At 30.7% G+C, this 72,089-nt stretch overlaps 8 protein-coding genes across 8 annotated transcripts in view; 6 read left to right on the top strand and 2 right to left on the bottom strand.

Moving 5' to 3' along the window:
* Nucleotides 1-20,945: 20,945 nt before the first annotated feature.
* On the top strand, nt 20,946-21,799 carry LOC123678428 (DNA ligase 1-like). The gene is made up of 2 exons (XM_045615451.1): nt 20,946-21,116; nt 21,324-21,799. Exons 1-2 carry the CDS (start codon nt 21,071-21,073, stop codon nt 21,788-21,790), a joined length of 513 nt encoding a protein of 170 aa, XP_045471407.1. The 5' UTR covers nt 20,946-21,070; the 3' UTR covers nt 21,791-21,799.
* Nucleotides 21,800-23,259: 1,460 nt separating this feature from the next.
* LOC123678719 (DNA ligase 1-like) lies at nt 23,260-24,053 on the top strand. The gene is made up of 2 exons (XM_045615872.1): nt 23,260-23,389; nt 23,587-24,053. The coding sequence occupies exons 1-2, from the start codon at nt 23,344-23,346 to the stop codon at nt 24,051-24,053; spliced, it is 513 nt and encodes a 170-aa protein (XP_045471828.1). The 5' UTR covers nt 23,260-23,343.
* A 1,428-nt stretch (nt 24,054-25,481) lies between these two features.
* LOC123678446 (DNA ligase 1-like) lies at nt 25,482-26,473 on the top strand. The gene is made up of 2 exons (XM_045615476.1): nt 25,482-25,652; nt 25,850-26,473. The coding sequence occupies exons 1-2, from the start codon at nt 25,607-25,609 to the stop codon at nt 26,314-26,316; spliced, it is 513 nt and encodes a 170-aa protein (XP_045471432.1). The 5' UTR covers nt 25,482-25,606; the 3' UTR covers nt 26,317-26,473.
* A 10,334-nt stretch (nt 26,474-36,807) lies between these two features.
* Nucleotides 36,808-37,645, top strand: LOC123678828 (DNA ligase 1-like). The gene is made up of 2 exons (XM_045616065.1): nt 36,808-36,978; nt 37,176-37,645. The coding sequence occupies exons 1-2, from the start codon at nt 36,933-36,935 to the stop codon at nt 37,640-37,642; spliced, it is 513 nt and encodes a 170-aa protein (XP_045472021.1). The 5' UTR covers nt 36,808-36,932; the 3' UTR covers nt 37,643-37,645.
* Nucleotides 37,646-39,073: 1,428 nt separating this feature from the next.
* Nucleotides 39,074-40,213, top strand: LOC123678455 (DNA ligase 1-like). The gene is made up of 2 exons (XM_045615489.1): nt 39,074-39,244; nt 39,442-40,213. The coding sequence occupies exons 1-2, from the start codon at nt 39,199-39,201 to the stop codon at nt 39,906-39,908; spliced, it is 513 nt and encodes a 170-aa protein (XP_045471445.1). The 5' UTR covers nt 39,074-39,198; the 3' UTR covers nt 39,909-40,213.
* A 17,226-nt stretch (nt 40,214-57,439) lies between these two features.
* Nucleotides 57,440-58,570, top strand: LOC123678334 (DNA ligase 1-like). The gene is made up of 2 exons (XM_045615317.1): nt 57,440-57,581; nt 57,779-58,570. Exons 1-2 carry the CDS (start codon nt 57,536-57,538, stop codon nt 58,243-58,245), a joined length of 513 nt encoding a protein of 170 aa, XP_045471273.1. The 5' UTR covers nt 57,440-57,535; the 3' UTR covers nt 58,246-58,570.
* A 4,483-nt stretch (nt 58,571-63,053) lies between these two features.
* LOC123677838 (transcription factor Sox-3-like) lies at nt 63,054-66,895 on the bottom strand. The gene is made up of 2 exons (XM_045614566.1): nt 66,557-66,895; nt 63,054-63,800 (listed from the first exon to the last, which is right to left on the bottom strand). Exons 1-2 carry the CDS (start codon nt 66,870-66,872, stop codon nt 63,439-63,441), a joined length of 678 nt encoding a protein of 225 aa, XP_045470522.1. The 5' UTR covers nt 66,873-66,895; the 3' UTR covers nt 63,054-63,438.
* Nucleotides 66,896-71,334: 4,439 nt separating this feature from the next.
* Nucleotides 71,335-72,089, bottom strand: part of LOC123678718 — an 8,728-nt gene continuing 7,973 nt past the window's right edge. The window contains exon 2 of the mRNA XM_045615870.1: nt 71,335-72,089. This exon is cut by the window's right edge and continues 3,232 nt beyond it. Coding sequence (XP_045471826.1) covers nt 71,335-72,089 — 755 coding nt within the window.

Below are 72,089 nucleotides of genomic sequence, written 5' to 3'. Positions count from 1 at the left end.
AGCTCTCTAGTAATCCTCAGGAAAATCCAAATTAGTATGATGATCCAGCTAGTAGGCTGTGATGCATAAATTTATTAAAAATTGTGGTATTTATTGACCCACTCTGTATCAAAGATTAATAAAGATTGGATAAATTCATATAAGAATCAATGAAAAACTACGACTACTAAAAACACCTTGTCTCATGAAAATAAAAGCTTTTTATTCTTGAAATTCTCCAAAAATCTCTCATTTTTCTTTCTAACTCCAATTTAGGAACACTCAGTATAAGGTAAGATTAACCGAATCGGCAATAAAAAAATTATTTCGAGTAATTTGGTTCAAACTCCGTTACCCAACTTCTTTTTCTCACATTAAAAATTTGATTAAACGTAGTCGTCCAAATATTTGTTTTCGATTACCCCCCCCACAAAAAAAAAATATCTACGCCCCTTGTCAACTCAACAATCGCAACAATGCCAAACTTGAATGATTACGATTTGAATATGCAACAAAGCGAGTCCGTAATGAATGCGTGCAAGTTTCGTTTCACAATGCACCTGCGATATTCTAAATTGGTAATTAGCGGGCGTACTCGGTGTGAAATCTGCCTCACTCGTTACAGACGAGCGAACAATATTATAATCGCCCATTCTGGAAGTGAAAAGCGGGGTGAGATGAGCAAGGGGGAAAGAAAGCGGAAAACGCCATTTTCGAAATACATTCTTCTTTCAATTGAGATTTAAATAGTGGATTTTATTCCCACTCTCTCAGGTCTTCATTTAGTTTAAGGACTGGAATTTTATTCCCTACTTTTCTCCGATTTCCTGCTGTTGTCTAATTGGGAGACTTTTTTCCATTCTGCATGTCACTTTTTTCTTCTATTAGGTTTTTTGAAAGAGGAATTTCCTTTTATCTGTCTTTCTTATTTTGATTTGTAGTATCTTTCGTAATTTCTTATTATCATGCTCGTTAAGCATCTCTATTGTCTTATTTCTTTGTTTGCTAACTATTTCCTCAATAGTTTCATATTTTATTCTTCTATGATCTGTTGGTTGGTTATATAACATGGGTTGCCAACCGATGTTCTGATTACTGTACTTAGTGTACTTTGCAACTTATCTTTATTATTGTCTTTCGTATTATACCAGGTTACTCCTGCATACGTAATGCTTGGTATGGTATTAGCACTATTTTTATCATCTTCAGCTTTTTTGGCAAGGAAAATTTACTTTTTGGGTTGAGCAGGGGATACAGGAGTGTCCCGTGCGGGGCCTATAAAGCGGGTAGATAAAGAAATATAATAAACCTGGTACATAGACGTGCTCGTAGTGCAATGAAAGTACTTATCTTTAATAATAAACTCATGAACCGTAAAAGAGTCCGATTTTTCGCTGCCGTGTGGATTTCAAAGGAATATAAAATGATTATTGGTTTATTTATGGAAACATTTTCGTTCTTCGTTTCTGCAATCTTATATTTTGGAAATCTCAGTAGAAAATGTATTCATAAATTATGTTGGAAATGAACTACAGCATTCCTTATAAAAGCACTTACTTGTTACTTTCCGCCTGAAATTTACCAGAGCCGTGGTAATATATTAGACAGCGCCCCCCATTTTCGAAGATTTTTTTTCACCCATTGTATTTTCCTATAGTATTCTTTGTATTCTTAATTTAAGTCATATAAAGTTTTAAAATAATAAACAATATAAAATTATGCAGGGTGTATATGAATAGTTGCAAAAAAATTCAGGGAGCAATTCCTTGTCAAAAAATAGGGTGGGTCTTTCATATAAACTTTTTTTTGCGCCTCCCTCTCCTTAGTTACAGCTCCCTAAAGATGGCTCCTGAAAAGTAGTTTTCAATTTGTGAAAAGTTTAAAATTTTTTTTTGTTCCATCAATTTTATATTCGTACCATTTCTCAATAAAAATATCGTTTTGACATCCGCCTATTGGATAAATTTGAGGTCGAAAAGAATTCCAACCTCCACAACTCAGGCGTATTATCTGTTTATATTTGTATTCTCAAAAACTTCTCAAAAAATTACAAGAGACCTTAGTTGTTAAGAATGGATTAGTCTATCCAAAATCAATTTACTTATTGTAAAATAAGAATAGAGAAAAAGTTATTGCGGAACAAGAGGGCGGCTTTTTCTACCTCATGGAATCATAGAGAAAAACCACCAACAATTTTTTCAAATACGTTCTCGAGCTCGCATGGAATGTGAGCTCAACTTCATTTTTGTGAATTCTTTGTTTTTCAAGAAAAAAAATTATGTCAAAACGATATTTCTATTGAAAACTGGTACAAATATTGAATGAATGTAACAAAAATAAAAACAATTATTAACTTTTCACAAATTAAAACTTCTTTCCGGGCGCTATTTATAGGGGCCGTAACTAAGCGGAAGGGAGCTCAAAAAAAAGTTAATTTGAAAGACTCACCCTATTATTTGAGAAAGAATCTGCCCCAAATTTTTTCGCAACTAATAATCATAAACACCTTCTACATTCTGTTATTTTTATTGAAACCATTGAAATACACGTTTCATATAGGTAAATATGAAGAGATAACTTCTGAAGATCTAAAAAACCTATCATTATAAAATTGTTTCAAAGAAAAAGAAGCCGCACTCAAAAATAGATGGTACCGTTTGTCGGAGAAATACCGACAAGTTTGATGAAGCGCAAAAAACTCGTGAAAATAGGGGTAATAACACATGTCGACGCTCGACCATAATATTTATGATCTGAACGCGGCACCTTTGAACATGCCGACGCTCAACAGAAATATTTATGACGAAGGTTGGCAACATGGCGCGTAACAGTGAATTCCAAGTTGAGTTATTGAAGCTTAAAAAAGAGTATTTAATCGAAATAATATTAAATAAAAAACTCCCCAGTGGTGCTGTAACCTCTCCTGAATTGCAAGAATTCATAGAAGACAGTGCTTGTGGATCTACAAGTGAAATTTCCATAACATCGAAACATAACCAAGAGAATGTTTTGGAAAAACTTACGCTAGAAAGCGAACTGAAACTTGCAAGACAGGAAATTGTGTATTTGCAAAAGCTCACCAGGAACCTAGAGAAAACAGTAAGTGATAAGGATCAAATAATAAACTTACTGAAACCAAAGCAACAAAAACAGAGTAAACAATCGGTGTCATCTGTGGAGTGCGACGTTGCCGGTAAGACGACATTATCAGAGATTTATGCACCCGAACAGAACGTCCAAAAAAGCGATGATTCTACAGTCAGACCACAGAAGGTCATCAAACACAAAGTAAAAAATTCAAACCGAAAATCAGAAATAAAAGAAATACGAGGTAGTGACCGATCTCAGACTTCGTTTGGTAGTGCCCCTAAGCGTGCATGGTTGTATGTCGGACGTGTCGAAGAAGGTGTCGACTCCACTCATATTGAGAGGCACCTAAAAATGAAATTCCCCGAAGGACAATTCCAAGTAGTAGGTCTAGTGAGCAATGAACACTCAACCGGAAAATCCTTTAAAGTAGGAGCAAACATAGAACTCCTTGAAAAATTATATGAACCAGACATCTGGCCACATGGTATCATAGTGAAAAAGTTTCGATTTTTTCGAAAACCCATTAGGGCTAGGCAGACTTGTAACGAAGAAAATTGGAAATAAACCACCGACCACCGAGCAAGTATTGAACCAGAACATTCAGAGTCTTACAAATAAACTCGATTCTCTGAGTTTCAATCTCAATAGGGATAAATATAAAATAGTATGCTTGACCGAGCATTGGATGCGTAAAGATCAAATAAAAAATATCGCAGTAACGAATTTCCAAGTTGCCAGTGCTTTCACTAGAGAATACTCCAAGCACGGTGGATCTATGATTTTGACCAGAAATGATGTCATATACAAAGAAGTAACAAAAGTTACAGAACTTTCGATCGAGAGGCACATCGAAATATCTGCTATTCACGAGGCTGAAACTGATACTGTGTTCTTATGCGTTTACAAGTCGCCAACCTGTGATTTTGGCCTGTTTTGCAAACAATTGAACTTGGCATTGGGATCACTAGAGTCCGCTGAGCAAAAGAATATAATGGTCACAGGAGATTTCAATATTAATTTTATTACAGAAAGTAATGAGAAACAAAAATTAGTCGAACTCGTGGAATCCCATGGCCTGCATGTGGTGTTCGATGAACCATCGCGGATAACCCAAACATCTGCAACATGCATTGATAATTTCTTCACGAATTTGGATCCCTGCCTATATAATAAACTCACCGTTAATCTCCATATGTCTGATCATCTGGCCCAGAGAATGGAACTAAAAATTAAGAAAACTCCTGAAAAAAAAACATACCGTAAGGTTCGCATAATTAATGAATCCAGAACTCGTCTATTCCACCAAAGACTAAGCAGTTTTAACTGGGGTTCAGTATATTCCACCACGGCACGAGAATCATATGAATTATTCCATAAAAATTTTCTTGGTGCCTTTCATGAATGTTTTCCTGAAACAAATATGGAAAATGGGCGATCGTCTGAATCGAAAAGAAAACTTCAGGATCCTTATATTAAAAAAAGGATAAATGAAATAGATGCACTTTTTACTATCGCGAAAACTACTAAGGACGAATCAACATTCAAGCTATACAAAAAAATGAAAAAGGATCTTAATGCCACAATAAACAAATTAATCAAGGAAGAAGACACAGCATATATAGATAAAAGCGGAAATAAATCCCGAGCGATCTGGTCAGTGATCAACTCGAAAATAAAGAGCAACGGTAAAAAAGGGGAAGAGAGCGTTTTATCCCCAGAGGAGCTCAATATTTTCTTCACCACAGTTGCCGAAAGGCTGACAAGAAACTTTAGATCAAATGAAGATGAAGTAGCTGAAGTAAATAAACGGTTACCACCAGCAAAACCCATGTTCCTTGCTCCAACCACACCCGAAGAGATAATCAAATTAGTTTCAGACATGAAGAATAAAACATCAAAAGACATATATGGCCTAACAGTAAATGTTTTGAAGACGGTAATTGGAATATTGGCTGAACCACTCGCATTTATAATAAACCAATGTTTTGAGCAAGGATATTTCCCCGAAGAACTTAAGGTTGCCAAAACAATACCCATTCATAAGAAGGGGGATATAAATACATGCAACAACTTCCGGCCAATTTCAATACTGCCGGCCATATCGAAGGTCTTCGAAGCTACAATAAAGTCCAGACTGGTAAATTACATAGAAACCAACAACCTTCTGAGTGAAGGCCAACACGGCTTCAGAAGAGGTAAATCTACAAAGACTGCATTAGTAGAGATGGTGAAGTTTCACTATAGATTGGTGGTGTAGGATCAGAGAAACAGGAAAATGATACCTACTCTGTTAGTTCGCTGACGTTTCGGAAAAATTTATTTCCATCCTCAGGGCTCATAACGGTGCTTGATGTCCTCCATAAAACCCATATTAGAGATGATGTTGTCAAAAAATAACCATAAACTATTTCACAAGATCTGAAGTGGTGATCCAAAAATTTTACTTCACTTTACGAATATTTTTTTTCAGGTGTAGAAATTGAGAAGGGGAGACGCTATAAAAAGAAAATATTAAATCTGGATGCATCAAAAATGAAGAATAGCAAAGAAATGTTGGCGAGCACCAAAATGCGCCAAAATATCCATTTCACATTATACAAAGAAGCTCTGGAGCAATTATAGGGCAAGGGAATAGTTGAGAGGAAAAATAAAGAGTTGGATGAAAAAGAGAAGAAAGAAAAAGAAGAAAACAAAATCAAAGAAAGGAAACTCACTGAAAAAATTGCAGTCTCTAGTGCTTTGGTCAAAGCGAAGTTATATAAGCTACTTCTGAATAAAATATTTAGTGAAGATCTGAATAAAGAATATGCTAATCGAGAAGAAAAGAAACTTTCTCTCCGGAAGAAACCGATAATAAAATATAAGCACCTGAAATTCATTCCTACTGTACCAAAGAGAGCAATAGACACTGAAAGTGGTTCAGATATGAACATATGAAAATAAAATTACTTCTACTGAAAAAAATTTTAATCTATTATGAAAATAAAAAAATTTCAATTTTTCAAATCGAGTACCTCTACTTTTAGAAGGAATCAATGAATGACATTGAAACATCTGGAATTTACTCTCATTATACCAACAGAAGCCTGATTCACTGAAGATTCCTAATATATGAAAAGACCAAAAAAGCAATATCAGGAGGCACTCCAAAAATTTTCACTTTGATTTTTCATTTGTGAGTTTTTTTTTGATTTTTTGTTACAACAAATGAAATTCCTTGAAAAAACTAACTAATTTTGATTTCAATCATTTTGTTGATTGATGTGAATATAGGTATATATTGTATAAAGATTTAGATTTATATAAATGTATTCAAATAATCGAATTTTTTGTGACCTTATCCTATTCCCAATATGAAATTATTTTTTTGACTTTATAACTTCTCTCTTCAATTATCTCCTGAAAATATATGAAAAATATTTCAAAGGCCACTAAAATATACTAACTCCGACAAGTCCTCTTCGATGAATCATATCATAGGTATTCAGAACTATGACAACATATTTCGGCTAATTTCAGTGGCTTATCAATGGGGATAAATGTCGAAAATATGTGATTTGCACCATTAAAATATATAAAATTCATATAATCTATGTATATTTTGAAAGAGACTAGCTGGCAATTAAAAATACATAATACCATCTCCGTTAAGGAAAGTTCATTGTGTTTTACATAAAATATAATACGATGTGATTAGAGAAATTCGATGGTAGAGTATTCCCCTTGATGAAAGATGCTAATTGAGGTAATTTTTAACTTTCTCTTTTTAAATTTTGAACCAATTTTTCGGGTGAAATTGCTGTATGAAAATTTCAAACATTAATCTATAATTATGACAAGAATGTTGGCAAACCTCAATGAAAATAATCATTTCCTTAATGAAATGTAATTAAAATATACAAATTTTGCATCAAATTTCGAAAGGAAGAGGATTATTTAAAAGATTTTCGAGTTATGTATTTGTACTTTGCATCCTGTGCACCCTAATTTGTCTTATTTCCGAAAATATTATGTCGATACTCAAACATACAAAGTATTGAGAAGAAGAAAAATTTTTATTTTTCTGATGAACTGATTACATCGCTATAATACATTATAACCAGTGTGCGATGTTAAATGAATATGTTTCAAGAAATTGATCTATGAGAGTATTGATTCAATATTTTGGAACTAATATCCTCTAAATATTTCTGAATTTGAATATCGTTCACAGTACAATGGAATTCTTCCATTCAATTGAATCAACCGGTTCATGCGCAGTACCATATTCTTCCTAATTGAAAATAAATGAATATCTCAGAAACTTTCGAGTAGAAATTAGTTCAGTCTAGTTTGTCTTCTTGAATTGACAAGTGTTTTGTTGCGTTTTGTTCCTAATTGACAATAAATGAATCTCTCAGAAACTTTCAAGTAGAAATTAGTTCAGTCTTGTTTGTCTTCTTGAATTGACAAGTGTTTTTGTATATTTGTTTGTTCTTGTTATGTTGCGAACAATGTCGCCGATTAATAATAAATTTGATATGCAGAAAAACCAATCAAGTGAGTACCCAACCCTATGTTTTCATAACGTCTAATTGAAATTATTTTTTAAATATAAGTATTTCTCTTCGAATAATTTGTATTTAATATCAAATTTCGTTTGGCTCAATTTTATTAGTCAATATACCCAATTGATATTTTTGAATTCTTCACATTAAAGGCTAAATGATTAAAAGATGAACGAATATTTTTTTCAGGTTTAGAAATTGAGAAGAGGAGACGCTATAAAAAGAAAATATTAAATCTGGCTGCATCAAAAATGAAGAATAGCAAAGAAATGTTGGCGAGCACCAAAATGCGCCAAAATATCCATTTCGCATTATACAAAGAAGCTCTGGAGCAATTATATGGCAAGGAAATAGTTGAGAGGAAAAATAAAGAGTTGGATGATAAAGAGAAGAAAGAAAAAGAAGAAAACAAAGTCAAAGAAAGGAAATCCACTGAAAAAATTGCAGTATCTAGTGCTTTGGTCAAAGCGAAGTTATATAAGCTACTTCTGAATAAAATAGTTAGTGAAGATCTGAATAAAGAATATGCTAATCGAGAAATAAAGAAGCTTTCTCTCCGGAATAAACCGATAATAAAATATAGGCACCTGAAATTCATTCCTACTGTACCAAAGAGAGCAATAGACACTGAAAGTGGTTCAGATATGAACATATGAAAATAAAATTACTTCTACTGAAAAAAATTTTAATCTATTATGAAAATAAAAAAATTTCAATTTTTCAAATCGAGTACCTCTACTTTTAGAAGGAATCAATGAATGACATTGAAACATCTGGAATTTACTCTCATTATACCAACAGAAGCCTGATTCACTGAAGATTCCTAATATATGAAAAGACCAAAAAAGCAATATCAGGAGGCACTCCAAAAATTTTCACTTTGATTTTTCATTTGTGAGTTTTTTTTTGATTTTTTGTTACAACAAATGAAATTCCTTGAAAAAACTAACTAATTTTGATTTCAATCATTTTGTTGATTGATGTGAATATAGGTATATATTGTATAAAGATTTAGATTTATATAAATGTATTCAAATAATCGAATTTTTTGTGACCTTATCCTATTCCCAATATGAAATTATTTTTTTGACTTTATAACTTCTCTCTTCAATTATCTCCTGAAAATATATGAAAAATATTTCAAAGGCCACTAAAATATACTAACTCCGACAAGTCCTCTTCGATGAATCATATCATAGGTATTCAGAACTATGACAACATATTTCGGCTAATTTCAGTGGCTTATCAATGGGGATAAATGTCGAAAATATGTGATTTGCACCATTAAAATATATAAAATTCATATAATCTATGTATATTTTGAAAGAGACTAGCTGGCAATTAAAAATACATAATACCATCTCCGTTAAGGAAAGTTCATTGTGTTTTACATAAAATATAATACGATGTGATTAGAGAAATTCGATGGTAGAGTATTCCCCTTGATGAAAGATGCTAATTGAGGTAATTTTTAACTTTCTCTTTTTAAATTTTGAACCAATTTTTCGGGTGAAATTGCTGTATGAAAATTTCAAACATTAATCTATAATTATGACAAGAATGTTGGCAAACCTCAATGAAAATAATCATTTCCTTAATGAAATGTAATTAAAATATACAAATTTTGCATCAAATTTCGAAAGGAAGAGGATTATTTAAAAGATTTTCGAGTTATGTATTTGTACTTTGCATCCTGTGCACCCTAATTTGTCTTATTTCCGAAAATATTATGTCGATACTCAAACATACAAAGTATTGAGAAGAAGAAAAATTTTTATTTTTCTGATGAACTGATTACATCGCTATAATACATTATAACCAGTGTGCGATGTTAAATGAATATGTTTCAAGAAATTGATCTATGAGAGTATTGATTCAATATTTTGGAACTAATATCCTCTAAATATTTCTGAATTTGAATATCGTTCACAGTACAATGGAATTCTTCCATTCAATTGAATCAACCGGTTCATGCGCAGTACCATATTCTTCCTAATTGAAAATAAATGAATATCTCAGAAACTTTCGAGTAGAAATTAGTTCAGTCTAGTTTGTCTTCTTGAATTGACAAGTGTTTTGTTGCGTTTTGTTCCTAATTGACAATAAATGAATCTCTCAGAAACTTTCAAGTAGAAATTAGTTCAGTCTTGTTTGTCTTCTTGAATTGACAAGTGTTTTTGTATATTTGTTTGTTCTTGTTATGTTGCGAACAATGTCGCCGATTAATAATAAATTTGATATGCAGAAAAACCAATCAAGTGAGTACCCAACCCTATGTTTTCATAACGTCTAATTGAAATTATTTTTTAAATATAAGTATTTCTCTTCGAATAATTTGTATTTAATATCAAATTTCGTTTGGCTCAATTTTATTAGTCAATATACCCAATTGATATTTTTGAATTCTTCACATTAAAGGCTAAATGATTAAAAGATGAACGAATATTTTTTTCAGGTTTAGAAATTGAGAAGAGGAGACGCTATAAAAAGAAAATATTAAATCTGGCTGCATCAAAAATGAAGAATAGCAAAGAAATGTTGGCGAGCACCAAAATGCGCCAAAATATCCATTTCGCATTATACAAAGAAGCTCTGGAGCAATTATATGGCAAGGAAATAGTTGAGAGGAAAAATAAAGAGTTGGATGATAAAGAGAAGAAAGAAAAAAAAAGAAAACAAAATCAAAGAAAGGAAACTCACTGAAAAAATTGCAGTCTCTAGTGCTTTGGTCAAAGCGAAGTTATATAAGCTACTTCTGAATGAAATAGTTAGTGGAGATCTGAATAAAGAATATGCTAATCGAGAAATAAAGAAGCTTTCTCTCCGGAATAAACCGATAATAAAATATAGGCACCTGAAATTCATTCCTACTGTACCAAAGAGAGCAATAGACATTGAAAGTGGTTCAGATATGAACATATGAAAATAAAATTACTTCTACTTGAAAAAATTACAATCTAGTATGAAAATAAAAAAATTTCAATTTTTCAAATCGAGTACCTCTACTTTTAGAAGGAATCAATGAATGACATTAAAACATCTGGAATTTACTCTCATTATACCAACAGAAGCCTGATTCACTGAAGATTCCTAATATATGAAAAGACTAAAAAAACAATATCAGGAGGCACTCCGAAAATTTTTACTTTGATTTCTCATTTGTGAGTTTTTTTTTGATTTTTTGTTACAACAAATGAAATTCCTTGAAAAAACTAACTAACTTTGATTTCAATCATTTTGTTGATTGATGTGAATATATGTATATATTGTATAAAGATTTAGATTTAAATAATCGAATTTTTTGTGACCTTATCCTATTCCCAATATGAAATTATTTTTTTGACTTCATAACTTCTCTCTTCAATTATCTCCTGAAAATATATGAAAAATATTTCAAAGGCCACTAAAATATACTAACTCCGACAAGTACTCTTCGATGAATCATATCATAGGTATTCAGCACTATGACAACATATTTCGGCTAATTTCAGTGGCTTATCAATGGGGATAAATGTCGAAAACATGTGATTTGCACCATTAAAATATATAAAATTCATATAATCTATGTATATTATAAAAGAGACTAGCTGGCAATTAAAAATACATAATACCATCTCCGTTAAGGAAAGTTCATTGTGTTTTACATAAAATATAATACGATGTGATTAGAGAAATTCGATGGTAGAGTATTCTCCTTGAGAGATGCTAATTGAGGTAATTTTTAACTTTCTCTTTTTGAATTTTGAACCAATTTTTCGGGTGAAATTGCTGTATGAAAATTTCAAACATTAATCTATAATTATGACAAGAATGTTGGCAAATCTCAAAGAAAATAATCATTTCCTTAATGAAATGTAATTAAAATATACGAATTTTGCATCAAATTTCGAAAGGAAGAGGATTATTTAAAAGATTTTCGAGTTATGTATTTGTACTTTGCATCCTGTGCACCCTAATTTGTCTTATTTCCGAAAATATTATTTCGATACTCAAACATACAAAGTATTGAGAAGAAGAAGAATTTTTATTTTTCTGATAAACTGATTACATCGCTATAATACATTATAACCAGTGTGCGATGTTAAATGAATATGTTTCAAGAAATTGATCTATAAGAGTATTGATTCAATATTTTGGAACTGATATCCTCTAAATATTTCTGAATTTGAATATCGTTTACAGTACAATGGAATTCTTTCATTCAATTGAATCAACCGGTTCATGCGCAGTACCTTATTCTTCCTAATTGACAATAAATGAATATCTCAGAAACTTTCGAGTAGAAATTAGTTCAGTCTAGTTTGTCTTCTTGAATAGACAAGTGTTTTGTTGCGTTTTGTTCCTAATTGACAATAAATGAATCTCTCAGGAACTTTCAAGTAGAAATTAGTTCAGTCTTGTTTGTCTTCTTGAATTGACAAGTGTTTTTGTATATTTGTTTGTTCTTGTTTTGTTGCGACCAATGTCGCCGATTAATAATAAATCTGATATGCAGAAAAACCAATCAAGTGAGAACCCATGCCTATGTTTTCATAACGTCTAATTGAAATTATTTTTTAAATATAAGTATTTCTCTTCGAATAATTTGTATTTAATATCAAATTTCGTTTGGCTCAATTTTATTAGTCAATATACCCAATTGATATTTTTGAATTCTTCACATTAAAGGCTAAATGATTAAAAGATGAACGAATATTTTTTTCAGGTGTAGAAATTGAGAAGAGGAGACGCTATAAAAAGAAAATATTATATCTGGCTGCATCAAAAATGAAGAATAGCAAAGAAATGTTGGCGAGCACCAAAATGCGCCAAAATATCCATTTCGCATTATACAAAGAAGCTCTGGAGCAATTATATGGCAAGGAAATAGTTGAGAGGAAAAATAAAGAGTTGGATGATAAAGAGAAGAAAGAAAAAGAAGAAAACAAAATCAAAGAAAGGAAACTCACTGAAAAAATTGCAGTCTCTAGTGCTTTGGTCAAAGCGAAGTTATATAAGCTACTTCTGAATAAAATAGTTAGTGGAGATCTGAATAAAGAATATGCTAATCGAGAAATAAAGAAGCTTTCTCTCCGGAATAAACCGATAATAAAATATAGGCACCTGAAATTCATTCCTACTGTACCAAAGAGAGCAATAGACACTGAAAGTGGTTCAGATATGAACATATGAAAATAAAATTACTTCTACTTAAAAAAATTACAATCTATTATGAAAATAAAAAAATTTCAATTCTTCAAATCGAGTACCTCTACTTTTAGAAGGAATCAATGAATGACATTGAAACATCTGGAATTTACTCTCATTATACCAACAGAAGCCTGATTCACTGAAGATTCCTAATATATGAAAAGACTAAAAAAACAATATCAGGAGGCACTCCGAAAATTTTTACTTTGATTTCTCATTTGTGAGTTTTTTTTTGATTTTTTGTTACAACAAATGAAATTCCTTGAAAAAACTAACTAATTTTGATTTCAATCATTTTGTTGATTGATGTGAATATATGTATATATTGTATAAAGATTTAGATTTAAATAAATGTATTTAAATAATCGAATTTTTTGTGACCTTATCCTATTCCCAATATGAAATTATTTTTTTGACTTTATAACTTCTCTCTTCAATTATCTCCTGAAAATATATGAAAAATATTTCAAAGGCCACTAAAATATACTAACTCCGACAAGTACTCTTCGATGAATCATATCATAGGTATTCATCACTATGACAACATATTTCGGCTAATTTCAGTGGCTTATCAATGGGGATAAATGTCGAAAACATGTGATTTGCACCATTAAAATATATAAAATTCATATAATCTATGTATATTATAAAAGAGACTAGCTGGCAATTAAAAATACATAATACCATCTCCGTTAAGGAAAGTTCATTGTGTTTTACATAAAATATAATACGATGTGATTAGAGAAATTCGATGGTAGAGTATTCTCCTTGATGAGAGATACTAATTGAGGTAATTTTTAACTTTCTCTTTTTGAATTTTGAACCAATTTTTCGGGTGAAATTGCTGTATGAAAATTTCAAACATTAATCTATAATTATGACAAGAATGTTGGCAAATCTCAAAGAAAATAATCATTTCGTTAATGAAATGTAATTAAAATATACCAATTTTGCATCAAATTTCGAAAGGAAGAGGATTATTTAAAAGATTTTCGAGTAATGTATTTGTACTCTGCATCCTGTGCACCCTAATTTGTCTTATTTCCGAAAATATTATGTCGATACTCACACATACAAAGTATTGAGAAGAAGAAGAATTTTTATTTTTCTGATAAACTGATTACATCGCTATAATACATTATAACCAGTGTGCGATGTTAAATGAATATGTTTCAAGAAATTGATCTATGAGAGTATTGATTCAATATTTTGGAACTGATATCCTCTAAATATTTCTGAATTTGAATATCGTTAACAGTACAATGGAATTCTTTCATTCAATTGAATCAACAGGATCATGCGCAGTACCTTATTCTTCCTAATTGACAATAAATGAATATCTCAGAAACTTTCGAGTAGAAATTAGTTCAGTCTAGTTTGTCTTCTTGAATAGACAAGTGTTTTGTTGCGTTTTGTTCCTAATTGACAATAAATGAATCTCTCAGAAACTTTCAAGTAGAAATTAGTTCAGACTTGTTTGTCTTCTTGAATTGACAAGTGTTTTTGTATATTTGTTTGTTCTTGTTTTGTTGCGAACAATGTCGCCGATTAATAATAAATCTGATATGCAGAAAAACCAATCAAGTGAGTACCCATGCCTATGTTTTCATAACGTCTAATTGAAATTATTTTTTAAATATAATTATTTCTCTTCGAATAATTTGTATTTAATATAAAATTTCGTTTTGCTCAATTTTAATAGTCAATATACCCAATTGATATTTTTGAATTCTTCACATTAAAGGCTAAATGATTAATAGATGAACGAATATTTTTTTCAGGTGTAGAAATTGAGAAGAGGAGACGCTATAAAAAGAAAATATTAAATCTGGCTGCATCAAAAATGAAGAATAGCAAAGAAATGTTGGCGAGCACCGAAATGCGCCAAAATATCCATTTCGCATTATACAAAAAAGCTCTGGAGCAATTATATGGCAAGGAAATAGTTTAGAGGAAAAATAAAGAGTTGGATGATAAAGAGAAGAAAGAAAAAGAAGAAAACAAAGTCAAAGAAAGGAAACTCACTGAAAAAATTGCAGTCTCTAGTGCTTTGGTCAAAGCGAAGTTATATAAGCTACTTCTGAATAAAATAGTTAGTGGAGATCTGAATAAAGAATATGCTTATCGAGAAATAAAGAAGCTTTCTCTCCGGAATAAACCGATAATAAAATATAGGCACCTGAAATTCATTCCTACTGTACCAAAGAGAGCAATAGACACTGAAAGTGGTTCAGATATATAAAATTACTTCTACTTGAAAAAATTACAATCTTTTATGAAAATAAAAAAATTTCAATTCTTCAAATCGAGTACCTCTACTTTTAGAAGGAATCAAAGAATGATATTGAAACATCTGGAATTTACTCTCATTATACCAACAGAAGCCTGATTCACTGAAGATTCCTAATATATGAAAAGACTAAAAAAACAATATCAGGAGGCACTCCGAAAATTTTTACTTTGATTTCTCATTTGTGAGTTTTTTTTTGATTTTTTGTTACAACAAATGAAATTCCTTGAAAAAACTAACTAATTTTGATTTCAATCATTTTGTTGATTGATGTGAATATATGTATATATTGTATAAAGATTTAGATTTAAATAAATGGATTTAAATAATCGAATTTTTTGTGACCTTATCCTATTCCCAATATGAAATTATTTTTTTGACTTTATAACTTCTCTCTTCAATTATCTCCTGAAAATGTATGAAAAATATTTCAAAGGCCACTAAAATATACTAACTCCGACAAGTACTCTTCGATGAATCATATCATAGGTATTCATCACTATGACAACATATTTCGGCTAATTTCAGTGGCTTATCAATGGGGATAAATGTCGAAAACATGTGATTTGCACCATTAAAATATATAAAATTCATATAATCTATGTATATTATAAAAGAGACTAGCTGGCAATTAAAAATACATAATACCATCTCCGTTAAGGAAAGTTCATTGTGTTTTACATAGAATATAATACGATGTGATTAGAGAAATTCGATGGTAGAGTATTCTCCTTGATGAGAGATGCTAATTGAGGTAATTTTTAACTTTCTCTTTTTGAATTTTGAACCAATTTTTCGGGTGAAATTGCTGTTTGAAAATTTCAAACATTAATCTATAATTATGACAAGAATGTTGGCAAATCTCAAAGAAAATAATCATTTCGTTAATGAAATGTAATTAAAATATACCAATTTTGCATCAAATTTCGAAAGGAAGAGGATTATTTAAAAGATTTTCGAGTAATGTATTTGTACTCTGCATCCTGTGCACCCTAATTTGTCTTATTTCCGAAAATATTATGTCGATACTCACACATACAAAGTATTGAGAAGAAGAAGAATTTTTATTTTTCTGATAAACTGATTACATCGCTATAATACATTATAACCAGTGTGCGATGTTAAATGAATATGTTTCAAGAAATTGATTTGGAACTGATATCCTCTAAATATTTCTGAATTTGAATATCGTTAACAGTACAATGGAATTCTTTCATTCAATTGAATCAACCGGATCATGCGTAGTACCTTATTCTTCCTAATTGACAATAAATGAATATCTCAGAAACTTTCGAGTAGAAATTAGTTCAGTCTAGTTTGTCTTCTTGAATAGACAAGTGTTTTGTTGCGTTTTGTTCCAAATTGACAATAAATGAATCTCTCAGAAACTTTCAAGTAGAAATTAGTTCAGTCTTGTTTGTCTTCTTGAATTGACAAGTGTTTTTGTATATTTGTTTGTTCTTGTTTTGTTGCGAACAATGTCGCCGATTAATAATAAATCTGATATACAGAAAAACCAATCAAAAGAGTACCCATGCCTATGTTTTCATAACGTCTAATTGAAATTATTTTTTAAATATAATTATTTCTCTTCGAATAATTTGTATTTAATATAAAATTTCGTTTTGCTCAATTTTAATAGTCAATATACCCAATTGATATTTTTGAATTCTTCACATTAAAGGCTAAATGATTAATAGATGAACGAATATTTTTTTCAGGTGTAGAAATTGAGAAGAGGAGACGCTATAAAAAGAAAATATTGAATCTGGCTGCATCAAAAATGAAGAATAGCAAAGAAATGTTGGCGAGCACCGAAATGCGCCAAAATATCCATTTCGCATTATACAAAGAAGCTCTGGAGCAATTATATGGCAAGGAAATAGTTGAGAGGAAAAATAAAGAGTTGGATGATAAAGAGAAGAAAGAAAAAGAAGAAAACAAAGTCAAAGAAAGGAAACTCACTGAAAAAATTGCAGTCTCTAGTGCTTTGGTCAAAGCGAAGTTATATAAGCTACTTCTGAATAAAATAGTTAGTGGAGATCTGAATAAGGAATATGCTAATCGAGAAATAAAGAAGCTTTCTCTCCGGAATAAACCGATAATAAAATATAGGCACCTGAAATTCATTCCTACTGTACCAAAGAGAGCAATAGACACTGAAAGTGGTTCAGATATATAAAATTACTTCTACTTAAAAAAATTACAATCTATTATGAAAATAAAAAAATTTCAATTCTTCAAATCGAGTACCTCTACTTTTAGAAGGAATCAATGAATGACATTGAAACATCTGGAATTTACTCTCATTATACCAACAGAAGCCTGATTCACTGAAGATTCCTAATATATGAAAAGACTAAAAAAACAATATCAGGAGGCACTCCGAAAATTTTTACTTTGATTTCTCATTTGTGAGTTTTTTTTTGATTTTTTGTTACAACAAATGAAATTCCTTGAAAAAACTAACTAATTTTGATTTCAATCATTTTGTTGATTGATGTGAATATATGTATATATTGTATAAAGATTTAGATTTAAATAAATGTATTTAAATAATCGAATATTTTGTGACCTTATCCTATTCCCAATATGAAATTATTTTTTTGACTTTATAACTTCTCTCTTCAATTATCTCCTGAAAATATATGAAAAATATTTCAAAGGCCACTAAAATATACTAACTCCGAAAAGTACTCTTCGATGAATCATATCATAGGTATTCATCACTATGATAACATATTTCGGCTAATTTCAGTGGCTTATCAATGGGGATAAATGTCGAAAACATGTGATTTGCACCATTAAAATATATAAAATTCATATAATCTATGTATATTATAAAAGAGACTAGCTGGCAATTTAAAATATATAATACCATCTCCGTTAAGGAAAGTTCATTGTGTTTTACATAAAATATAATACGATGTGATTAGAGAAATTCGATGGTAGAGTATTCTCCTTGATGAGAGATGCTAATTGAGGTAATTTTTAACTTTCTCTTTTTGAATTTTGAACCAATTTTTCGGGTGAAATTGCTGTATGAAAATTTCAAACATTAATCTATAATTATGACAAGAATGTTGGCAAATCTCAAAGAAAATAATCATTTCGTTAATGAAATGTAATTAAAATATACCAATTTTGCATCAAATTTCGAAAGGAAGAGGATTATTTAAAAGATTTTCGAGTAATGTATTTGTACTCTGCATCCTGTGCACCCTAATATGTCTTATTTCCGAAAATATTATGTCGATACTCACACATACAAAGTATTGACAAGAAGAAGAATTTTTATTTTTCTGATAAACTGATTACATCGCTATAATACATTATAACCAGTGTGCGATGTTAAATGAATATGTTTCAAGAAATTGATTTGGAACTGATATCCTCTAAATATTTCTGAATTTGAATATCGTTAACAGTACAATGGAATTCTTTCATTCAATTGAATCAACCGGATCATGCGCAGTACCTTATTCTTCCTAATTGACAATAAATGAATATCTCAGAAACTTTCGAGTAGAAATTAGTTCAGTCTAGTTTGTCTTCTTGAATAGACAAGTGTTTTGTTGCGTTTTGTTCCTAATTGACAATAAATGAATCTCTCAGAAACTTTCAAGTAGAAATTAGTTCAGTCTTGTTTGTCTTCTTGAATTGACAAGTGTTTTTGTATATTTGTTTGTTCTTGTTTTGTTGCGAACAATGTCGCCGATTAATAATAAATCTGATATGCAGAAAAACCAATCAAGTGAGTACCCATGCCTATGTTTTCATAACGTCTAATTGAAATTATTTTTTGAATATAATTATTTCTCTTCGAATAATTTGTATTTAATATAAAATTTCGTTTTGCTCAATTTTAATAGTCAATATACCCAATTGATATTTTTGAATTCTTCACATTAAAGGCTAAATGATTAATAGATGAACGAATATTTTTTTCAGGTGTAGAAATTGAGAAGAGGAGACGCTATAAAAAGAAAATATTTAATCTGGCTGCATCAAAAATGAAGAATAGCAAAGAAATGTTGGCGAGCACCAAAATGCGCCAAAATATCCATTTCGCATTATACAAAGAAGCTCTGGAGCAATTATATGGCAAGGAAATAGTTGAGAGGAAAAATAAAGAGTTGGATGATAAAGAGAAGAAAGAAAAAGTAGAAAACAAAGTCAAAGAAAGGAAACTCACTGAAAAAATTGCAGTATCTAGTGCTTTGGTCAAAGCGAAGTTATATAAGCTACTTCTGAATAAAATAGTTAGTGAAGATCTGAATAAAGAATATGCTAATCGAGAAATAAAGAAGCTTTCTCTCCGGAATAAACCGATAATAAAATATAGGCACCTGAAATTCATTCCTACTGTACCAAAGAGAGCAATAGACACTGAAAGTGGTTCAGATATGAACATATGAAAATAAAATTACTTCTACTTAAAAAAATTACAATCTATTATGAAAATAAAAAAATTTCAATACTTCAAATCGAGTACCTCTACTTTTAGAAGGAATCAATGAATGACATTGAAACATCTGGAATTTACTCTCATTATACCAACAGAAGCCTGATTCACTGAAAATTCCTAATATATGAAAAGACTTAAAAAACAATATCAGGAGGCACTCCGAAAATTTTTACTTTGATTTCTCATTTGTGAGTTTTTTTTTGATTTTTTGTTACAACAAATGAAATTCCTTGAAAAAACTAACTAATTTTGATTTCAATCATTTTGTTGATTGAGGTGAATATATGTATATATTGTATAAAGATTTAGATTTAAATAAATGTATTTAAATAATCGAATTTTTTGTGACCTTATCCTATTCCCAATATGAAATTATTTTTTTGACTTTATAACTTCTCTCTTCAATTATCTCCTGAAAATATATGAAAAATATTTCAAAGGCCACTAAAATATACTAACTCCGACAAGTACTCTTCGATGAATCATATCATAGCTATTCATCACTATGACAACATATTTCGGCTAATTTCAGTGGCTTATCAATGGGGATAAATGTCGAAAACATGTGATTTGCACCATTAAAATATATAAAATTCATATAATCTATGTATATTATAAAAGAGACTAGCTGGCAATTAAAAATACATAATACCATCTCCCTTAAGGAAAGTTCATTGTGTTTTACATAAAATATAGTACGATGTGATTAGAGAAATTCGATGGTAGAGTATTCTCCTTGATGAGAGATGCTAATTGAGGTAATTTTTAACTTTCTCTTTTTGAATTTTGAACCAATTTTTCGGGTGAAATTGCTGTATGAAAATTTCAAACATTAATCTATAATTATGACAAGAATGTTGGCAAATCTCAAAGAAAATAATCATTTCGTTAATGAAATGTAATTAAAATATACCAATTTTGCATCAAATTTCGTAAGGAAGAGGATTATTTAAAAGATTTTCGAGTAATTTATTTGTACTCTGCATCCTGTGCACCCTAATTTGTCTTATTTCCGAAAATATTATGTCGATACTCACACATACAAAGTATTGAGAAGAAGAAGAATTTTTATTTTTCTGATAAACTGATTACATCGCTATAATACATTATAACCAGTGTGCGATGTTAAATGAATATGTTTCAAGAAATTGATCTATGAGAGTATTGATTCAATATTTTGGAACTGATATCCTCTAAATATTTCTGAATTTGAATATCGTTAACAGTACAATGGAATTCTTTCATTCAATTGAATCAACCGGATCATGCGCAGTACCTTATTCTTCCTAATTGACAATAAATGAATATCTCAGAAACTTTCGAGTAGAAATTAGTTCAGTCTAGTTTGTCTTCTTGAATAGACAAGTGTTTTGTTGCGTTTTGTTCCTAATTGACAATAAATGAATCTCTCAGAAACTTTCAAGTAGAAATTAGTTCAGTCTTGTTTGTCTTCTTGAATTGACAAGTGTTTTTGTATATTTGTTTGTTCTTGTTTTGTTGCGAACAATGTCGCCGATTAATAATAAATCTGATATGCAGAAAAACCAATCAAGTGAGTACCCATGCCTATGTTTTCATAACATAACATAACGTCTAATTGAAATTATTTTTTAAATATAATTATTTCTCTTCGAATAATTTGTATTTAATATAAAATTTCGTTTTGCTCAATTTTAATAGTCAATATACCCAATTGATATTTTTGAATTCTTCACATTAAAGGCTAAATGATTAATAGATGAACGAATATTTTTTTCAGGTGTAGAAATTGAGAAGAGGAGACGCTATAAAAAGAAAATATTAAATCTGGCTGCATCAAAAATGAAGAATAGCAAAGAAATGTTGGCGAGCACCGAAATGCGCCAAAATATCCATTTCGCATTATACAAAGAAGCTCTGGAGCAATTATATGGCAAGGAAATAGTTGAGAGGAAAAATAAAGAGTTGGATGATAAAGAGAAGAAAGAAAAAGAAGAAAACAAAGTCAAAGAAAGGAAACTCACTGAAAAAATTGCAGTCTCTAGTGCTTTGGTCAAAGCGAAGTTATATAAGCTACTTCTGAATAAAATAGTTAGTGGAGATCTGAATAAAGAATATGCTAATCGAGAAATAAAGAAGCTTTCTCTCCGGAATAAACCGATAATAAAATATAGGCACCTGAAATTCATTCCTACTGTACCAAAGAGAGCAATAGACACTGAAAGTGGTTCAGATATGAACATATGAAAATAAAATTACTTCTACTTAAAAAAATTACAATTTATTATGAAAATAAAAAAATTTCAATTCTTCAAATCGAGTACCTCTACTTTTAGAAGGAATCAATGAATGAAATTGAAACATCTGGAATTTACTCTCATTATACCAACAGAAGCCTGATTCACTGAAGATTCCTAATATATGAAAAGACTAAAAAAACAATATCAGGAGGCACTCCGAAAATTTTTACTTTGATTTCTCATTTGTGAGTTTTTTTTTGATTTTTTGTTACAACAAATGAAATTCCTTGAAAAAACTAACTAATTTTGATTTCAATCATTTTGTTGATTGATGTGAATATATGTATATATTGTATAAAGATTTAGATTTAAATAAATGTATTTAAATAATCGAATTTTTTGTGACCTTATCCTATTCCCAATATGAAATTATTTTTTTGACTTTATAACTTCTCTCTTCAATTATCTCCTGAAAATATATGGAAAATATTTCAAAGGCCACTAAAATATACTAACTCCGACAAGTACTCTTCGATGAATCATATCATAGGTATTCATCACTATGACAACATATTTCGGCTAATTTCAGTGGCTTATCAATGGGGATAAATGTCGAAAACATGTGATTTGCACCATTAAAATATATAAAATTCATATAATCTATGTATATTATAAAAGAGACTAGCTGGCAATTAAAAATACATAATACCATCTCCGTTAAGGAAAGTTCATTGTGTTTTACATAAAATATAATACGATGTGATTAGAGAAATTCGATGGTAGAGTATTCTCCTTGATGAGAGATGCTAATTGAGGTAATTTTTAACTTTCTCTTTTTGAATTTTGAACCAATTTTTCGGGTGAAATTGCTGTATGAAAATTTCAAACATTAATCTATAATTATGACAAGAATGTTGGCAAATCTCAAAGAAAATAATCATTTCGTTAATGAAATGTAATTAAAATATACCAATTTTGCATCAAATTTCGAAAGGAAGAGGATTATTTAAAAGATTTTCGAGTAATGTATTTGTACTCTGCATCCTGTGCACCCTAATTTGTCTTATTTCCGAAAATATTATGTCGATACTCACACATACAAAGTATTGAGAAGAAGAATTTTTATTTTTCTGATAAACTGATTACATCGCTATAATACATTATAACCAGTGTGCGATGTTAAATGAATATGTTTCAAGAAATTGATCTATGAGAGTATTGATTCAATATTTTGGAACTGATATCCTCTAAATATTTCTGAATTTGAATATCGTTAACAGTACAAAGGAATTCTTTCATTCAATTGAATAAACCGGATCATGTGCAGTACCTTATTCTTCCTAATTGACAATAAATGAATATCTCAGAAACTTTCGAGTAGAAATTAGTTCAGTCTAGTTTGTCTTCTTGAATAGACAAGTGTTTTGTTGCGTTTTGTTCCTAATTGACAATAAATGAATCTCTCAGAAACATTCAAGTAGAAATTAGTTCAGTCTTGTTTGTCTTCTTGAATTGACAAGTGTTTTTGTATATTTGTTTGTTCTTGTTTTGTTGCGAACAATGTCGCCGATTAATAATAAATCTGATATGCAGAAAAACCAATCAAGTGAGTACCCATGCCTATGTTTTCATAACGTCTAATTGAAATTATTTTTTAAATATAATTATTTCTCTTCGAATAATTTGTATTTAATATAAAATTTCGTTTTGCTCAATTTTAATAGTCAATATACCCAATTGATATTTTTGAATTCTTCACATTAAAGGCTAAATGATTAATAGATGAACGAATATTTTTTTCAGGTGTAGAAATTGAGAAGAGGAGACGCTATAAAAAGAAAATATTAAATCTGGCTGCATCAAAAATGAAGAATAGCAAAGAAATGTTGGCGAGCACCGAAATGCGCCAAAATATCCATTTCGCATTGTACAAAGAAGCTCTGGAGCAATTATATGGCAAGGAAATAGTTGAGAGGAAAAATAAAGAGTTGGATGATAAAGAGAAGAAAGAAAAAGAAGAAAACAAAGTCAAAGAAAGGAAACTCACTGAAAAAATTGCAGTCTCTAGTGCTTTGGTCAAAGCGAAGTTATATAAGCTACTTCTGAATAAAATAGTTAGTGGAAATCTGAATAAAGAATATGCTAATCGAGAAATAAAGAAGCTTTCTCTCCGGAATAAACCGATAATAAAATATAGGCACCTGAAATTCATTCCTACTGTACCAAAGAGAGCAATAGACACTGAAAGTGGTTCAGATATGAACATATGAAAATAAAATTACTTCTACTTAAAAAAATTACAATCTATTATGAAAATAAAAAAATTTCAATTCTTCAAATCGAGTACCTCTACTTTTAGAAGGAATCAATGAATGACATTGAAACATCTGGAATTTACTCTCATTATACCAACAGAAGCCTGATTCACTGAAGATTCCTAATATATGAAAAGACTAAAAAAACAATATCAGGAGGCACTCCGAAAATTTTTACTTTGATTTCTCATTTGTGAGTTTTTTTTTGATTTTTTGTTACAACAAATGAAATTCCTTGAAAAAACTAACTAATTTTGATTTCAATCATTTTGTTGATTGATGTGAATATATGTATATATTGTATAAAGATTTAGATTTAAATAAATGTATTTAAATAATCGAATTTTTTGTGACCTTATCCTATTCCCAATATGAAATTATTTTTTTGACTTTATAACTTCTCTCTTCAATTATCTCCTGAAAATATATGGAAAATATTTCAAAGGCCACTAAAATATACTAACTCCGAAAAGTACTCTTCGATGAATCATATCATAGGTATTCATCACTATGACAACATATTTCGGCTAATTTCAGTGGCTTATCAATGGGGATAAATGTCGAAAACATGTGATTTGCACCATTAAAATATATAAAATTCATATAATCTATGTATATTATAAAAGAGACTAGCTGGCAATTAAAAATACATAATACCATCTCCGTTAAGGAAAGTTCATTGTGTTTTACATAAAATATAAAACGATGTGATTAGAGAAATTCGATGGTAGAGTATTCTCCTTGATGAGAGATGCTAATTGAGGTAATTTTTAACTTTCTCTTTTTGAATTTTGAACCAATTTTTCGGGTGAAATTGCTGTATGAAAATTTCAAACATTAATCTATAATTATGACAAGAATGTTGGCAAATCTCAAAGAAAATAATCATTTCGTTAATGAAATGTAATTAAAATATACCAATTTTGCATCAAATTTCGAAAGGAAGAGGATTATTTAAAAGATTTTCGAGTAATGTATTTGTACTCTGCATCCTGTGCACCCTAATTTGTCTTATTTCCGAAAATATTATGTCGATACTCACACATACAAAGTATTGAGAAGAAGAATTTTTATTTTTCTGATAAACTGATTACATCGCTATAATACATTATAACCAGTGTGCGATGTTAAATGAATATGTTTCAAGAAATTGATCTATGAGAGTATTGATTCAATATTTTGGAACTGATATCCTCTAAATATTTCTGAATTTGAATATCGTTAACAGTACAATGGAATTCTTTCATTCAATTGAATCAACCGGATCATGTGCAGTACCTTATTCTTCCTAATTGACAATAAATGAATATCTCAGAAACTTTCGAGTAGAAATTAGTTCAGTCTAGTTTGTCTTCTTGAATAGACAAGTGTTTTGTTGCGTTTTGTTCCTAATTGACAATAAATGAATCTCTCAGAAACTTTCAAGTAGAAATTAGTTCAGTCTTGTTTGTCTTCTTGAATTGACAAGTGTTTTTGTATATTTGTTTGTTCTTGTTTTGTTGCGAACAATGTCGCCGATTAATAATAAATCTGATATGCAGAAAAACCAATCAAGTGAGTACCCATGCCTATGTTTTCATAACGTCTAATTGAAATTATTTTTTAAATATAATTATTTCTCTTCGAATAATTTGTATTTAATATAAAATTTCGTTTTGCTCAATTTTAATAGTCAATATACCCAATTGATATTTTTGAATTCTTCACATTAAAGGCTAAATGATTAATAGATGAACGAATATTTTTTTCAGGTGTAGAAATTGAGAAGAGGAGACGCTATAAAAAGAAAATATTAAATCTGGCTGCATCAAAAATGAAGAATAGCAAAGAAATGTTGGCGAGCACCGAAATGCGCCAAAATATCCATTTCGCATTGTACAAAGAAGCTCTGGAGCAATTATATGGCAAGGAAATAGTTGAGAGGAAAAATAAAGAGTTGGATGATAAAGAGAAGAAAGAAAAAGAAGAAAACAAAGTCAAAGAAAGGAAACTCACTGAAAAAATTGCAGTCTCTAGTGCTTTGGTCAAAGCGAAGTTATATAAGCTACTTCTGAATAAAATAGTTAGTGGAGATCTGAATAAAGAATATGCTAATCGAGAAATAAAGAAGCTTTCTCTCCGGAATAAACCGATAATAAAATATAGGCACCTGAAATTCATTCCTACTGTACCAAAGAGAGCAATAGACACTGAAAGTGGTTCAGATATGAACATATGAAAATAAAATTACTTCTACTTAAAAAAATTACAATCTATTATGAAAATAAAAAAATTTCAATTCTTCAAATCGAGTACCTCTACTTTTAGAAGGAATCAATGAATGACATTGAAACATCTGGAATTTACTCTCATTATACCAACAGAAGCCTGATTCACTGAAGATTCCTAATATATGAAAAGACTAAAAAAAATATCAGGAGGCACTCCGAAAATTTTTACTTTGATTTCTCATTTGTGAGTTTTTTTTTGATTTTTTGTTACAACAAATGAAATTCCTTGAAAAAACTAACTAATTTTGATTTCAATCATTTTGTTGATTGATGTGAATATATGTATATATTGTATGAAGATTTAGATTTAAATAAATGTATTTAAATAATCGAATTTTTGTGACCTTATCCTATTCCCAATATGAAATTATTTTTTTGACTTTATAACTTCTCTCTTCAATTATCTCCTGAAAATATATGAAAAATATTTCAAAGGCCACTAAAATATACTAACTCCGACAAGTACTCTTCGATGAATCATATCATAGCTATTCATCACTATGACAACATATTTCGGCTAATTTCAGTGGCTTATCAATGGGGATAAATGTCGAAAACATGTGATTTGCACCATTAAAATATATAAAATTCATATAATCTATGTATATTATAAAAGAGACTAGCTGGCAATTAAAAATACATAATACCATCTCCGTTAAGGAAAGTTCATTGTGTTTTACATAAAATATAATACGATGTGATTAGAGAAATTCGATGGTAGAGTATTCTCCTTGATGAGAGATGCTAATTGGGGTAATTTTTAACTTTCTCTTTTTGAATTTTGAACCAATTTTTCGGGTGAAATTGCTGTATGAAAATTTCAAACATTAATCTATAATTATGACAAGAATGTTGGCAAATCTCAAAGAAAATAATCATTTCGTTAATGAAATGTAATTAAAATATACCAATTTTGCATCAAATTTCGAAAGGAAGAGGATTATTTAAAAGATTTTCGAGTAATGTATTTGTACTCTGCATCCTGTGCACCCTAATTTGTCTTATTTCCGAAAATATTATGTCGATACTCACACATACAAAGTATTGAGAAGAAGAAGAATTTTTATTTTTCTGATAAACTGATTACATCGCTATAATACATTATAACCAGTGTGCGATGTTAAATGAATATGTTTCAAGAAATTGATCTATGAGAGTATTGATTCAATATTTTGGAACTGATATTCTCTAAATATTTCTGAATTTGAATATCGTTAACAGTACAATGGAATTCTTTCATTCAATTGAATCAACCGGATCATGCGCAGTACTTTATTCTTCCTAATTGACAATAAATGAATATCTCAGAAACTTTCGAGTAGAAATTAATTCAGTCTAGTTTGTCTTCTTGAATAGACAAGTGTTTTGTTGCGTTTTGTTCCTAATTGACAATAAATGAATCTCTCAGAAACTTTCAAGTAGAAATTAGTTCAGTCTTGTTTGTCTTCTTGAATTGACAAGTGTTTTTGTATATTTGTTTGTTCTTGTTTTGTTGCGAACAATGTCGCCGATTAATAATAAATCTGATATGCAGAAAAACCAATCAAGTGAGTACCCATGCCTATGTTTTCATAACGTCTAATTGAAATTATTTTTTAAATATAATTATTTCTCTTCGAATAATTTGTATTTAATATAAAATTTCGTTTTGCTCAATTTTAATAGTCAATATACCCAATTGATATTTTTGAATTCTTCACATTAAAGGCTAAATGATTAATAGATGAACGAATATTTTTTTCAGGTGTAGAAATTGAGAAGAGGAGACGCTATAAAAAGAAAATATTAAATCTGGCTGCATCAAAAATGAAGAATAGCAAAGAAATGTTGGCGAGCACCGAAATGCGCCAAAATATCCATTTCGCATTATACAAACAAGCTCTGGAGCAATTATATGGCAAGGAAATAGTTGAGAGGAAAAATAAAGAGTTGGATGATAAAGAGAAGAAAGAAAAAAAAGAAAACAAAGTCAAAGAAAGGAAACTCACTGAAAAAATTGCAGTCTCTAGTGCTTTGGTCAAAGCGAAGTTATATAAGCTACTTCTGAATAAAATAGTTAGTGGAGATCTGAATAAAGAATATGCTAATCGAGAAATAAAGAAGCTTTCTCTCCGGAATAAACCGATAATAAAATATAGGCACCTGAAATTCATTCCTACTGTACCAAAGAGAGCAATAGACACTGAAAGTGGTTCAGATATGAACATATGAAAATAAAATTACTTCTACTTAAAAAAATTACAATCTATTATGAAAATAAAAAAATTTCAATTCTTCAATTCGAGTACCTCTACTTTTAGAAGGAATCAATGAATGACATTGAAACATCTGGAATTTACTCTCATTATACCAACAGAAGCCTGATTCACTGAAGATTCCTAATATATGAAAAGACTAAAAAAACAATATCAGGAGGCACTCCGAAAATTTTTACTTTGATTTCTCATTTGTGAGTTTTTTTTTGATTTTTTGTTACAACAAATGAAATTCCTTGAAAAAACTAACTAATTTTGATTTCAATCATTTTGTTGATTGATGTGAATATATGTATATATTGTATAAAGATTTATATTTAAATAAATGTATTTAAATAATCGAATTTTATGTGACCTTATCCTATTCCCAATATGAAATTATTTTTTTGACTTTATAACTTCTCTCTTCAATTATCTCCTGAAAATATATGAAAAATATTTCAAAGGCCACTAAAATATACTAACTCCGACAAGTACTCTTCGATGAATCATATCATAGCTATTCATCACTATGACAACATATTTCGGCTAATTTCAGTGGCTTATCAATGGGGATAAATGTCGAAAACATGTGATTTGCACCATTAAAATATATAAAATTCATATAATCTATGTATATTATAAAAGAGACTAGCTGGCAATTAAAAATACATAATACCATCTCCGTTAAGGAAAGTTCATTGTGTTTTACATAAAATATAATACGATGTGATTAGAGAAATTCGATGGTAGAGTATTCTCCTTGATGAGAGATGCTAATTGGGTTAATTTTTAACTTTCTCTTTTTGAATTTTGAACCAATTTTTCGGGTGAAATTGCTGTATGAAAATTTCAAACATTAATCTATAATTATGACAAGAATGTTGGCAAATCTCAAAGAAAATAATCATTTCCTTAATGAAATGTAATTAAAATATACCAATTTTGCATCAAATTTCGAAAGGAAGAGGATTATTTAAAAGATTTTCGAGTAATGTATTTGTACTCTGCATCCTGTGCACCCTAATTTGTCTTATTTCCGAAAATATTATGTCGATACTCACACATACAAAGTATTGAGAAGAAGAAGAATTTTTATTTTTCTGATAAACTGATTACATCGCTATAATACATTATAACCAGTGTGCGATGTTAAATGAATATGTTTCAAGAAATTGATCTATGAGAGTATTGATTCAATATTTTGGAACTGATATCCTCTAAATATTTCTGAATTTGAATATCGTTAACAGTACAATGGAATTCTTTCATTCAATTGAATCAACCGGATCATGCGCAGTACTTTATTCTTCCTAATTGACAATAAATGAATATCTCAGAAACTTTCGAGTAGAAATTAGTTCAGTCTAGTTTGTCTTCTTGAAAAGACAAGTGTTTTGTTGCGTTTTGTTCCTAATTGACAATAAATGAATCTCTCAGAAACTTTCAAGTAGAAATTAGTTCAGTCTTGTTTGTCTTCTTGAATTGACAAGTGTTTTTGTATATTTGTTTGTTCTTGTTTTGTTGCGAACAATGTCGCCGATTAATAATAAATCTGATATGCAGAAAAACCAATCAAGTGAGTACCCATGCCTATGTTTTCATAACGTCGAATTGAAATTATTTTTTAAATATAATTATTTCTCTTCGAATAATTTGTATTTAATATAAAATTTCGTTTTGCTCAATTTTAATAGTCAATATACCCAATTGATATTTTTGAATTCTTCACATTAAAGGCTAAATGATTAATAGATGAACGAATATTTTTTTCAGGTGTAGAAATTGAGAAGAGGAGACGCTATAAAAAGAAAATATTTAATCTGGCTGCATCAAAAATGAAGAATAGCAAAGAAATGTTGGCGAGCACCAAAATGCGCCAAAATATCCATTTCGCATTATACAAAGAAGCTCTGGAGCAATTATATGGCAAGGAAATAGTTGAGAGGAAAAATAAAGAGTTGGATGATAAAGAGAAGAAAGAAAAAGTAGAAAACAAAGTCAAAGAAAGGAAACTCACTGAAAAAATTGCAGTATCTAGTGCTTTGGTCAAAGCGAAGTTATATAAGCTACTTCTGAATAAAATAGTTAGTGAAGATCTGAATAAAGAATATGCTAATCGAGAAATAAAGAAGCTTTCTCTCCGGAATAAACCGATAATAAAATATAGGCACCTGAAATTCATTCCTACTGTACCAAAGAGAGCAATAGACACTGAAAGTGGTTCAGATATGAACATATGAAAATAAAATTACTTCTACTTAAAAAAATTACAATCTATTATGAAAATAAAAAAATTTCAATTCTTCAATTCGAGTACCTCTACTTTTAGAAGGAATCAATGAATGACATTGAAACATCTGGAATTTACTCTCATTATACCAACAGAAGCCTGATTCACTGAAGATTCCTAATATATGAAAAGACTAAAAAAACAATATCAGGAGGCACTCCGAAAATTTTTACTTTGATTTCTCATTTGTGAGTTTTTTTTTGATTTTTTGTTACAACAAATGAAATTCCTTGAAAAAACTAACTAATTTTGATTTCAATCATTTTGTTGATTGATGTGAATATATGTATATATTGTATAAAGATTTATATTTAAATAAATGTATTTAAATAATCGAATTTTATGTGACCTTATCCTATTCCCAATATGAAATTATTTTTTTGACTTTATAACTTCTCTCTTCAATTATCTCCTGAAAATATATGAAAAATATTTCAAAGGCCACTAAAATATACTAACTCCGACAAGTACTCTTCGATGAATCATATCATAGCTATTCATCACTATGACAACATATTTCGGCTAATTTCAGTGGCTTATCAATGGGGATAAATGTCGAAAACATGTGATTTGCACCATTAAAATATATAAAATTCATATAATCTATGTATATTATAAAAGAGACTAGCTGGCAATTAAAAATACATAATACCATCTCCGTTAAGGAAAGTTCATTGTGTTTTACATAAAATATAATACGATGTGATTAGAGAAATTCGATGGTAGAGTATTCTCCTTGATGAGAGATGCTAATTGGGGTAATTTTTAACTTTCTCTTTTTGAATTTTGAACCAATTTTTCGGGTGAAATTGCTGTATGAAAATTTCAAACATTAATCTATAATTATGACAAGAATGTTGGCAAATCTCAAAGAAAATAATCATTTCCTTAATGAAATGTAATTAAAATATACCAATTTTGCATCAAATTTCGAAAGGAAGAGGATTATTTAAAAGATTTTCGAGTAATGTATTTGTACTCTGCATCCTGTGCACCCCAATTTGTCTTATTTCCGAAAATATTATGTCGATACTCACACATACAAAGTATTGAGAAGAAGAAGAATTTTTATTTTTCTGATAAACTGATTACATCGCTATAATACATTATAACCAGTGTGCGATGTTAAATGAATATGTTTCAAGAAATTGATCTATGAGAGTATTGATTCAATATTTTGGAACTGATATCCTCTAAATATTTCTGAATTTGAATATCGTTAACAGTACAATGGAATTCTTTCATTCAATTGAATCAACCGGATCATGCGCAGTACTTTATTCTTCCTAATTGACAATAAATGAATATCTCAGAAACTTTCGAGTAGAAATTAGTTCAGTCTAGTTTGTCTTCTTGAAAAGACAAGTGTTTTGTTGCGTTTTGTTCCTAATTGACAATAAATGAATCTCTCAGAAACTTTCAAGTAGAAATTAGTTCAGTCTTGTTTGTCTTCTTGAATTGACAAGTGTTTTTGTATATTTGTTTGTTCTTGTTTTGTTGCGAACAATGTCGCCGATTAATAATAAATCTGATATGCAGAAAAACCAATCAAGTGAGTACCCATGCCTATGTTTTCATAACGTCGAATTGAAATTATTTTTTAAATATAATTATTTCTCTTCGAATAATTTGTATTTAATATAAAATTTCGTTTTGCTCAATTTTAATAGTCAATATACCCAATTGATATTTTTGAATTCTTCACATTAAAGGCTAAATGATTAATAGATGAACGAATATTTTTTTCAGGTGTAGAAATTGAGAAGAGGAGACGCTATAAAAAGAAAATATTTAATCTGGCTGCATCAAAAATGAAGAATAGCAAAGAAATGTTGGCGAGCACCAAAATGCGCCAAAATATCCATTTCGCATTATACAAAGAAGCTCTGGAGCAATTATATGGCAAGGAAATAGTTGAGAGGAAAAATAAAGAGTTGGATGATAAAGAGAAGAAAGAAAAAGTAGAAAACAAAGTCAAAGAAAGGAAACTCACTGAAAAAATTGCAGTATCTAGTGCTTTGGTCAAAGCGAAGTTATATAAGCTACTTCTGAATAAAATAGTTAGTGAAGATCTGAATAAAGAATATGCTAATCGAGAAATAAAGAAGCTTTCTCTCCGGAATAAACCGATAATAAAATATAGGCACCTGAAATTCATTCCTACTGTACCAAAGAGAGCAATAGACACTGAAAGTGGTTCAGATATGAACATATGAAAATAAAATTACTTCTACTTAAAAAAATTACAATCTATTATGAAAATAAAAAAATTTCAATACTTCAAATCGAGTACCTCTACTTTTGGAAGGAATCAATGAATGACATTGAAACATCTGGAATTTACTCTCATTATACCAACAGAAGCCTGATTCACTGAAGATTCCTAATATATGAAAAGACTAAAAAAACAATATCAGGAGGCACTCCGAAAATTTTTACTTTGATTTCTCATTTGTGAGTTTTTTTTTGATTTTTTGTTACAACAAATGAAATTCCTTGAAAAAACTAACTAATTTTGATTTCAATCATTTTGTTGATTGATGTGAATATATGTATATATTGTATAAAGATTTAGATTTAAATAAATGTATTTAAATAATCGAATTTTTTGTGACCTTATCCTATTCCCAATATGAAATTATTTTTTTGACTTTATAACTTCTCTCTTCAATTATCTCCTGAAAATATATGAAAAATATTTCAAAGGCCACTAAAATATACTAACTCCGACAAGTACTCTTCGATGAATCATATCATAGCTATTCATCACTATGACAACATATTTCGGCTAATTTCAGTGGCTTATCAATGGGGATAAATGTCGAAAACATGTGATTTGCACCATTAAAATATATAAAATTCATATAATCTATGTATATTATAAAAGAGACTAGCTGGCAATTTAAAATACATAATACCATCTCCGTTAAGGAAAGTTCATTGTGTTTTACATAAAATATAATACGATGTGATTAGAGAAATTCGATGGTAGAGTATTCTCCTTGATGAGAGATGCTAATTGAGGTAATTTTTAACTTTCTCTTTTTGAATTTTGAACCAATTATTCGGGTGAAATTGCTGTATGAAAATTTCAAACATTAATCTATAATTATGACAAGAATGTTGGCAAATCTCAAAGAAAATAATCATTTCGTTAATGAAATGTAATTAAAATATACCAATTTTGCATCAAATTTCGAAAGGAAGAGGATTATTTAAAAGATTTTCGAGTAATGTATTTGTACTCTGCATCCTGTGCACCCTAATTTGTCTTATTTCCGAAAATATTATGTCGATACTCACACATACAAAGTATTGAGAAGAAGAAGAATTTTTATTTTTCTGATAAACTGATTACATCGCTATAATACATTATAACCAGTGTGCGATGTTAAATGAATATGTTTCAAGAAATTGATCTATGAAAGTATTGATTCAATATTTTGGAACTGATATCCTCTAAATATTTCTGAATTTGAATATCGTTAACAGTACAATGGAATTCTTTCATTCAATTGAATCAACCGGATCATGCGCAGTACTTTATTCTTCCTAATTGACAATAAATGAATATCTCAGAAACTTTCGAGTAGAAATTAGTTCAGTCTAGTTTGTCTTCTTGAATAGACAAGTGTTTTGTTGCGTTTTGTTCCTAATTGACAATAAATGAATCTCTCAGAAACTTTCAAGTAGAAATTAGTTCAGTCTTGTTTGTCTTCTTGAATTGACAAGTGTTTTTGTATATTTGTTTGTTCTTGTTTTGTTGCGAACAATGTCGCCGATTAATAATAAATCTGATATGCAGAAAAACCAATCAAGTGAGTACCCATGCCTATGTTTTCATAACGTCGAATTGAAATTATTTTTTAAATATAATTATTTCTCTTCGAATAATTTGTATTTAATATAAAATTTCGTTTTGCTCAATTTTAATAGTCAATATACCCAATTGATATTTTTGAATTCTTCACATTAAAGGCTAAATGATTAATAGATGAACGAATATTTTTTTCAGGTGTAGAAATTGAGAAGAGGAGACGCTATAAAAAGAAAATATTTAATCTGGCTGCATCAAAAATGAAGAATAGCAAAGAAATGTTGGCGAGCACCAAAATGCGCCAAAATATCCATTTCGCATTATACAAAGAAGCTCTGGAGCAATTATATGGCAAGGAAATAGTTGAGAGGAAAAATAAAGAGTTGGATGATAAAGAGAAGAAAGAAAAAGTAGAAAACAAAGTCAAAGAAAGGAAACTCACTGAAAAAATTGCAGTATCTAGTGCTTTGGTCAAAGCGAAGTTATATAAGCTACTTCTGAATAAAATAGTTAGTGAAGATCTGAATAAAGAATATGCTAATCGAGAAATAAAGAAGCTTTCTCTCCGGAATAAACCGATAATAAAATATAGGCACCCGAAATTCATTCCTACTGTACCAAAGAGAGCAATAGACACTGAAAGTGGTTCAGATATGAACATATGAAAATAAATTTACTTCTACTTAAAATAATTACAATCTATTATGAAAATAAAAAAATTTCAATTCTTCAATTCGAGTACCTCTACTTTTAGAAGGAATCAATGAATGACATTGAAACATCTGGAATTTACTCTCATTATACCAACAGAAGCCTGATTCACTGAAGATTCCTAATATATGAAAAGACTAAAAAAACAATATCAGGAGGCACTCCGAAAATTTTTACTTTGATTTCTCATTTGTGAGTTTTTTTTTATTTTTTGTTACAACAAATGAAATTCCTTGAAAAAACTAACTAATTTTGATTTCAATCATTTTGTTGATTGATGTGAATATATGTATATATTGTATAAAGATTTAGATTTAAATAAATGTATTTAAATAATCGAATTTTTTGTGACCTTATCCTATTCCCAATATGAAATTATTTTTTTGACTTTATAACTTCTCTCTTCAATTATCTCCTGAAAATATATGAAAAATATTTCAAAGGCCACTAAAATATACTAACTCCGACAAGTACTCTTCGATGAATCATATCATAGCTATTCATCACTATGACAACATATTTCGGCTAATTTCAGTGGCTTATCAATGGGGATAAATGTCGAAAACATGTGATTTGCACCATTAAAATATATAAAATTCATATAATCTATGTATATTATAAAAGAGACTAGCTGGCAATTTAAAATACATAATACCATCTCCGTTAAGGAAAGTTCATTGTGTTTTACATAAAATATAATACGATGTGATTAGAGAAATTCGATGGTAGAGTATTCTCCTTGATGAGAGATGCTAATTGAGGTAATTTTTAACTTTCTCTTTTTGAATTTTGAACCAATTATTCGGGTGAAATTGCTGTATGAAAATTTCAAACATTAATCTATAATTATGACAAGAATGTTGGCAAATCTCAAAGAAAATAATCATTTCGTTAATGAAATGTAATTAAAATATACCAATTTTGCATCAAATTTCGAAAGGAAGAGGATTATTTAAAAGATTTTCGAGTAATGTATTTGTACTCTGCATCCTGTGCACCCTAATTTGTCTTATTTCCGAAAATATTATGTCGATACTCACACATACAAAGTATTGAGAAGAAGAAGAATTTTTATTTTTCTGATAAACTGATTACATCGCTATAATACATTATAACCAGTGTGCGATGTTAAATGAATATGTTTCAAGAAATTGATCTATGAAAGTATTGATTCAATATTTTGGAACTGATATCCTCTAAATATTTCTGAATTTGAATATCGTTAACAGTACAATGGAATTCTTTCATTCAATTGAATCAACCGGATCATGCGCAGTACTTTATTCTTCCTAATTGACAATAAATGAATATCTCAGAAACTTTCGAGTAGAAATTAGTTCAGTCTAGTTTGTCTTCTTGAATAGACAAGTGTTTTGTTGCGTTTTGTTCCTAATTGACAATAAATGAATCTCTCAGAAACTTTCAAGTAGAAATTAGTTCAGTCTTGTTTGTCTTCTTGAATTGACAAGTGTTTTTGTATATTTGTTTGTTCTTGTTTTGTTGCGAACAATGTCGCCGATTAATAATAAATCTGATATGCAGAAAAACCAATCAAGTGAGTACCCATGCCTATGTTTTCATAACGTCTAATTGAAATTATTTTTTAAATATAATTATTTCTCTTCGAATAATTTGTATTTAATATAAAATTTCGTTTTGCTCAATTTTAATAGTCAATATACCCAATTGATATTTTTGAATTCTTCACATTAAAGGCTAAATGATTAATAGATGAACGAATATTTTTTTCAGGTGTAGAAATTGAGAAGAGGAGACGCTATAAAAAGAAAATATTTAATCTGGCTGCATCAAAAATGAAGAATAGCAAAGAAATGTTGGCGAGCACCAAAATGCGCCAAAATATCCATTTCGCATTATACAAAGAAGCTCTGGAGCAATTATATGGCAAGGAAATAGTTGAGAGGAAAAATAAAGAGTTGGATGATAAAGAGAAGAAAGAAAAAGAAGAAAACAAAGTCAAAGAAAGGAAACTCACTGAAAAAATTGCAGTATCTAGTGCTTTGGTCAAAGCGAAGTTATATAAGCTACTTCTGAATAAAATAGTTAGTGAAGATCTGAATAAAGAATATGCTAATCGAGAAATAAAGAAGCTTTCTCTCCGGAATAAACCGATAATAAAATATAGGCACCTGAAATTCATTCCTACTGTACCAAAGAGAGCAATAGACACTGAAAGTGGTTCAGATATGAACATATGAAAATAAAATTACTTCTACTTAAAGAAATTACAATCTATTATGAAAATAAAAAAATTTCAATACTTCAAATCGAGTACCTCTACTTTTAGAAGGAATCAATGAATGACATTGAAACATCTGGAATTTACTCTCATTATACCAACAGAAGCCTGATTCACTGAAGATTCCTAATATATGAAAAGACTAAAAAAACAATATCAGGAGGCACTCCGAAAATTTTTACTTTGATTTCTCATTTGTGAGTTTTTTTTTGATTTTTTGTTACAACAAATGAAATTCCTTGAAAAAACTAACTAATTTTGATTTCAATCATTTTGTTGATTGATGTGAATATATGTATATATTGTATAAAGATTTAGATTTAAATAAATGTATTTAAATAATCGAATTTTTTGTGACCTTATCCTATTCCCAATATGAAATTATTTTTTTGACTTTATAACTTCTCTCTTCAATTATCTCCTGAAAATATATGAAAAATATTTCAAAGGCCACTAAAATATACTAACTCCGACAAGTACTCTTCGATGAATCATATCATAGCTATTCATCACTATGACAACATATTTCGGCTAATTTCAGTGGCTTATCAATGGGGATAAATGTCGAAAACATGTGATTTGCACCATTAAAATATATAAAATTCATATAATCTATGTATATTATAAAAGAGACTAGCTGGCAATTAAAAATACATAATACCATCTCCGTTAAGGAAAGTTCATTGTGTTTTACATAAAATATAATACGATGTGATTAGAGAAATTCGATGGTAGAGTATTCTCCTTGATGAGAGATGCTAATTGAGGTAATTTTTAACTTTCTCTTTTTGAATTTTGAACCAATCTTTCGGGTGAAATTGCTGTATGGAAATTTCAAACATTAATCTATAATTATGACAAGAATGTTGGCAAATCTCAACGAAAATAATCATTTCCTTAATGAAATGTAATTAAAATATACGAATTTTGCATCAAATTTCGACAGGAAGAGGATTATTCAAAAGATTTTCGAGTTATGTATTTGTACTTTGCATCCTGTGCACCCTAATTTGTCTTATTTACGAAAATATTATGTCGATACTCAAACATACAAAGTATTGAGAAGAAGAAGAATTTTTATTTTTCTGATAAACTGATTACATCGCTATAATACATTATAACCAGTGTGCGATGTTAAATGAATATGTTTCAAGAAATTGATCTATGAGAGTATTGATTCAATATTTTGGAACTGATATCCTCTAAATATTTCTGAATTTGAATATCGTTAACAGTACAATGGAATTCTTTCATTCAATTGAATCAACCGAATCATGCGCAGTACCTTATTCTTCCTAATTGACAATAAATGAATATCTCAGAAACTTTCGAGTAGAAATTAGTTCAGTCTAGTTTGTCTTCTTGAATAGACAAGTGTTTTGTTGCGTTTTGTTCCTAATTGACAATAAATGAATCTCTCAGAAACTTTCAAGTAGAAATTAGTTCAGTCTTGTTTGTCTTCTTGAATTGACAAGTGTTTTTGTATATTTGTTTGTTCTTGTTTTGTTGCGAACAATGTCGCCGATTAATAATAAATCTGATATGCAGAAAAACCAATCAAGTGAGTACCCATGCCTATGTTTTCATAACGTCTAATTGAAATTATTTTTTAAATATAATTATTTCTCTTCGAATAATTTGTATTTAATATAAAATTTCGTTTTGCTCAATTTTAATAGTCAATATACCCAATTGATATTTTTGAATTCTTCACATTAAAGGCTAAATGATTAATAGATGAACGAATATTTTTTTCAGGTGTAGAAATTGAGAAGAGGAGACGCTATAAAAAGAAAATATTAAATCTGGCTGCATCAAAAATGAAGAATAGCAAAGAAATGTTGGCGAGCACCGAAATGCGCCAAAATATCCATTTCGCATTATACAAAGAAGCTCTGGAGCAATTATATGGCAAGGAAATAGTTGAGAGGACAAATAAAGAGTTGGATGATAAAGAGAAGAAAGAAAAAGAAGAAAACAAAGTCAAAGAAAGGAAACTCACTGAAAAAATTGCAGTCTCTAGTGCTTTGGTCAAAGCGAAGTTATATAAGCTACTTCTGAATAAAATAGTTAGTGGAGATCTGAATAAAGAATATGCTAATCGAGAAATAAAGAAGCTTTCTCTCCGGAATAAACCGATAATAAAATATAGGCACCTGAAATTCATTCCTACTGTACCAAAGAGAGCAATAGACACTGAAAGTGGTTCAGATATGAACATATGAAAATAAAATTACTTCTACTTAAAAAAATTACAATCTATTATGAAAATAAAACAATTTCAATTCTTCAAATCGAGTACCTCTACTTTTAGAAGGAATCAATGAATGACATTGAAACATCTGGAATTTACTCTCATTATACCAACAGAAGCCTGATTCACTGAAGATTCCTAATATATGAAAAGACTAAAAAAACAATGTCAGGAGGCACTCCGAAAATTTTTACTTTGATTTCTCATTTGTGAGTTTTTTTTTGATTTTTTGTTACAACAAAAGAAATTCCTTGAAAAAACTAACTAATTTTGATTTCAATCATTTTGTTGATTGATGTGAATATATGTATATATTGTATAAAGATTTAGATTTAAATAAATGTATTCAAATAATCGAATTTTTTGTGACCTTATCCTATTCCCAATATGAAATTATTTTTTTGACTTTATAACTTCTCTCTTCAATTATCTCCTGAAAATATATGAAAAATATTTCAAAGGCCACTAAAATATACTAACTCCGACAAGTACTCTTCGATGAATCATATCATAGGTATTCATCACTATGATAACATATTTCGGCTAATTTCAGTGGCTTATCAATGTGGATAAATGTCGAAAACATGTGATTTGCACCATTAAAATATATAAAATTCATATAATCTATGTATATTATAAAAGAGACTAGCTGGCAATTAAAAATATATAATACCATCTCCGTTAAGGAAAGTTCATTGTGTTTTACATTAAATATAATACGATGTGATTAGAGAAATTCGATGGTAGAGTATTCTCCTTGATGAGAGATGCTAATTGAGGTAATTTTTAACTTTCTCTTTTTGAATTTTGAACCAATTTTTCGGGTGAAATTGCTGTATGAAAATTTCAAACATTAATCTATAATTATGACAAGAATGTTGGCAAATCTCAAAGAAAATAATCATTTCGTTAATGAAATGTAATTAAAATATACCAATTTTGCATCAAATTTCGAAAGGAAGAGGATTATTTAAAAGATTTTCGAGTAATGTATTTGTACTCTGCATCCTGTGCACCCTAATTTGTCTTATTTCCGAAAATATTATGTCGATACTCACACATACAAAGTATTGAGAAGAAGAAGAATTTTTATTTTTCTGATAAACTGATTACATCGCTATAATACATTATAACCAGTGTGCGATGTTAAATGAATATGTTTCAAGAAATTGATTTGGAACTGATATCCTCTAAATATTTCTGAATTTGAATATCGTTAACAGTACAATGGAATTCTTTCATTCAATTGAATCAACCGGATCATGCGCAGTACCTTATTCTTCCTAATTGACAATAAATGAATATCTCAGAAACTTTCGAGTAGAAATTAGTTCAGTCTAGTTTGTCTTCTTGAATAGACAAGTGTTTTGTTGCGTTTTGTTCCTAATTGACAATAAATGAATCTCTCAGAAACTTTCAAGTAGAAATTAGTTCAGTCTTGTTTGTCTTCTTGAATTGACAAGTGTTTTTGTATATTTGTTTGTTCTTGTTTTGTTGCGAACAATGTCGCCGATTAATAATAAATCTGATATGCAGAAAAACCAATCAAGTGAGTACCCATGCCTATGTTTTCATAACGTCTAATTGAAATTATTTTTTAAATATAATTATTTCTCTTCGAATAATTTGTATTTAATATAAAATTTCGTTTTGCTCAATTTTAATAGTCAATATACCCAATTGATATTTTTGAATTCTTCACATTAAAGGCTAAATGATTGATAGATGAACGAATATTTTTTTCAGGTGTAGAAATTGAGAAGAGGAGACGCTATAAAAAGAAAATATTTAATCTGGCTGCATCAAAAATGAAGAATCGCAAAGAAATGTTGGCGAGCACCAAAATGCGCCAAAATATCCATTTCGCATTATACAAAGAAGCTCTGGAGCAATTATATGGCAAGGAAATAGTTGAGAGGAAAAATAAAGAGTTGGATGATAAAGAGAAGAAAGAAAAAGAAGAAAACAAAGTCAAAGAAAGGAAACTCACTGAAAAAATTGCAGTTTCTAGTGCTTTGGTCAAAGCGAAGTTATATAAGCTACTTCTGAATAAAATAGTTAGTGAAGATCTGAATAAAGAATATGCTAATCGAGAAATAAAGAAGCTTTCTCTCCGGAATAAACCGATAATAAAATATAGGCACCTGAAATTCATTCCTACTGTACCAAAGAGAGCAATAGACACTGAAAGTGGTTCAGATATGAACATATGAAAATAAAATTACTTCTACTTAAAAAAATTACAATCTATTATGAAAATAAAAAAATTTCAATTCTTCAAATCGAGTACCTCTACTTTTAGAAGGAATAAATGAATGACATTGAAACATCTGGAATTTACTCTCATTATACCAACAGAAGCCTGATTCACTGAAGATTCCTAATATATGAAAAGACTAAAAACACAATATCAGGAGGCACTCCGAAAATTTTTACTTTGATTTCTCATTTGTGAGTTTTTTTTTGATTTTTTGTTACAACAAATGAAATTCCTTGAAAAAACTAACTAATTTTGATTTCAATCATTTTGTTGATTGATGTGAATATATGTATATATTGTATAAAGATTTAGATTTAAATAAATGTATTTAAATAATCGAATTTTTTGTGACCTTATCCTATTCCCAATATGAAATTATTTTTTTGACTTTATAACTTCTCTCTTCAATTATCTCCTGAAAATATATGAAAAATATTTCAAAGGCCACTAAAATATACTAACTACGACAAGTACTCTTCGATGAATCATATCATAGCTATTCATCACTATGACAACATATTTCGGATAATTTCAGTGGCTTATCAATGGGGATAAATGTCGAAAACATGTGATTTGCTCCATTAAAATATATAAAATTCATATAATCTATGTATATTATAAAAGAGACTAGCTGGCAATTAAAAATACATAATACCATCTCCGTTAAGGAAAGTTCATTGTGTTTTACATAAAATATAATACGATGTGATTAGAGAAATTCGATGGTAGAGTATTCTCCTTGATGAGAGATGCTAATTGAGGTAATTTTTAACTTTCTCTTTTTGAATTTTGAACCAATCTTTCGGGTGAAATTGCTGTATGGAAATTTCAAACATTAATCTATAATTATGACAAGAATGTTGGCAAATCTCAAAGAAAATAATCATTTCCTTAATGAAATGTAATTAAAATATACGAATTTTGCATCAAATTTCGAAAGGAAGAGGATTATTCAAAAGATTTTCGAGTTATGTATTTGTACTTTGCATCCTGTGCACCCTAATTTGTCTTATTTACGAAAATATTATGTCGATACTCAAACATACAAAGTATTGAGAAGAAGAAGAATTTTTATTTTTCTGATAAACTGATTACATCGCTATAATACATTATAACCAGTGTGCGATGTTAAATGAATATGTTTCAAGAAATTGATCTATGAGAGTATTGATTCAATATTTTGGAACTGATATCCTCTAAATATTTCTGAATTTGAATATCGTTAACAGTACAATGGAATTCTTTCATTCAATTGAATCAACCGGATCATGCGCAGTACCTTATTCTTCCTAATTGACAATAAATGAATATCTCAGAAACTTTCGAGTAGAAATTAGTTCAGTCTAGTTTGTCTTCTTGAATAGACAAGTGTTTTATTGCGTTTTGTTCCTAATTGACAATAAATGAATCTCTCAGAAACTTTCAAGTAGAAATTAGTTCAGTCTTGTTTGTCTTCTTGAATTGACAAGTGTTTTTGTATATTTGTTTGTTCTTGTTTTGTTGCGAACAATGTCGCCGATTAATAATAAATCTGATATGCAGAAAAACCAATCAAGTGAGTACCCATGCCTATGTTTTCATAACGTCTAATTGAAATTATTTTTTAAATATAATTATTTCTCTTCGAATAATTTGTATTTAATATAAAATTTCGTTTTGCTCAATTTTAATAGTCAATATACCCAATTGATATTTTTGAATTCTTCACATTAAAGGCTAAATGATTAATAGATGAACGAATATTTTTTTCAGGTGTAGAAATTGAGAAGAGGAGACGCTATAAAAAGAAAATATTTAATCTGGCTGCATCAAAAATGAAGAATAGCAAAGAAATGTTGGCGAGCACCAAAATGCGCCAAAATATCCATTTCGCATTATACAAAGAAGCTCTGGAGCAATTATATGGCAAGGAAATAGTTGAGAGGAAAAATAAAGAGTTGGATGATAAAGAGAAGAAAGAAAAAGAAGAAAACAAAGTCAAAGAAAGGAAATCCACTGAAAAAATTGCAGTATCTAGTGCTTTGGTCAAAGCGAAGTTATATAAGCTACTTCTGAATAAAATAGTTAGTGAAGATCTGAATAAAGAATATGCTAATCGAGAAATAAAGAAGCTTTCTCTCCGGAATAAACCGATAATAAAATATAGGCACCTGAAATTCATTCCTACTGTACCAAAGAGAGCAATAGACACTGAAAGTGGTTCAGATATGAACATATGAAAATAAAATTACTTCTACTTAAAAAAATTACAATCTATTATGAAAATAAAAAAATTTCAATACTTCAAATCGAGTACCTCTACTTTTAAAAGGAATCAATGAATGACATTGAAACATCTGGAATTTACTCTCATTATACCAACAGAAGCCTGATTCACTGAAGATTCCTAATATATGAAAAGACTAAAAAAACAATATCAGGAGGCACTCCGAAAATTTTTACTTTGATTTCTCATTTGTGAGTTTTTTTTTGATTTTTTGTTACAACAAATGAAATTCCTTGAAAAAACTAACTAATTTTTTTTTTTTTTTTTTTTTTTTATTTCGAATTAACGTGTCTCGACATCGAGGTCATTGACACGAGGTACAGTACACATTAACTTATTCTAAATATAAATCTAGGTATTCGAAGCTTAAAGAACTAAAATTTGAGAATATATCATACAAGTTCATATATTATTGTAAAGTTGACATTCTTTGAGGAATTTAAGAGCTAATTCAATTTGTTTTTGAGAATTGAGGATATTTCCAAGATTCTCTCTCAGCCCAAGTCGACGTCGGTCATTTCCGTAATATGGGCAGATGGATAGTAGGTGTTCAACAGTTAGACGAGTATTGTGACAGTGTTCGCATTTGGGTTGATTTTCTGAAGACATCAGATAGCTGTGTGTTAGCTTGGTGTGACCTATTCGAAGTCTTCTTACTACGGTTTTGTCTTTTCTGCCCAAACTAATTTGTGGTGAATTATGTATTTTGGGTTGTATCATATGCAGTCCAGTGCTAGTTCCTTCCCATTGGACTTGCCATTCCTGTAAGGATCTCAGCTTTATGGCATTTTTGAGGTCTGTATGAAGTTGGATTTGGGTCACAGGAAGTTCGGAAGTTCGTGCTTGATTTGCGGCCTGATCTGCAGCTTCGTTTCCTGTTATACCAATATGTGATGGGATCCAGATTATAGTGGTGGAAATATTCTCCTTCGCTTTAAGGGTATGGCATCGTTCTAGAATTTGCTGTACCAGAGGGTTCTTCGAGTAAATGTTGTCTATGGATTCAATTGAAGATAAAGAGTCTGTGAGTATTGCGAGCTTTTGACCTGGGATAAAAGAACTGCAAAGAGATTTATAAATTGCAAAGAGTTCACCAGTGTGGATGCTGCAGATGGATGGGAGTTTGTAGGACACTGGGGCATTCGATTTATTGATGATCGAGCATGCTATTCCCTGCTCATCTTTGGAGGCGTCGGTGTATAGTTCTTCGTCAAACTTTTCATGCCCAAGTAGTTCAAATAAGTGTTGCTTAAGAATTGTTCCCAAAGTTTCAAGTTTGATGTGTCTATGCAGAGAGGTATTTAGCCTTGGGTGGTGTCTAGACCATGGGGTGTGTTTCGGGAACGTAATGGGGGATGTCAAGGTAACATCTATAGGCCTCAAGTTTTGCTTTGCGATTTGTGGAATTGAGAGCAAGGTCATGGGTTTCATAGTATGCGGCTCTTGTGAAGTTTCAAGCAGGTGTCGCACTGGATGATTCGGAAGAGCAGACACTTTCGATATGTAAGTAAGGAGAGTTTGCTGTCGACGAAAGTTGAGCGGAAGTTCTTGTGCTTCAACGTGTAAACTTATTGATGGGCTGGATCTGAATGCTCCAAGGGAGAGACGCAGAGCAGTGTTGGGTATGCTGTTGAGCAATTTTAAATTTGATTTGCTAGATGTGGAATAAAGCATACTGCCGTAGTCAAGTCTTGAACGAATGAGTGATCTGTAGATTTTGAGTAGTATTTCTTCGTCACAGCCCCAGTGATGGTGAGACAATGTTCGTAGAATGTTCATGGTATTCATACAGGAGCCTTTGATTTTCTTGATATGAAGTGACCACGTTAGTTTCTGGTCAAATGTCATTCCGAGATAGTCTAGGTGATCAACGAGTTCTATGGGTGCATCGTATATCGTTAATTGTGGTAGGACTGTAGGTTGTCTTCTAGTAAACTTGATTAGTTTAGATTTAGAAGGAGAGAAATTGAATCCTATTGTCTTAGCCCATGTGGTGATGCTATTCAGAGCCCGTTGCAAAAGTTTACATGTACTTTTGGTACTTTTGCCCGAGCAGAAGAGAAGCAGGTCATCGGCGTATAAAATGAATTTGATTGGGGCCTCAATAACGGTACATATATCATTGATGGCTAGTATAAATAGCGTTGTGCTCAACACTGAGCCTTGGGGAATGCCGTTATGGGTGACAAAAGAGTCGGAGGACTTGCCATTTACTAACACCTTGAAACTTCTATCGGTCAGAAAGTTCTCCAGAAAACAGTAAACATTTCCGTCAAGTTTGATATCATGTAGTTTGTTCAAAATCGCTTCTCGACTTGTAGTGTCAAAGGCACTATCGATGTCTATTAATGCAGCTATAAGGTCTTGTTGGTTTGCAAATGCGTGAGCTATTTCTGTTTGAAGTATGACGAGGTTATCTGTTGTGCTGCGGTTTTGTCTGAAGCCTGATTGGGCGGGATGTAAGAGATTGCATTTTTCCAGATACCAAATCAGTCTCCTATTGACCATCTTCTCAAGAACTTTGCACAGTGTACAGGTCAATGAAATTGGTCGGAATACATTAGGAGTGGGTTTTGATTTGCCTGGTTTTTTAATTGGTATGATGTGTGATTGTTGCCACTGTTTGGGGAATTGATGACTTGTCCAGATATTATTGTACAATTTCAGTAGTTTTGGCAGTGTCTCATCCTTCAGTTTTTTTAGGAATATCATTGGAATTTCGTCCGGGCCTGCTGCAGTGTTCCTCATAGAGGAAAGGGCTAATTTAAGTTCTTGTAAGGTGAAGGGATGATTGATAGTCTTCTCAGATTGTCCTATATTCATCGCTTGTTTCTTGGGGCGTTGTGGAATATCTTGATTAACTGTTTTTTCAAAATAATGTTTCGCCAACGTATTTGCTATGTCTTGACTCTTAGTGATGGGTTCGTCTTTCTCGTCAAGGATGGAAGGAATGTTGTAGGTTGTATTCTGACCTTTTATTTGTTTTATTTTGGTCCAAACTTGAGCAGGTGTTGTATTCGGAGAGATTGAAGATACAAAATTCATCCAAGATTTTCGTTTGCTTTCCTTAAGAATTCTTCTAGAGACTGCCTTGAGTTTTTTGAAATTTACCAAGTCTTCTTGATGTTGTGTTCTTCTGTAACGGTTCAGTGCACTTTTACATTGTTTTACGGCGAGTTTGCACGCTTCATTCCACCATGGGACTATCTTCTTGTTTGTTTTTATTGTGATTCGTCCGATATGTTTTTCCGCTGCTGAGATTAAGATGTTTGTGAATTGGTGGACAGCTTGATTTATGTTATTCATGAATTCTGCAGCTGTAACTTGAGAGTTCACCTCTTCCGCGTAGGAATTCCAGTCAGCACTGGTCATTCTCCACTTTATAACGTTATCTGGGGGGTTGGAAATGCTATCTGTTATAACAATGGGAAAATGATCGCTATCATATAGACTGTCCAGAGTGGTCCAGGAGAGATGAGTCGCTGTAGTAGGATCACACAAAGAGAGGTCAATAGATGAAAATTTCCCGGTTGATACATCGAAATATGTGTTTTCTCCCGTATTAAGTATGTTGAGGTCGAGATCTGATATCACATCTGCAACCACTCTTCCTTTACCAAATGTTGTTTCTGAGCCCCATGCCGTATTGTGAGCATTGAAGTCGCCTACCATGATGAAAGGGGTAGGCAATTGGTTCACGAGATCTGTTAGTTCGGAGTAAGAGAGGTTGTGATTCGGCGGAATATAAACGTTGCAAACAGTAATTTTTTTGGGACACCAGGTAGTGACGGCTACGGCCTCGAGAGGGGTATGTAGGTTGATTTCTCTGTGGTAAATTTCTGTTGAGATGAATATAGTTGCACCACCGCTAGCTCTGATGTTTGTTCTTCTGATGAAGTGATGACCTGAATAGTTTTTTAGGTAAGGATTATGACTGGTTTTGAAATTCGTCTCTTGCAGGCATAGAATGTCAGGAAGAGTATCGGAGACAAGTTGTTGAATCCGTTCTAGTCGTGGGTAAAACCCTTTGCAATTCCATTGTATTAATTTGAAGGTGGATGGTTATTATTGGTAGTGTGTAGATATTTGGGAAGAACTGTCAGAAGGGTCGTCGTCTTCTGTAGTTATGTCAAGGCTATTGAGACTTTCAACTTCAATCTCTTCATCCTTAAGTTTTTCTTTGATTTTCTTTGAAATTCTGGTGATTCTGTTTTTGCTTGCTCTTTCTACGTATGGGTAAATATTATGTAGGTCCTGTAGTAGTGCTTTTACATTCGTTGTGAATTTTTCAGCTTCGTTATAGGGTGAAGGGCTTCCAAAAGAATTTTCTAGAAACGCAATTAGGTTATCATAGGGTATATGGAAGGATTCTGGGTTTTCTTGATAAGCAGTTGAAATTGCAGTTTTGGTGGAGTCGCTCAGGGCGTGGTCCTCAGGTACCTCTATTTTGCGCTTCTTCTTGACTCTTTTGTTATCGGGAATCCTTTTCGTTGGAGTTTGTGGGGGCGGCATGTAATTCTCACTTACAGGGTCAGACCCGGTGGTAGGTTCTTGTTGACTGGTTTGATCACTAGATGACAGGATCTCTGAGAGTCCTCTCTTGGGAGCAGGAATCTCACCCGCTTGTGGTATCGTAGGGGACGGATGATGAGCTTGAACATAGTTTATTGGGGCTTGTGTTTGTGGTTGGGTGTTATGTACTTGAACTGTTTGAGGGTTAGGGCAGGTTGATGCTACGTGGCCAGTTTGGCGGCAAATAAAGCACTCCATTTTGTCTGTTGAAAGGAAAATCCTATATTCATTACCGTCGTATTGGACTAAGGTGGATGTTTGTAGTTCGTAATTCTCGTTAGGGGGGAAAATATATACTTGTCTTCGGAAACTGAGTATATGGGAGTACTCATCTCCAGGTATACCAGCTTTCAAGAATGAAACGGGGGAAGCCAATTGAAGTCCGATGTCAGTTAAGACTTCTGTTACGAGATCGTGTGGGATGCATGGTGAAATATTCGAAATCACAATCCTCTTTGTTGGTGAAACTAGCCTTCTTACATTCAAATTTGTGTCACCTATAGTCACAGTTGGGTGGGTTTTGATAAGTTGGTCTACTAGTTCTATATTGGCTAGGTATACGCAGATCCTGTTGTTAGATATTCTGGAAGCGAAACAGATATTTTTCGGTTGGATAATGTTACCTATAGCCTGGACGTAGTCGAATAGTTTCAGGTTGTCCTCCGCATGTAGCACTATAGCTTGTTCTCTTTTAGGAAAATTGATTTTTGGAATTGTTTTAGCAGCAGTTACGTAGGATTGGGAGCTCATTGTATGTTCAGTGTTTTTCGACATTGTTGTATTGTGTTCAGTAGGGTTCATGGATGCCATGCTTAACACCCTTGTACTCAAGAGTGTTCGGTTTGAAGTTTGTATTTAGGTGTTAACTATCAGCGTATATGTAGTTTTATATACATCATAATGTATTATTGGTTGCCTATTAATAGGCAGTGAATAATCCGTTTATACTATCAGCCGTGTGTATATGCTGACAGAATAAAGTGGGAAAAAACTCGTTTGTTTACAAACGAAGTCGGGGTAGAAAAAGTCTCTCAAATTTTTGATAAGTAACTCAGAGTGAGTATCACTTACGTATACTATTATAGCACACTCGTTGATAACCACTTATTTCGTAATTAGGTACATTCAATTGGTAGCCACCAAAGAACGATGCAAACACCGTGGGTGTAGACTCGCGAATCCTAACTAATTTTGAGTATTCTCCTTGATGAGAGATGCTAATTGAGGTAATTTTTAACTTTCTCTTTTTGAATTTTGAACCAATTTTTCGGGTGAAATTGCTGTATGAAAATTTCAAACATTAATCTATAATTATGACAAGAATGTTGGCAAATCTCAAAGAAAATAATCATTTCGTTAATGAAATGTAATTAAAATATACCAATTTTGCATAAAATTTCGAAAGGAAGAGGATTATTTAAAAGATTTTCGAGTAATGTATTTGTACTCTGCATCCTGTGCACCCTAATTTGTCTTATTTCCGAAAATATTATGTCGATACTCACACATACAAAGTATTGAGAAGAAGAAGAATTTTTATTTTTCTGATAAACTGATTACATCGCTATAATACATTATAACCAGTGTGCGATGTTAAATGAATATGTTTCAAGAAATTGATTTGGAACTGATATCCTCTAAATATTTCTGAATTTGAATATCGTTAACAGTACAATGGAATTCTTTCATTCAATTGAATCAACCGGATCATGCGCAGTACCTTATTCTTCCTAATTGACAATAAATGAATATCTCAGAAACTTTCGAGTAGAAATTAGTTCAGTCTTGTTTGTCTTCTTGAATTGACAAGTGTTTTTGTATATTTGTTTGTTCTTGTTTTGTTGCGAACAATGTCGCCGATTAATAATAAATCTGATATGCAGAAAAACCAATCAAGTGAGTACCCATGCCTATGTTTTCATAACGTCTAATTGAAATTATTTTTTAAATATAATTATTTCTCTTCGAATAATTTGTATTTAATATAAAATTTCGTTTTGCTCAATTTTAATAGTCAATATACCCAATTGATATTTTTGAATTCTTCACATTAAAGGCTAAATGATTAATAGATGAACGAATATTTTCTTCAGGTGTAGAAATTGAGAAGAGGAGACGCTATAAAAAGAAAATATTAAATCTGGCTGCATCAAAAATGAAGAATAGCAAAGAAATGTTGGCGAGCACCGAAATGCGCCAAAATATCCATTTCGCATTATACAAAGTAGCTCTGGAGCAATTATATGGCAAGGAAATAGTTGAGAGGAAAAATAAAGAGTTGGATGATAAAGAGAAGAAAGAAAAAGAAGAAAACAAAGTCAAAGAAAGGAAACTCACTGAAAAAATTGCAGTCTCTAGTGCTTTGGTCAAAGCGAAGTTATATAAGCTACTTCTGAATAAAATAGTTAGTGGAGATCTGAATAAAGAATATGCTAATCGAGAAATAAAGAAGCTTTCTCTCCGGAATAAACCGATAATAAAATATAGGCACCTGAAATTCATTCCTACTGTACCAAAGAGAGCAATAGACACTGAAAGTGGTTCAGATATGAACTAATGAAAATAAAATTACTTCTACTTAAAAAAATTACAATCTATTATGAAAATAAAAAAATTTCAATTCTTCAAATCGAGTACCTCTACTTTTAGAAGGAATCAATGAATGACATTGAAACATCTGGAATTTACTCTCATTATACCAACAGAAGCCTGATTCACTGAAGATTCCTAATATATGAAAAGACTAAAAAAACAATATCAGGAGGCACTCCGAAAATTTTTACTTTGATTTCTCATTTGTGAGTTTTTTTTTGATTTTTTGTTACAACAAATGAAATTCCTTGAAAAAACTAACTAATTTTGATTTCAATCATTTTGTTGATTGATGTGAATATATGTATATATTGTATAAAGATTTAGATTTAAATAAATGTATTTAAATAATCGAATTTTTTGTGACCTTATCCTATTCCTAATATGAAATTATTTTTTTGACTTTATAACTTCTCTCTTCAATTATCTCCTGAAAATATATGAAAAATATTTCAAAGGCCACTAAAATATACTAACTACGACAAGTACTCTTCGATGAATCATATCATAGCTATTCATTACTATGACAACATATTTCGGATAATTTCAGTGGCTTATCAATGGGGATAAATGTCGAAAACATGTGATTTGCTCCATTAAAATATATAAAATTCATATAATCTATGTATATTATAAAAGAGACTAGCTGGCAATTAAAAATACATAATACCATCTCCGTTAAGGAAAGTTCATTGTGTTTTACATAAAATATAATACGATGTGATTAGAGAAATTCGATGGTAGAGTATTCTCCTTGATGAGAGATGCTAATTGAGGTAATTTTTAACTTTCTCTTTTTGAATTTTGAACCAATCTTTCGGGTGAAATTGCTGTATGGAAATTTCAAACATTAATCTATAATTATGACAAGAATGTTGGCAAATCTCAAAGAAAATAATCATTTCCTTAATGAAATGTAATTAAAATATACGAATTTTGCATCAAATTTCGAAAGGAAGAGGATTATTCAAAAGATTTTCGAGTTATGTATTTGTACTTTGCATCCTGTGCACCCTAATTTGTCTTATTTACGAAAATATTATGTCGATACTCAAACATACAAAGTATTGAGAAGAAGAAGAATTTTTATTTTTCTGATAAACTGATTACATCGCTATAATACATTATAACCAGTGTGCGATGTTAAATGAATATGTTTCAAGAAATTGATCTATGAGAGTATTGATTCAATATTTTGGAACTGATATCCTCTAAATATTTCTGAATTTGAATATCGTTAACAGTACAATGGAATTCTTTCATTCAATTGAATCAACCGGATCATGCGCAGTACCTTATTCTTCCTAATTGACAATAAATGAATATCTCAGAAACTTTCGAGTAGAAATTAGTTCAGTCTAGTTTGTCTTCTTGAATAGACAAGTGTTTTATTGCGTTTTGTTCCTAATTGACAATAAATGAATCTCTCAGAAACTTTCAAGTAGAAATTAGTTCAGTCTTGTTTGTCTTCTTGAATTGACAAGTGTTTTTGTATATTTGTTTGTTCTTGTTTTGTTGCGAACAATGTCGCCGATTAATAATAAATCTGATATGCAGAAAAACCAATCAAGTGAGTACCCATGCCTATGTTTTCATAACGTCTAATTGAAATTATTTTTTAAATATAATTATTTCTCTTCGAATAATTTGTATTTAATATAAAATTTCGTTTTGCTCAATTTTAATAGTCAATATACCCAATTGATATTTTTGAATTCTTCACATTAAAGGCTAAATGATTAATAGATGAACGAATATTTTTTTCAGGTGTAGAAATTGAGAAGAGGAGACGCTATAAAAAGAAAATATTTAATCTGGCTGCATCAAAAATGAAGAATAGCAAAGAAATGTTGGCGAGCACCAAAATGCGCCAAAATATCCATTTCGCATTATACAAAGAAGCTCTGGAGCAATTATATGGCAAGGAAATAGTTGAGAGGAAAAATAAAGAGTTGGATGATAAAGAGAAGAAAGAAAAAGAAGAAAACAAAGTCAAAGAAAGGAAATCCACTGAAAAAATTGCAGTATCTAGTGCTTTGGTCAAAGCGAAGTTATATAAGCTACTTCTGAATAAAATAGTTAGTGAAGATCTGAATAAAGAATATGCTAATCGAGAAATAAAGAAGCTTTCTCTCCGGAATAAACCGATAATAAAATATAGGCACCTGAAATTCATTCCTACTGTACCAAAGAGAGCAATAGACACTGAAAGTGGTTCAGATATGAACATATGAAAATAAAATTACTTCTACTTAAAAAAATTACAATCTATTATGAAAATAAAAAAATTTCAATTCTTCAAATCGAGTACCTCTACTTTTAGAAGGAATCAATGAATGACATTGAAACATCTGGAATTTACTCTCATTATACCAACAGAAGCCTGATTCACTGAAGATTCCTAATATATGAAAAGACTAAAAAAACAATATCAGGAGGCACTCCGAAAATTTTTACTTTGATTTCTCATTTGTGAGTTTTTTTTTGATTTTTTGTTACAACAAATGAAATTCCTTGAAAAAACTAACTAATTTTGATTTCAATCATTTTGTTGATTGATGTGAATATATGTATATATTGTATAAAGATTTAGATTTAAATAAATGTATTTAAATAATCGAATTTTTTGTGACCTTATCCTATTCCCAATATGAAATTATTTTTTTGACTTTATAACTTCTCTCTTCAATTATCTCCTGAAAATAAATGAAAAATATTTCAAAGGCCACTAAAATATACTAACTCCGACAAGTACTCTTCGATGAATCATATCATAGGTATTCATCACTATGACAACATATTTCGGCTAATTTCAGTGGCTTATCAATGGGGATAAATGTCGAAAACATGTGATTTGCACCATTGAAATATATAAAATTCATATAATCTATGTATATTATGAAAGAGACTAGCTGGCAATTAAAAATACATAATACCATCTCCGTTAAGGAAAGTTCATTGTGTTTTACATAAAATATAATACGATGTGATTAGAGAAATTCGATGGTAGAGTATTCTCCTTGATGAAAGATGCTAATTGAGGTAATTTTTAACTTTCTCTTTTTGAATTTTGAAACAATTTTTCGGGTGAAATTGCTGTATGAAAATTTCAAACATTAATCTATAATTATGACAAGAATGTTGGCAAATCTCAAAGAAAATAATCATTTCGTTAATGAAATGTAATTAAAATATACCAATTTTGCATAAAATTTCGAAAGGAAGAGGATTATTTAAAAGATTTTCGAGTAATGTATTTGTACTCTGCATCCTGTGCACCCTAATTTGTCTTATTTCCGAAAATATTATGTCGATACTCACACATACAAAGTATTGAGAAGAAGAAGAATTTTTATTTTTCTGATAAACTGATTACATCGCTATAATACATTATAACCAGTGTGCGATGTTAAATGAATATGTTTCAAGAAATTGATTTGGAACTGATATCCTCTAAATATTTCTGAATTTGAATATCGTTAACAGTACAATGGAATTCTTTCATTCAATTGAATCAACCGGATCATGCGCAGTACCTTATTCTTCCTAATTGACAATAAATGAATATCTCAGAAACTTTCGAGTAGAAATTAGTTCAGTCTTGTTTGTCTTCTTGAATTGACAAGTGTTTTTGTATATTTGTTTGTTCTTGTTTTGTTGCGAACAATGTCGCCGATTAATAATAAATCTGATATGCAGAAAAACCAATCAAGTGAGTACCCATGCCTATGTTTTCATAACGTCTAATTGAAATTATTTTTTAAATATAATTATTTCTCTTCGAATAATTTGTATTTAATATAAAATTTCGTTTTGCTCAATTTTAATAGTCAATATACCCAATTGATATTTTTGAATTCTTCACATTAAAGGCTAAATGATTAATAGATGAACGAATATTTTCTTCAGGTGTAGAAATTGAGAAGAGGAGACGCTATAAAAAGAAAATATTAAATCTGGCTGCATCAAAAATGAAGAATAGCAAAGAAATGTTGGCGAGCACCGAAATGCGCCAAAATATCCATTTCGCATTATACAAAGTAGCTCTGGAGCAATTATATGGCAAGGAAATAGTTGAGAGGAAAAATAAAGAGTTGGATGATAAAGAGAAGAAAGAAAAAGAAGAAAACAAAGTCAAAGAAAGGAAACTCACTGAAAAAATTGCAGTCTCTAGTGCTTTGGTCAAAGCGAAGTTATATAAGCTACTTCTGAATAAAATAGTTAGTGGAGATCTGAATAAAGAATATGCTAATCGAGAAATAAAGAAGCTTTCTCTCCGGAATAAACCGATAATAAAATATAGGCACCTGAAATTCATTCCTACTGTACCAAAGAGAGCAATAGACACTGAAAGTGGTTCAGATATGAACATAAGAAAATAAAATTACTTCTACTTAAAAAAATTACAATCTATTATGAAAATAAAAAAATTTCAATTCTTCAATTCGAGTACCTCTACTTTTAGAAGGAATCAATGAATGACATTGAAACATCTGGAATTTACTCTCATTATACCAACAGAAGCCTGATTCACTGAAGATTCCTAATATATGAAAAGACTAAAAAAACAATATCAGGAGGCACTCCGAAAATTTTTACTTTGATTTCTCATTTGTGAGTTTTTTTTTGATTTTTTGTTACAACAAATGAAATTCCTTGAAAAAACTAACTAATTTTGATTTCAATCATTTTGTTGATTGATGTGAATATATGTATATATTGTATAAAGATTTAGATTTAAATAAATGTATTTAAATAATCGAATTTTTTGTGACCTTATCCTATTCCCAATATGAAATTATTTTTTTGACTTTATAACTTCTCTCTTCAATTATCTCCTGAAAATATATGAAAAATATTTCAAAGGCCACTAAAATATACTAACTCCGACAAGTACTCTTCGATGAATCATATCATAGGTATTCATCACTATGACAACATATTTCGGCTAATTTCAGTGGCTTATCAATGGGGATAAATGTCGAAAACATGTGATTTGCACCATTAAAATATATAAAATTCATATAATCTATGTATATTATAAAAGAGACTAGCTGGCAATTAAAAATATATAATACCATCTCCGTTAAGGAAAGTTCATTGTGTTTTACATAAAATATAATACGATGTGATTAGAGAAATTCGATGGTAGAGTATTCTCCTTGATGAGAGATGCTAATTGAGGTAATTTTTAACTTTCTCTTTTTGAATTTTGAACCAATTTTTCGGGTGAAATTGCTGTATGAAAATTTCAAACATTAATCTATAATTATGACAAGAATGTTGGCAAATCTCAAAGAAAATAATCATTTCGTTAATGAAATGTAATTAAAATATACCAATTTTGCATAAAATTTCGAAAGGAAGAGGATTATTTAAAAGATTTTCGAGTACTGTATTTGTACTCTGCATCCTGTGCACCCTAATTTGTCTTATTTCCGAAAATATTATGTCGATACTCACACATACAAAGTATTGAGAAGAAGAAGAATTTTTATTTTTCTGATAAACTGATTACATCGCTATAATACATTATAACCAGTGTGCGATGTTAAATGAATATGTTTCAAGAAATTGATTTGGAACTGATATCCTCTAAATATTTCTGAATTTGAATATCGTTAACAGTACAATGGAATTCTTTCATTCAATTGAATCAACCGGATCATGCGCAGTACCTTATTCTTCCTAATTGACAATAAATGAATATCTCAGAAACTTTCGAGTAGAAATTAGTTCAGTCTAGTTTGTCTTCTTGAATAGACAAGTGTTTTGTTGCGTTTTGTTCCTAATTGACAATAAATGAATTTCTCAGAAACTTTCAAGTAGAAATTAGTTCAGTCTTGTTTGTCTTCTTGAATTGACAAGTGTTTTTGTATATTTGTTTGTTCTTGTTTTGTTGCGAACAATGTCGCCGATTAATAATAAATCTGATATGCAGAAAAACCAATCAAGTGAGTACCCATGCCTATGTTTTCATAACGTCTAATTGAAATTATTTTTTAAATATAATTATTTCTCTTCGAATAATTTGTATTTAATATAAAATTTCGTTTTGCTCAATTTTAATAGTCAATATACCCAATTGATATTTTTGAATTCTTCACATTAAAGGCTAAATGATTAATAGATGAACGAATATTTTTTTCAGGTGTAGAAATTGAGAAGAGGAGACGCTATAAAAAGAAAATATTAAATCTGGCTGCATCAAAAATGAAGAATAGCAAAGAAATGTTGGCGAGCACCGAAATGCGCCAAAATATCCATTTCGCATTATACAAAGAAGCTCTGGAGCAATTATATGGCAAGGAAATAGTTGAGAGGAAAAATAAAGAGTTGGATGATAAAGAGAAGAAAGAAAAAGAAGAAAACAAAGTCAAAGAAAGGAAACTCACTGAAAAAATTGCAGTCTCTAGTGCTTTGGTCAAAGCGAAGTTATATAAGCTACTTCTGAATAAAATAGTTAGTGGAGATCTGAATAAAGAATATGCTAATCGAGAAATAAAGAAGCTTTCTCTCCGGAATAAACCGATAATAAAATATAGGCACCTGAAATTCATTCCTACTGTACCAAAGAGAGCAATAGACACTGAAAGTGGTTCAGATATGAACATATGAAAATAAAATTACTTCTACTTAAAAAAATTACAATCTATTATGAAAATAAAAAAATTTCAATTCTTCAAATCGAGTACCTCTACTTTTAGAAGGAATCAATGAATGACATTGAAACATCTGGAATTTACTCTCATTATACCAACAGAAGCCTGATTCACTGAAGATTCCTAATATATGAAAAGACTAAAAAAACAATATCAGGAGGCACTCCGAAAATTTTTACTTTGATTTCTCATTTGTGAGTTTTTTTTTGATTTTTTGTTACAACAAATGAAATTCCTTGAAAAAACTAACTAATTTTGATTTCAATCATTTTGTTGATTGATGTGAATATATGTATATATTGTATAAAGATTTAGATTTAAATAAATGTATTTAAATAATCGAATTTTTTGTGACCTTATCCTATTCCCAATATGAAATTATTTTTTTGACTTTATAACTTCTCTCTTCAATTATCTCCTGAAAATATATGAAAAATATTTCAAAGGCCACTAAAATATACTAACTCCGACAAGTACTCTTCGATGAATCATATCATAGGTATTCATCACTATGACAACATATTTCGGCTAATTTCAGTGTCATATCAATGGGGATAAATGTCGAAAACATGTGATTTGCACCATTAAAATATATAAAATTCATATAATCTATGTATATTATAAAAGAGACTAGCTGGCAATTAAAAATACATAATACCATCTCCGTTAAGGAAAGTTCATTGTGTTTTACATAAAATATAATACGATGTGATTAGAGAAATTCGATGGTAGAGTATTCTCCTTGATGAGAGATGCTAATTGAGGTAATTTTTAACTTTCTCTTTTTGAATTTTGAACCAATTTTTCGGGTGAAATTGCTGTATGAAAATTTCAAACATTAATCTATAATTATGACAAGAATGTTGGCAAATCTCAAAGAAAATAATCATTTCGTTAATGAAATGTAATTAAAATATACCAATTTTGCATCAAATTTCGAAAGGAAGAGGATTATTTAAAAGATTTTCGAGTAATGTATTTGTACTCTGCATCCTGTGCACCCTAATTTGTCTTATTTCCGAGAATATTATGTCGATACTCACACATACAAAGTATTGAGAAGAAGAAGAATTTTTATTTTTCTGATAAACTGATTACATCGCTATAATACATTATAACCAGTGTGCGATGTTAAATGAATATGTTTCAAGAAATTGATCTATGAGAGTATTGATTCAATATTTTGGAACTGATATCCTCTAAATATTTCTGAATTTGAATATCGTTAACAGTACAATGGAATTCTTTCATTCAATTGAATCAACCGGATCATGCGCAGTACCTTATTCTTCCTAATTGACAATAAATGAATATCTCAGAAACTTTCGAGTAGAAATTAGTTCAGTCTAGTTTGTCTTCTTGAATAGACAAGTGTTTTGTTGCGTTTTGTTCCTAATTGACAATAAATGAATCTCTCAGAAACTTTCAAGTAGAAATTAGTTCAGTCTTGTTTGTCTTCTTGAATTGACAAGTGTTTTTGTATATTTGTTTGTTCTTGTTTTGTTGCGAACAATGTCGCCGATTAATAATAAATCTGATATGCAGAAAAACCAATCAAGTGAGTACCCATGCCTATGTTTTCATAACGTCTAATTGAAATTATTTTTTGAATATAATTATTTCTCTTCGAATAATTTGTATTTAATATCAAATTTCGTTTGGCTCAATTTTATCAGTCAATATTCCCAATTGATATTTTTGAATTCTTCACATTGAAGGCTAAATGATTAATAGATGAACGAATATTTTTTTTCAGGTGTAGAAATTGAGAAGGGGAGACGCTATAAAAAAAAATATTAAATCTGGCTGCATCAAAAATGAAGAATAGCAAAGAAATTTTGGCGAGCACCAAAATGCGCCAAAATATCCATTTCGCATTATACAAAGAAGCTCTGGAGCAATTATATGGCAAGGAAATAGTTGAGAGGAAAAATAGAGAGTTGGATGATAAAGAGAAGAAAGAAAAAGAAGAAAACAAAACCAAAGAAAGGAAACTCACTGAAAAAATTGCAGTCTCTAGTGCTTTGGTCAAAGCGAAGTTATATAAGCTACTTCTGAATAAAATAGTTAGTGGAGATCTGAATAAAGAATATGCTAATCGAGAAATGAAGAAGCTTTCTCTCCGGAATAAACCGATAATAAAATATAGGCACCTGAAATTCATTTCTACTGTACCAAAGAGAGCAATAGACACTGAAAGTGGTTCAATTATGAACATATGAAAATAAAATTAATTTTACTGAAAAAAATTACAATCCATTATGAAAATAAAAAAATTTCTATTCATCAAATCGTGTCTCTACTTTTAGAAGGAATCAATTAATGGCATAAAAACATCTGGAATTTACTCTCATTATACCAACAGAAGCCTGATTCACTGAAGATTCCTAATATATGAAAAGACTAAAAAACAATATCAGGAGGCACTCGACAAATTTTCACTGAAATTCTCATTCGTGATTTTTTGTTCAATTTTTGTTACCACGAATAGAATTTCTTGAAAAAACTAACTAATTATGAATTCAATCATTTTGTTGAGTGATGTGAATCAATCAATCATTTATTTCAATGCTCTACAATTCTTAGACAGTTCAATTCCACAAATTTAAAAACGATAATATATAAACAAAAACCATATTTGAAAGATGGAATTTCAGAGGAGAAATCGGCGTAAGGTACAACCTTGTGTGCAGATCTCCTCCTCCATTCATGCATGGCGCTAGAGTGATATAGGCGGAAGAGGCAGGAAAGAAGCAGACACACAATGAAACTTTTTTTTTTTTCAAAATATGGAATTGAAATAGTTCGGATTCAATAATAAGATTTGTTTTGTTTTAGATTTAAACCTTCTTATATTAATAAAATCCTTCTTCAAGTCAGGAGGCAATTTATTGAAAAGTGTTGGTCCATAGTAGGTGACAAATCTTTGAGTGATGTTTGTGGATTTAAATGGAACATCGATGTTTTTCTCTCTAGCAGATCTGGTGCTGTAACTTCTGTCTGCGTCATAAATAGGGCAACTGAACTTATACAAATAATTAAGAGTTGAATATATAGATTTCTAATATTCAATATTTGAAGGCAGTTATATAATTCATCGGTTGGAAATCTGTTGGATTTTTTAAATATAATTTTCAAAACAGCATTTTGGGTCACTTCCAGTTTTCTTAATGTGCTTTTATAAGCACAACCCCATATAATATTACAATATTTCAGGTGGGACTCAATTAATGAATGATAGAGCATTCTCAATAAACTGTCAAATAAGATATCACGTAGTTGAAAAAATTTGTAGGAAATATTTCTGATCTTTTTATTCAAGAATATAAAATGTCAAGGTACTTCATTTTTTCCACTCTATTTATTACCATACAGTCACACATGCTAAATTTATTCGTGTGCATTTTTATAATTCCTCCCTCCGGTTGGTCTACAGACGTGGCACTAAAAGTCATAAAATGGTTTTTTTTATAGTTCAAGCCCAAACAGCTGTTCTTTAGCCAGCTATTCACTCTACCGATTTCACGCTCTGCCTGGTCATATACGTCGGCCTGTGTGTCACCAGAGAATAGCAGTGTTGTATCATCAGCATAAGAAATAATTTTTCCCTTGTCTAATAGATATCCCATATCATTCACGTATATTAAAAAGAGTAATGGCCCTAATACGGTACCCTGAGGGACACCGGTCTTAATTGATTGAGAATCACTAACTAATAAGTTTAAACGTAAAATTTCCTGGTTTCTACAATTATAAATTATCGCAATACTTCAGAAAAGATATAACAGAAGCGGCATGGATTAAAATGGGACAAGAAATGAATCTGACAGGTAAGTATATATTTTATTAATTTATATCTTCTTTTATTATATCTTTAGTTGTCAGGTTTTAGACGCAAACTTTACTTCTATTTGATGACAAAACACATGGTTAATTGAAACAAGTTTCATTTTTGTCAAACTAGGTAACAAATATCGAATATTAGTAAATTTTAATTTATAAATTTCCATTGCCATGGAAGTTGTGCACGCGGGGTCAATAAGTAATTTGCTAAATAATCTTTCAATTTATATATTGTTGAACGACAGTGCATTTTCTTGCTGCATTTGTTGTATTATGGCAAAATCAGGGTTATCTTGTTTTTTTTTTCACATTTACTGCATATGTTATTCCATGTCTTCGAAAAAAATTCTGGAGAATACACACATATTTTATTATATGTATATGAATGATAGAATGAGACATCGTATAGGCGTATCCAATACTTGAAATTTTTGCGACGCCATGCCGAATGCACATTCATTATTTTCGATATTTATCTTTCATATTTGTTCTTCTAGTTACTCGATCATTATGATTGTCATTCTCAATCTAATTGTGAATTTCGCTCTCGATCGTATCTGCTGTTTTTAAAATGAAAAAAAAGTATCATTAAGGCTTTAAAACTCCAATTTCGTCGAATATTCATTCGAATATTGATAAAAGAAATAAAATTAAACACTTGACCACGTTTCACAATGGTGAAACGTACAGTGTTATTGTATGTATTCAACATTAGGAAAGGCCATTTTTTTTTAATGGAGGAGTACAGAGTGTTTTTAGATGGATTCGATCTCTTGAACAAATAAATAATTTGGCATTAGATCAATATGAATTCAAATAAATTAATGTATAAAAAATGTTTTGCATGATTTTATTTTCAGGACAGTTTATTTCACAATTTTGAAACAAAAATCCAAATCTATGGAATTCCAGGTTTAGAGATAGAACAAATTATTAGTTCAAGAAATAACGAGTTCTAAGAAGAAACCCAATTATTATGAACTTACTATGATATGAATTAATTTACTATCCAACAAATTCCACACATTGAGAGTATTTTTTGAATATAACATTAATTTTGATATGGTCGATGGAAATAAATTCACAATCTTCACATAAATTCACTAAATCTGTGTTCAGAGCACATTTCACTGAATGTTTTTTGTCACTAATATTTCTGACTTTTGACTTTCATCTTTCATTCTCATTATCCATTCATCTTTTAATCTGCAATCATATAAAAATCTCCAATTCCCCATAATCTTTGCCTGATATAAAACATTCCATCCTGCATAAACATATTCAAAGTAACCAAAACTGATCATTCTCAATGGAAATAAACCGATGCTAGGTCAGAATGACTGTACAGAGAACTATAAAAATTAGGCGTTCTAAACGCTGATCTTTGTGGTAGACTGGTAGTTAGAGTGGAGTACGGAGGTAGACCAGAAGAACTAGTGTTAGAAAAATTTGCTACATTGTCCATTGGGTATTTCAAACCCTCATAACATTGATTTATTTGTTGTACAGGTCTTGGTAACCTGGGATATGGCATAGGGTCTTGGTACAAGTGAGTGGGTGGTATGCTTATGGCTATTTCGTAATTGGTATCTGGAACATGTATCGTTCTGATGATGTTATTTGAATCCAATCGATGATTAATCGGCAAAGATGAAGAGGTCCTATTTTCTGTGGAAAAAAATTGAAATATATTAATTGTTATGAACCTCTTCCATGTAACTAAGACAAAGTGCAATAATTAGGAACTTTCAACCATAAAATATTCCTGATCAGTGATGAGATTGAATTGAGTACTTTACACAATAGCTTTCAGAAGAATAATAATAATAATATGGTTTATTCTGTAAGCTACAGGGTATAAACATATAATCACAGAGGCGTGAGCCTGTACGTGACTTTCAGAAGAAGTCCACATACATAGCTGTTTCACAAAACTATGAATATTCAAACAATATTTGAATATTTTCCTTCATTAAAATTGTATTACCTATTCATTTACCAGGTAGCTGATATTGCAGATTTGAAAAGTTACCTCATTCTTTTTCTTTTTATATTGTTTTTCACGATTATCATACAGAGTGTTCCTAAATTGGAGGTACAAACGCAAAAAGAGAGATTCCCTGGGTAATTAAGAAGAAAAAAGTTCCAAATTCAAGCCTGCAAACTAGTTCTTTCCCTGATAAAGGGCGTTAAATTTTGTTCCAAATCTATCTAGTATCGTCCTTTAATTAAATTTGAGGTAAAATACATTGACTTCAGGACCATCCAGGGTGAATTTTCAAATTGTCGACATTTCGATCCTGTTTGGATCTTTTTCAAGACTGTAATAGTATATTCTAAAACAAGTTGCAGAATGGGCTCCCATTCCAACACGAATGCGAAATTCGAAAACGAGCGACGAAAGAGCTAGTTTTCGAACGCATGAGTGTTGGTATTGCCATCTGCAACGAGTATTAGACGATATTTTCTCTATTTCAGTCAAGTTTTGTGAAATATTGTCGAAATTCAATGAATAATTCAGATTATATGACTTTTAAAAATTGACAGATTACGGAATTCGAATATGAATCGTACGTTTCAAATTTTGAAATAATTTAGAATTACGCATTAAATTCTTGAATTATGTCTGACGGAATCGATTTAACACCACCAGAATTGAGAGAAATTGCGAATAATGTTGCAAATCAATCCACTTTATGCAAATTATATTATATTGAAAATTATTGACATTTGTTGAAATTTGATAGGATTGAAAGTCAGTATAGACAACCACAAAACGAAAAATATAACTGAAAACGATGCTATAATGAGTTCATTACATCACTGTTTTCAGAACTGTAATGAACTCGTTACGATACTGAAATAGAGAAAATATGATTTCAAAATTAGATATCCAACAATGGTCAAAACAAACATATCGTAAAATTCCAGACTATACTTTACTGTACAAACACAAAGAAACCAACTTTATTCAAGTAGCGTTTTTTGTTATTTTTTTTCCTTTTTTCACTTTTTCATCATTTATTACTCTTTCTTGATGTACTATTATTTAAAGTTATCTATTGGGGCTTACCAATTTAGTCGAATGAATTGAGGTGCATCGAATATTTTTAAAAATCTTTGGATCTTAAATCCATTCATAAACATTCAATTCTTCTTGTTTACGTATTTGTTACGTGTATTTGTCTAAATATATCTCATATATTTACCACAAATTACTATATATTTCACCACAGCATAAGGATATTTTTTTTTATTTCATAGTAACTGCGCTTCACAAAAATATTCAATGTTAACATAACTTGATAAGCCAATTTCGATTGCAAATCTACAGGGTGATGTTTTTTTCAGAAATAGGGCCCGCTTGTTACCTCCTAACCTGATAGTTTAAGAAACTTTGGTCTAGTGATCAAGTTTTTGGTTTCGTGTAGTTCTGTCGTATATGCTACCAATTTCGAAAAAATCGGCTATAAAGTCTGTTGTTTGCTACGATCTCTACATCTTACTTGACGATTTTTACGACGACGAGCTTGTATTTATTCGCCGAACGTACTGAGGCAGATAATTGAAAGGAAGCCATGAAAAGTCACTACCCCGAATTAAATATGTTATTTTTTTTCAAACGTTATGAAATTCATAAAAATCTGGAGATCCAACTTCAAATGAAATTTGTACCAACGATCGTTGTAATTGATTGTTTAATGGAAAATTTGGCTAGTTACGGTTGTCATGTTTAATCAATTTCAACGGACATAAAATATTAGAATTAACAGTTATTATTACCAGGCAACACTTTTCCTCAAACGGACGGAAAAATAATTCATTATTGACATAGTAACTCTTTTCCCTCCGACGGTGGAAAAGTAGAACTTTTCGATCTTGTCAGTCAAAATATGACGTTATTGTAACGGGTGTTTTTGTATAACTTTAAGTTGGCATTAGGTACTGTTCAAGATGGCGACCGATTTAACAGCTGTCGAGTGATTTATTCTCAGTCTGGTTTGGCAATTCATCATGAATAGACTCACGCCTAAACAACGCTTGCAAATAGTGTAATTTTATTTCGAAAATAATGGTTCTGTGCGGAATATGTATCGCGCACTACGTCCATTTTATTTTGTTTAGCGATGAAGCGCACTTCTGGTTGAATGGCTAAGTCAACAAACAAAACTGCCGCATTTGGAGTGAAGCTAATCCTCAAGTGTATGTCGAAACACCGTTACATCCAGAAAAACTGACTGTTTGGTGCGCTTTATGGGCTGGTAGTATCATTGGTCCGTACTTTTTCAAAAACGATGATGGCCAGAACGTTACAGTCAATGGTGAAAAGTTCTATAGCTCTAAAAAAACACCCTTTACATTTGAATGAAAAAGTGTTTTTCCTTTGATATCATATAAAAAAGAAACATGATGTGTTTATATACCTATAATAGGCGTCTGACCATAGACATTACGTGACACACTCTGTAGCTGATCGACATACGGATTTATGTTCATTCTACCCAACTCTGACCTCTCTATCTTAGATTTTCGTCTAGGTCTATATTTATAATTGGGATGATCCAACATGTGTTGACTTCTCAGTCGTTTGGCTTCGTCTATGAAAGGTTTCTTCTGTGCATCACCCAGTAGCTTCCATTCAGCACCAAGCAACTTCGATATTTCCGAATTATGCAGTCTTGGATATTCGTTAGTTATCTGACGTCTTCTTATTCTGGACCATACCATGAATGCGTTCATTGGTCGCTTGATGTGTTCATTTTGCATTTCTGGAGATAGCAGGGAAATATAATTGAAAGGTACTTTTGTACATTCCTTTGATAAGTGAGACAAATAATGTTGACTAAAGAAATCAGCATTGTTAATTCGAGTACCAAAAAAAGAGATTTGTACAATTGAATAGAAAACGTGAAGATGAAAGGCATAAACTGGGTGAGTCAGTAGTGCTCCATCGGTCAATAACTCTTGTAAATTGAGGGCTAAAAGAATGATTACAATTTTGACGGAATCGACAGCACTCAGTGCATACGCTTAAATTATTTTTGACTCTACAGGCTAGTCCGAAAGTGGTAAACTACGATACCACCCTCGTATTTTAAATTATAGGTGTACAGTGCATCCCATTTTGGGTGAGACAGCTAGGTTTCTCGCTTGTTATTTGAGATAGAGCCTTGCGGTTTTCACGTTCCTGTCCTACTTTTTCGTGAAACTCAAGTTGGTCTAATCAGATTCTGCATAACTGTTTCCGTTCAAGAGATACAGGGTGATTTTGGAAATTGATACTTTTCGGACCCCTCCTTTATCTCCGAAGTTATTAGAAATAATGCTGATGTAAAAACTACGTCTGAATCAGAATTCGGCGTAGAATCCAGTGGCGTACTCAATATTTTTTTTCGGGGTATGGTTTTGAAGATTCAACACGAACCTATATTTTTTTTAACGGAACACCATGTATATCATTACTTGGTTGAATTCGTTATTTTTTTCCCTTCAAAATGATGTATGATACTATGTAGGTAGGATGTTCAGAAATGTCAAAAAAACACTAAAACGTCAAATAATGATGATTTTTTGTAAATGGGCCATGAATTTCTATGTTTCAATAAGAGGATTATTACTTTCGATTTTTAAAAGTAGTAGGTCATTGATGATACAAACATCCTTGTTGTTATTATGGCTACTATGCATTTGGAAGCATTGTTTTATCAAGTAGGCATTGCAGGGACAAAATCCAATCTGATCAAGCTGTCATCGCTATGAATTATTGTTATTATTATTGATTCTTCTTTTATATGGGAAATCCATTGCCCATTAACAAAAAATCATTATAATTTGATGTTTTAGTGTTTTTTTAACATTTCTGAACATCCTACCTACATAGTATCATACATCATTTTGAAGGGAATAAAATAACGAATTCAACGAAGTAATTATATACATGGTGTTCCATTAAAAAAATATAGGTTTGTATTGAATCTTCAAAACCATACCCCGAAAAAAAAAATTGAGTACGCCACTGGATTCTACGCAGAATTCTGATTCAGACGTAGTTTGAATTTCCAAAATCACCCTGTATCACTCGAACGGAAACAGTTATGCAAAAGGTATTAAAATAGTTGAGTAAACTTATACTTTTGAAACATGCAATGCGAATCCTTTAAGAAACCATCCAGTTTAGGCTATCAGACAGGCAAAAAAAAATCAGTGCTTGCCATTTGAATAAATGGACTTATTGGCATTTTTTGAAGGTCATTTTTGAAAAATTGTCTTTCGGTCCATCTGTGGAGTGATCCGTAAATTTGCGGAAGACTTGAAAAAACTTGGTCAATATGAGAAAAAAATCGTACAATTATATCTCGAACGGTATTCAAGATATAGTTAGTGTTAACCATTATATTATTGATATTTTTCGAGAAAAATGTGGTCTACGTCAAAAAGAACCACAGATAAATGATGACAAGTAAGGTATTTCGGAATCAGAATTTCTTGGAGATTAGGAATTTGTTATAAAAATTGGGCATAATCATTCAAAAAAAAAAGCAGGGATGGTATCATATTTCGCCACTTTTGGACCAGCCTGTAGAATTAATAATAATTTGAGCTCATGTGGTGAATACTGTCGATTCCGTTAAAATTTGAATCTTTCTCCTATCCCAAAATTTCCAACCGTCGAGCACAATTGACTCACCCTATATATCTTCAATTAATTGTCGTTAAGTGTCGAATCAATTTTTTTTTTGGGCAATGAAGTTCGCTTAAAAATTATCTAAATTAATGAAATAAGGGAACCAGTAACTGATATGCACGACAATTGCTCAATTATAATAACCAAAAGAAACCTCATACCTCAAAACGTTTTCAAAAAATAAATCGTAGGAAAACGTACCTAATAAAACAAACTGATCAGACACAATTATTCACACTTGCGGTCGAACTCTAACTATGATTCTATCTCGTTTGATTCTGGAGCAGGATAAGCATTGATCTATATCCCATTGTCAATGATTGACAATGTCCCTTTGTGACTAAGTATTATTGCTGACCATCCAATTATGTGATTATGGTTTTCACATTAGAAATACCGAATTGTTACCATTCAATTAAATAATTTTATGCATTTTTCATGGTGGTCGGCGTTGTCGCCGGACAGTGAATGTTTATAGAATATTGCTATTATTGAACATAATTATGTTGTGGCCAGGTTGAAAATGTGTTTATAATTAATACAATTTCTCGCTTTTCAGAACAGTTCTGTAAGCGGAAACATCTTTATAATTTATCGCATTCGGAAACGCTCAGGGAATGGATAATCGAAATATACCTTTATTTTTGAATTCAATTCTTATTTAATACAACGTGATTGTAGGTATTCATTCGCAATAATATTCTCAATAATAAAAAACCTCAAGGGCAATGTTAAAGTTTGGCCGGCTACTGACGTCAAGAATCAAAACTTTTATATTACGCAATACCGCAATCGGAAAAAGCAATTCAAACTTTTATTTGTGATTTCCTTTGTCTCTTCCAAAGCAGAAAAGTTCGATTAAAAAAAATTATCACACAGAATGTAAATCTACATGAAAACTTGATACTTTTTCCTCCATAATGAAAATCCACATCAAAAGATTGATGCTCTTCCAAGTGAAATGATGCCTAAATAAAGAAATAAGAATGAAAATTCACTGCCACTCAATAAGCAACAAAAAACCATGACATTGAAAAATAAATGCATCTTCAAAACGAAATCAAATGAACAGACCTCATTCATTTATCAAGAAAAAAGAACAGATTTGTGAAACATCAGAACAGTGGATAAGATAAAATTACTCGAAAACGACGCCTTGTACGAGAAAAATAACGAATACTCTTATTTTTTTAAACGGTCAAATATTCGTCGATGAACGTTCAAATTACTTTTAAGAGTTGGGTTGTTCGAATTCATGGCATTTTTATAGAATTTGATGGTCATATTGAAGATACTGAAATAATTGGATGGAATTTTGTGTAGGGAGAAGATCATCATATCAATGGAAAACTATATTCCAAAAATAATTTCCTTGGCTTGAACCATTTGCGAAAAACAGAAAAAGTTATTTTCCTAACAAGTGTGGAAAGTGATACTTTTCCGCAAGTTGCTTTCTACATGAGTTAAGAACAATATTTTTTGTACTAGCTTAAATGAAACACTGTCACGGAGAGTTTTCGTCTTGATACATCAGACTGACGTTACAAGAAGTTATATTTTTGTGCGATCAGCCGCATAGGGAAACGTTTGAATTTCCTTTTTTTCTGCACGAATTTATAGAAGAACTACTTTCCAAACGTCAATGTGGAAAATAATACTTTCGAAACGCTAGTAGGAAAAATATTTTTTTTTATGGATTTTCAATCGCCTGTATCTTTTCAACCGAGCCGAATGGGAAAAAATGGTAAAGGAAAAAAGTGTTTTTTTCGACCTTATTGCTCCCAGCACATTGAAATGGATTCCCATCCACAAAGTTTTTAAGAATCTCGTTGAAAATATTTGGTCTTGGAGGTGAGCTTTGTGGATGTTATTGAGGACCCTACATCGATTCGATGCCAAGTTTATATTATGTATAGATAACTTGTGGTCGTGCAATACAAGTTGGCCAAGATAAGCCGGATGGATTTAAAATAGTGGCCATGTTACGATAGCTCAGAAAATTTAGAAAAATAAGGAAAAAGAATTTGAGAAAAAGAACACACAAAAGATACGTTGGAAGCACTCGACCTACCTTTGTTGGAATGAACGCCAGAGTTGGAGATGGTACTTCCCAGTATCTATTGTCTTGAAAAAACTTGCAGAAAATAGCGAAACTGTCCAAAAATTTCGTGGTTTCGATTGAAACAATTCACGGCGTAGCCCACTTTTTGGAACGAGAATTCGAACTGATCTCTCGCCCATATGTCACCATATGCAGTCCGAGATTTCCCAACGTATTTTATTACAACTAAATGAAATGAATAAATGAACGGAATAAATGTGAACATTAATTAAAGAAATCGACGCATTGATTCAACGATTGTTTCGAAACAAAATAAATAATTATATAACTGAATTTAGAATAAAATTAGAACAAAATAAACAATGAGTGTTGCATTAACATAACCGCCCACCTAAAATATACATATTTTAAAGAAAGAAAAAAAAAAGAAAATTGAAAATGAAATTTAGCAATGACTATTGCTGTGGCAATGGACACAACTTTACAATAGGTCGTTGCAGCACACTTTGGCTTGTGCGAATGGTAGCTACACGAGCTATTCCATCTGTACCCAGATGTAATTTCTCGATTCTTGCCAATCGCCAGCGCAAAGGAGAAATAGGTCCATCATTGATGAGGACAAGCATTCCTGGTTTTAGGGTGGAATCTGAATGTTTATCCCACTTTTGACGTTGTTGTAACGTATGTAGATATTCGGTGTGCCAACGTTTCCAAAAATCAGCATGAAGCCGCGAGAGCAATTGCCATCGAGACAACCTATTGATTTGTAAATGGGACAAATCATCATCTGGTAGCGCAGTCAAGGGTGCAAGAGTCAAAAAATGACCCGGTGTCAAGGCGGATAGGTCATTTGGATCACTGCTCAATGGGCAGAGGGGTCGTGAATTTAGAACCGCTTCAATTTGTGTCAGAACCGTATACAGTTCTTCATAAGTCAATTTCTGCTCACCTATCACTCTCATTAAATGTGTTTTCACTGATTTTATGCCAGCTTCCCAGAGACCGCCGAAGTGAGGTGCAGATGGAGGATTGAAACTCCAATCAATATTTTCAGCCTCGGTAGCATTGCGGAACAAAGTACGTAAAAGAGTGTAGGCACCACGGAAATTGGTACCACCGTCACTAAATATTCGATTACACCGACCTCTACGTGCTATAAAGCGTCGTAATGCTGCTAAGAACGCTTCTGAAGAAAGGTCAGAAACCAACT

Source organism: Harmonia axyridis, chromosome 4 (genome assembly GCF_914767665.1).
Source record: "Harmonia axyridis chromosome 4, icHarAxyr1.1, whole genome shotgun sequence".
NCBI classification, from domain to species: Eukaryota; Metazoa; Arthropoda; class Insecta; order Coleoptera; family Coccinellidae; genus Harmonia; species Harmonia axyridis.
Note: the sequence above shows the minus strand (reverse complement) of the source record. Positions and strands in the feature narration are given on the sequence as shown.

What these genes read in the sequence shown, in the direction of transcription:
- LOC123678428 (XM_045615451.1), top strand. Translation starts at nt 21,071, where the DNA reads ATGTCGCCGATTAATAATAAATCTGATATGCAGAAAAACCAATCAA. An exon ending in TATGCAGAAAAACCAATCAA is followed by an intron (nt 21,117 to 21,323) that starts GTGAGTACCCAT and finishes TATTTTTTTCAG; the next exon opens with GTGTAGAAATTGAGAAGAGG.
- LOC123678719 (XM_045615872.1), top strand. Translation starts at nt 23,344, where the DNA reads ATGTCGCCGATTAATAATAAATCTGATATGCAGAAAAACCAATCAA. An exon ending in TATGCAGAAAAACCAATCAA is followed by an intron (nt 23,390 to 23,586) that starts GTGAGTACCCAT and finishes TATTTTTTTCAG; the next exon opens with GTGTAGAAATTGAGAAGAGG.
- LOC123678446 (XM_045615476.1), top strand. Translation starts at nt 25,607, where the DNA reads ATGTCGCCGATTAATAATAAATCTGATATGCAGAAAAACCAATCAA. An exon ending in TATGCAGAAAAACCAATCAA is followed by an intron (nt 25,653 to 25,849) that starts GTGAGTACCCAT and finishes TATTTTTTTCAG; the next exon opens with GTGTAGAAATTGAGAAGAGG.
- LOC123678828 (XM_045616065.1), top strand. Translation starts at nt 36,933, where the DNA reads ATGTCGCCGATTAATAATAAATCTGATATGCAGAAAAACCAATCAA. An exon ending in TATGCAGAAAAACCAATCAA is followed by an intron (nt 36,979 to 37,175) that starts GTGAGTACCCAT and finishes TATTTTTTTCAG; the next exon opens with GTGTAGAAATTGAGAAGAGG.
- LOC123678455 (XM_045615489.1), top strand. Translation starts at nt 39,199, where the DNA reads ATGTCGCCGATTAATAATAAATCTGATATGCAGAAAAACCAATCAA. An exon ending in TATGCAGAAAAACCAATCAA is followed by an intron (nt 39,245 to 39,441) that starts GTGAGTACCCAT and finishes TATTTTTTTCAG; the next exon opens with GTGTAGAAATTGAGAAGAGG.
- LOC123678334 (XM_045615317.1), top strand. Translation starts at nt 57,536, where the DNA reads ATGTCGCCGATTAATAATAAATCTGATATGCAGAAAAACCAATCAA. An exon ending in TATGCAGAAAAACCAATCAA is followed by an intron (nt 57,582 to 57,778) that starts GTGAGTACCCAT and finishes TATTTTTTTCAG; the next exon opens with GTGTAGAAATTGAGAAGAGG.
- LOC123677838 (XM_045614566.1), bottom strand. Translation starts at nt 66,872, where the DNA reads ATGAACGCATTCATGGTATGGTCCAGAATAAGAAGACGTCAGATAACT. An exon ending in TGGTCAGACGCCTATTATAG is followed by an intron (nt 63,801 to 66,556) that starts GTATATAAACAC and finishes TTTTTTCCACAG; the next exon opens with AAAATAGGACCTCTTCATCT.